A 70586-nucleotide genomic window follows, 5' to 3' on the forward strand; every position below is an offset into this window, starting at 1 on the left:
TGGGCTTCCTGTTTCCTGGCTGGCTGTCAGCTGAGGGCTATTCTCAGCTCCTAGAGACCACCTGCCTTCCTCAGTCCACGGCCTTTCCTCCATCTTCAGAGCCAGCAATGCAAGTCACACCCTTCATGCTTGGAATCACTCCTCCTTCTTCTTCCATCCCTCTGACCCATGCCTCAGCCTCTCTCTTCCCTGTTTAATAGCTCATGTGCTTAGCTTGGGTCCACCTAGATAATCCAGGATCACCCTCCATCTCCAGGCCTTCACTTAAGCACACCTGCAAAGTCCCTTTTGCCACAGGCAATGCATTCATGGGTTGCAGGGATTAAGGTGTGAACTTTTCTGGAGGCCTATGATTCTGACAACCACACGTGGGCAGGAACCTAAGATGAAAGAGACTGCTCAGAGGGGCACATGGTCCATTCAGGCAAACCCCGTTGACAGCACAAGACACCATTCGGAACGCCAGCTGGTTCTTCCAGATGAGAAGAGGTGAAAGGCTACCTTCTGCAGTAGAATTTTAGCTTCCAGATATCTGAGGAATCAGGTAAGTGCCTTGTGCCATCATTGATCTCTCTAGTTCAGAGAAGTTCTTAAACTGTGGATTCTCTTGGCAAGAAAGGTACACAATATTTATACATGGGAATAGTTATTACAGATCTATCTGAGTGCAAAAAGGTTTTGCATAGTTTTCTACTCTGAATAAATTTTGGCATTTTTATCTTGTTAATCATGAATGAAAACAAACCAAGAGTGTGGGCGTGGTGGCTCACTTCTGTAATCCCAGCACTCTGGGAGGCCGAGGCAGGTGAATCACTTGAAGTCAGGAGTTCGAGACCAGCCTCATGAGCATGGTGAAACCCTGTCTCTAGTAATAACACAAAAATTAGCCAGGTGAGGTGGTAGTGGGTGCCTGGAATCCCAGCTACACAGGAAGCTGAGGCAGGAGAATCACAAACCAGGGAGGCAGAGGTTGCAGTGAGCTGAGATGGCACCACTGCACTCCAACCTGGGCAACAAGAGTGTAACTCTGTCAGGAAGAAAAAAAAGAAGAAAGAAAAGAAGGAAGGAAGGAAAGAGAAAGAAAGAAAGAAAGAAAGAGAGAGAGAGAAAGGAAAGAAAGAAAGAGAAAAGAAAAAAGAAAAAAAAGAAAGATTACTGAAAATAGGAAAGACTAGCAGGGACTAAGAACCAATACTATAGGAGTCTATAATAAAAAGCCGAGAGACTATAAATAATGCCAAAATAATAATCAGCACATGCCTGAAAATATATTTTTTTTTCTTTTTTTTAAATTTTTTTTATTTTTTATTATACTTTAAGTTCTAGGGTACATGTGCATAACATGCAGGTTTGTTACATATGTATACTTATGCCATGTTGGTGTGCTGCACCCATCAACTCGTCAGCACCCATCAATTCATCATTTATATCATGTATAACTCCCCAATGCAATCCCTCCCTCCTCCCGCCTGAAAATATTTTACAATGTTTTTATTATTTTAATGGCGGAAGATTAGAACATGAAATAAATTGTGTAAGCAGCAGTCCTATACAGGCACAAAACTCCTATTTCAAAAATATCTACAGTGATTGGATGACAGTTTGAATTCACATTCATCACATGTAGGTTTTGATTAATGTTATAGCAGGTACTTGTCTGAAATGCCTTAGAAAAATTTATCAGTGACACAAAGCCAGAACATTTTCCCTATTTCTTAATGCCCTTGATGCTGTCTTGGAGTCACTCAGAGCATGTCCCACAGCCACTGTGTCCGGGTTCTCTGCCTCAGAAGGCAGGGCAGGAGGAGGCCTGGGCTCCAGGATACAGCGGAGTCCCGGCTACTGCTGTATGGGACGGTGGAAGGGGTGCTGAGAGCCTGGGTGTAAAAAGAGGGCAACACAGAAAACCCTCACGATGAAGGGAAAGTATCCCCTTAGAACCTTTGGTCTTCACTCCAGTGGAGATCAAACGAAACCTACTGCATACAGCACCACAGGTAATGCTGGGGAAAGGGGTGGAGAATTCAGGACAAGGGAACATGATCAATTGCTGAAAATACAAAAAAGCGATACCTTTTCTGTTGTCTTCTGCTTTCTTACCAAAAAGTGCTTGTCACCACAAACCCTGCAGACCTGCAGGCAGAGCAGCCTGGAGGCCTGGCAGAGACCAGCGTGTCTGCATCTGCAGGCGAAGGGAGGACGTAGCCCTTCAGGTCACATCATGTGTCACCTACAGTAGTGTAGCAGGACGAGCCGCAGACAAAACTCCTCAGACACCGGATTAAAGAAGGAAGAGGTTTTTTATTTGGCCGGGAGCGTCGGCAGACTCGCGTCTTAAGAACCGAGCTCCCTGAAGAAGAAATACGTGGCCTTTTTAAAGGCTTACAACTTTAAGGGATCCATGTAAAAGGGTCATGATAAATCAAGCAAGCGTGGAAAACGTGACGAGGGACTACATGCATCAGCTAACAGAACAAAAAGTTTTACAGTGCTTTCTCATACAATGTCTGGAATTTACAGATAACACTAGTAGTTTTGGTCAGGGGTTAATATTATCATTATTATTTTAACCACCAGGGCCAGGTGGTGGTGCCAAGGTCATCTAGCTATTTATCTTACTTCTGTTTCTTTCCAACTTTTTGCTTTCTCCCGCTTCTCCTGTCTTATAAACTAGGGAAAAGGGGAGACGGGGAAAAGCTGGGAAAGACAGCAGGAGAAGTGGTGGTCTCATTCTATAACAGGAACAATATCACAGGGTAGGTGAACACCTTGTGTATTTTTGGAAGCAATGTCATTCTCTCTTCCTCTAGGTTTTATGATTCATATCACAGGCGGGGTGTACACCCCTTGTTATATTGGGTGGAATCTCATCCTCTTTCAACTTGTATCTTTAGAACAATATCCCATGGGGCTGTCCATCCCTTCAATATTGGTACTAAGACCATCTTCTCCTTTCCTGGATATAAGAAACAATATCACAGGAGGGGTGTACACCCCTTGCAATGTTGGTAGTAATATCACCTCTCCCCTGTGGTTATTAAGGACAAAATCCCAGGGTGGCTGTACGGTTCCTACTTTATTGGGAGTAATATCATCCACTTACCCTCTGGATGTCATTAACCACATCACTGAAGAGGTGTCCACCCCCTTCGATATTGTCAGCCATGTCATCTTCTTCCCGCCTGGATATTAGGAACGATACCCCGGGGTTGGGGGCGGTGCACACCCACTGCAATATCAAAAGTAAAATCAGCTGCTTTCCCGCTGGATATTAGGAACTATATCACAGGTGTGTGTGCACCTTCTGGGATATTGGGAGTACTATCAGCCTCCACCCCATTGCGTATTAGGAACAATATACGGGGGGACAGGTTGGGTACACCGCCTGCGATATTGAGAGCAATATTCTCTTTTCCCTGTACAGTAGGAACCATATCAGAGGGGTCTGTACACCTTATGCGATATTGGGATTCATGTTATCCTCTCCCCCACTGAATGTCAAAAACAATATCACAGAGGGGTGTACACCCCCTGATGTATGGCCAGTAATGTCATCGTCTCTACCTTTGGATACTAGGAACAACATCAGAGAGTGTGTGTACACTCCCCTGCGATATTGGGCATAATGTTATCCTCTCTTCCCCTGGATATTAGGAATGATATCACTGGTGGTGGGAGGTGGAGTACATTAAGAACAATTTCACTGGGTGGGTGTACACCCCCTGTGATATTGTGTGTATTATCATCCTCTCTTCCCTAGGATATTAAGAATAGTATCACAGGAGGGGTATACAGCTACGGCATCTGCGTTATTGGGAGTAATTGCATCTTCTCCCCCTCTCGATATAAGGAACAATATCCCAGGGTAGGTGTACATCCCCTGCGATATTGGGCATAATGTCTTCGTCTCCCAATGTGGATATTGGTCATAGAGTCACAGGGGTGTGTACACCTTCTTCGATATTGGGAGTAATATCATCCTCTCCCCTCAGGATCGTAGGCAAAATATCGAAGGGGTTTTACAACTCGTGTGATATGGGCAATAATATCATCCTCTCCCCTCCTAGATGTTAGGAACTATATCACAGACAGCTGTACACTTCTTGCGATATTGGGAGTCATATCATCCTCTCCCAGCATGGATATTAAGATCAATATTACAAAGGAGGTGTACATCCCCTGCCATATTGAGAGTAATATTATGCTCTCCCCTTCTGGATATTAGGAACAATATTGCAGGAGGTGTGTACAACCCCTGCGATATTGGGAGTAATATCATCCTCTCCCCCTGAATATAAGAAACAGTATCACAGGAGGATGTACACCCCCTGTGATATTGGGAGTCATATCATTTTCTCTCCCTCTGGATATTCGGAACAATATCACAGTGGGTGTGTACACCCCCTGCGATATTGCCACGAGTATCATCGTTTCCCTCCCAGGATATAAGGAACAATATCACAAGGGGGTGTACACCCCCTGATATATTGGGGGTAATATCTTCATCTCCCCCGCTGGCTATTAGGAACAATGTCACAGAAGGGGTGTACACCCCCTGCTCTATTGGGCGTGATATTGCCCTCTCCGTCCCTGGATATTAGGAACTATATCACAGGGGTGGTGTGCAACCCCTGCGAAATTGGAAGATATATCATCCTCTCCACCTTTGGATGTTAGGGACAATGTCACGGGGGAGGTCTACACCCCCTGCGATATTGGGAGTCATATCATCCTCTCCCACCCAGGATATAAGGAACAAGACGACCAAAGGGATGTACACCCACTGCGGTAGTTTCAATGATGTCATCCTCTGCCCCCTGTCTATTAGGAATAACATCATAGAGGGGTGTACACTTTCTTCAATACTGGGAGTAATATCCTCTCCCTGCTGGATATATATCAGGAACAAGTCTATTAATTATTAATATTAATAAATATAAGAAAAATTAAGAGTAACCATTGATATTAATAATCACAATAAAGATAGTAAAAATTAATACTGGTTAAAAATGTTAATGATTAGTATTAATAATTAATAGTATCACTATTAATAATAAAATAATATTAGCAATTAATGTTACTTAAATCAATACTAAGTAATGTTGGTAATAAAATAATAATTAATATTAAGAACTAATAATATTGTTAAATGACATTAATATTAATAATTAATTTTAAGCATGCATAATAATATATTTAAAATAATTATCCTATTTTAGTATCCTACTAATTAATAGGATAATAATCATGGTATCCTTATTTTGTCCTTATATTGTCCTTATATTGTCCACAGGCTGTGTACACCCAGCCTGTGATATTGTTCCTAAAATCCAGGAAGGGAGAGGAAGGTATGACTTTCCATAGAGTAGGAGATGTACACCCACGCTGGGATTTTGTTCCTAATATCAAGCGGGGGGAGAGCGTAATATTACTCCCAATATGGCAGGGGGTGTACATCCCCCCTGAGATATTGTTCTTGCCATTCAAGACAGGAGAGGCTGACACGACTCCAGATATTGAAGAAAGTGCAAACCCCCATGTGATATTCTTTCTAATATCCACAAAGGAAGAAGAGGATATCAATCCCCATATCGCAGGGGGGTACACTCACTCTGATATTTTTCCAAATATGCCAGGGGGAAAGAGGATAATCACATTCCCAATATCGCAGCAAGGGTTATACACCCCCATGTGAGATGGTCCTTCATAATGTTCCAAGGCAGAGGGAATATTATTACATATATGGCAGAAAGTGTACACCCCCCAGGGATATTGTTCCCATGATCCTGGAGGGAAGGGGATGATATTACTTTAAATATTACAGAAGGTGTACACGCCCCCAGTGATATTGTTTCTAATTTCCACTTGGGAGAGGAGGATATGACACCCAATATCGCAGGGAGTAGAAGCACTCCTGGGATACTGTTCTTAATACTCTTTCCTCTGACGCCTGTGGCCCGTGTGCTCCTGCACCTGGAAAAGCCTCATCCCATCCAGCTGCCGACGCTAGGCTGATTCCCTTGAAACAGTGTCTGGTGTCCCGCCCTCCTTTGGTAATGAATGCCGAATGGGGTTGCAACTCAAGACCCCCAACAGTGATGGCTGAGTGTGGGAACCACAGATAAAATGGGCTGGGGACGCCATACCCCTGGGGACTTGCCGGGAGGTGATGGAGCAGGGAGGGCTGCGTGTCAATCCCCCAAAATCATAAGCTCTGGAGGCGACCACTCAAGAATCCGTGGTTTCCCCAGGCACAGGGAGCAGGAGAGGGTGCAAGGTGCTGTTCCCTGGGGTGACCTCTGCAGAGACCCACACCCTCCTCAGTCAATGAGAGCTCACCCCGAAAGGATCAGGGTCCTGTCAGCCCCGAAAGAGGTGGAACCTGGCCCTTCCCCTCCTAACAACTTGGTGGTCTCTCCCCAATACTCCCCTTATAATGAATTCCATGACCGGCGCCAGAACGCGGCACTGCGGCAGCCCCCACGCTGCTTCTGACAGTGAAGGCTCCTCAGGAGAAACCCAGCCCTGGGGAAGAGATCATGCGCACATATTAATAAACCGACTATTTGTCATCAGTGGCTTCCATAGAACTTCTGGCGGGAGAATGACAGTGGATCAGGTTTCCTGGGCTCTGGTAGTCACTAACCTTTGCATGTTACTGTCTTACATGAGCTCTACTATAACCTCATGGGATCTGGAGATGGGGGCCCCCGGTTACAGCCCAGAAGCTGAGTTCGGTGGCTCCAGCTCACTCAGCTCACAGTGGTGCGATGGGGATTCAGGCCCAGGTCGTCTGAATCCAGAGCCCACAGGCTGAATCTGCTCATAAGGGGCTGTCAGTCCAGCTTGCCGCAGTTCCTGCAAGGATCTGTGAGCCTAAGTAGGTGGCTCCCCACCCGTAACACCTGCGTCCTGTCTGTGCACCTGTCTCGGGGGCATCATCCCCAGTGTTGGTCCCTGATGAACAGGACCACTCTCTGTTCATTTTCTCCTGAAAATATCCACCCTGATCACTCTGGCCCCCAACTTGGTCAAGCAGCAGGTGTGCTTTTCTGTTCAAGGAAGGCTGGAGAAGAGTGAGAGAAGAGGAAAGACAGAAGTAAACAAAGTATTTCAAGCAGGCAGCTAAGAACCTCGGCCTTGCAGGGCCTCAGAAATGCACCTGTGTCCCTGAAGTAACCATGCTGGTACCAGCTGAAGAGCTCTGAGCTGCATTCCAGGGGGTGCAGTTCTAGTGCCCTACCTACCATGGAAGGAAAAGGATGGGCAGCATCTCGGGGCCGAGGTCCTTAAATACATGGCTGCTTTGGGGGCAGGAGAGGGAAGAGGCAGCAAGAGGGCACCAGAGCTTATCTCCAAGGAGCAGCACTGGGAGCCAAGCTCCAACAGGGCAGGTGTCCAGGCCGATGAGGAGGTATAGCCTGGCCATGCCACCAGCCAGGTGAGAACATCTAATCAAGGCAAGAAGGGGGCTGTGCCAAGCCTTCAGGACCTAATCCTGGAAGTCCACTGCCTCAGAGCAGCCCATAGCCTTTGTCAGCAGGGGCCTCCCTTGCAGGCTCATATCTGCCAAGATGCCTTCATTGACTTTGCAAAAAGGAGGAGTGATATGGCAAGTAGGACGTCCATGAGAAACACGTCCACAAGGACGAGCTGCGTAGATCAGTTACTCAGCTGCAAGAAACCTGTCAGTCCCAGGGATTCTGTGGGGCAGAAGCAAGTTTATTGGATCTGTTTTTTTCCATTACTACACCCTAAATCAGTAGGCTTTTCAGCACACATGCAAATATTTTCTATAAAACTAGTTTTTATTTGCATATTAAAATTCTGTTATTGTGTTTTGTCTTCAATGAGTTCCAAAATACATTTGCATAATATGGCATTTGCTTATTTTATTCTAGCTATGTACATGCGGTTGCCTCCATCTGGTTTCTATGGTAAAGTACACAGTCTTGCACATCTTTGTCTTCTCTCACTTTTATTGTAGGTTTTGTTTTGGCCGGCCTCGGGTATTGTGGGTTTTGTTTTGGCTGGCCTCATGGTAGCAGGTACAGACATCACTCTAATCCTGCTGGACGTCTTTTTTTTTTTTTTTTTTTACTTTAAGTTCTGGGATACATGTGCAGAACGTGCAGATTAGTAGCCATAAAAAAGAATGAGTTCATGTCCTTTGCAAGGACATAGATGAAGCCAGACGTCATCCTTAAAGAGTGACACTGCCGTTCCTTTTGGTGGGAAACCCCATCCCAGAGTGAGCCACGCCCCAGGACGTTTCCTTTCTCACACGTGTGGGTATTTTTTGCTGTGGCGGCAGCTGAATGTGGCTCTGGATCAGTACAGTCCTGTGCTGGGGATGGAGGAAAAGAGACCTGAAAACACGGAAGGAGGGACTGAGACCATGTTCCAGGTCAAATTTCTCTCATCATCAAACCTGTCTTACAAGATGGAGCTGCCCTGTGCACGTGGAATGGCTCCATTACAGTGATCTTGTTACACTCAACTTTTTGAGAACTATGTGCCCACTAAGGAAAACGAGGAGCATCTGAAATAGTCACTATTCAAGAGAAAGGCTCATCACGTTCATATGTCCTTGTCACGCCAACCCTTTCATTAACATAGTGAGTCAAGATGATGTCAGTGGCACAAAACCATGGCTACAGTCCCATGACAATTCAGCTGGAATTAAACCTTTCACTAAACAATGTCGGCTCTCTACCCAGAAACTGGGATCCGATACACCGCGATTTGGGACATAGTTTCTATGCCACATGGATGGAGGGTCCGCTCGGTGTGAAGGCAATTCACTGGCTACAAGCTAGCCTCCTTCACTTCCAGTGTTGCCCAGACTTGGAAATAATGGCCTCAAAAGTCAGAAGCTAGGTAGTCATCACTGTGAAGTTATAGCCATTGAAATAATCACTTGATGGTTATAAATTATATAAAGAGCCCGACCACCTATCCCACTCGTCTTGAGAGACGATAACCTAGGAATGTCGGCTCTGCATCTCCTAAACTGACAGCCCGATCTCATGCAACCCAGGCCAAAATGGCACCTTAGCTGGAGAATTCCCGTTCTCCAGGCAGGAGATGGGGAGACCCAGGATCCCTGTCATTTCCCATTTGCTGGAACAGTGACGGGGACGCAGCCCAGGCAACTGTCTCTAAGTAATCCTTGAGCCACATGACTGGAAGGTGCAGAGTGGCTATGAGGAGAAGGATGGTTGCCCGGATGCTTCCTCAAGAGGTATGGTAGCTAGCTTCCGGATGGCTTCATTGAGCCTGCCCAGGCAGGGACCCCTTCCTTCCCAGAGGGGCTCCAAAGGTCGGAAGTGAGCGCACCTTGGGCGCAGCTCAGATCTCTTTGCTTGGGAAAGGTGATGGTGCAACTGGTCTGCCACATGGCCAGCACAAGATTAGTCTGAGTTTGGGGGTCCAGTCAGACTTAGTGGTGATTAGATAACTCTACAACCTAAGACAGCTGCACTCCTCTCCTTGGACTAGCCCTCATAATTCCATCTTAGTGGCTCAAGATCCCATTAGGAAGGATCACAGAGTCTCACAAATAGATAATTTAAAGGGTAAAAATGAGCTAACTGAGAGTATAGGAGAACATAGGAGCAGCGAGGCCACGAAAATAACCTGAAGTTAATCCACGATTATTTTTCAAATGTGTATTGAGATTCTGAGATGAGAAAGGCAATACATTATTCAACAAAATATATGACAGTCCCTGTTCTCAGAAAGTATTATTGGGGATATGTGAAAGGCAGATGCAGATACAAAATATATACTTTATGATTTAGTGTAGTATTTAAGTTCCAAAGGAGTGGTTTAAACAATAACTGGTATAACCATTCAAAAGAGAGGAAAATAATTACAGACTCACCTGGTCAGAAATAACTTCTCAAGGAGCTGAGACTTAGAAGGGAACTCAGTGCAGCACTGGGATTGGCAAAGAGTCCACTGAAAGAACAGAAGTGGTGAATTCAAGGGGCCGCTGGGAAGGTGTCCAGGTCTAATGGGGAAGGAACACAGGGACTCACCAGACCAGAGCAGACCATGAAAGTGGGAAGCAGCTGGAAGGAAGGAGAGGCAGAGCTCTCTTCCCCAAAAATGTGTATCTCGTCTTCCAGAGTTCAGAAGAGTCAACTTCAGGTTTTATTTGGTACAGTTAAATAAATGAACATCTATTGAGTATCAGCTAATAATTGCTTCCCATTGGTCAGATTAATCTCTAGTAAAACAAAATAAATAGGGTGGGAACTGTCTTGGTTTTCTGAGACTGACCGCTGTGGCTCCAAAAAAGTACTGGCTTAGGAAGACAGCCAAGGGGTGTGGGATAAAAGTCTTGTCCTAAAAGGCACCAATTCTCCCCAGGGGCCAGAAGGGCTGCCGTCAGTGACAAACTGCTACTCACTTTTGAAGACCTAGTAAATTCAATTGATGGATTGAGTCCACTCAGAATATACAATAGTGTATTTTAGACACTGCAGTAACACCTGCAGTCTCTTGTGAAAGGAAATAAATCTCAGGATCCCAAAATCACCAAACCTAAGGGAAGTCAGGGTGGGAACTGTGTTGGGCAAACCTACCTCCCATTCTATTCCTAACAAGATGGCTAAGAAGATTTTTAACAAGCTACGGACCACCCTCACAATTTGCCCACAAGGAAATTCCTCGTGGATGAAGGACAGATAGAACTCAGTCATCCCTCTGCTCACATGAGACAAATGCAGCTCGGACCGCTTCCTCCGCCCTGTTGTGTCACTCAGCCAGAATAAGGCACACGTGACTATTCCTGTAAATTGCGCATTTAGTGAAAGGCTAATCAGAAACTCAAAAGAATGCAGCCATTTGTCTCTTATCTACCTATAACCTGGAAGCCCCCTCCCTGCTTTGACTTGTCCTGTCTTTCCGGACAGAACCAATGTACATCATACACATAATGATTGATGTCTCATGTCTCCCTAAAATGTATAAAACCAGGCTGGGCCCCGGCCACCATCACCAGACATCCTGAGGCTGTGTCACGGTGTGTCTTCAACCTTGGCAAACTAAACTTTCTAAATTGACTGAGACCTGCCTCAGGTATTTTGGATTCACACATTTCATCAGCACTCCCTGAGGAACATCTTTTTTCCAAATTTCCGAAGATTACAGAATACATGAGATAAAGATGGCCCTGACAGAGGAGGACTGCAGTACATTCTGCTCTGGGGTCCGGGCAGGCCTGGGGCCCACATGGCCCAACCGTCCTCTCTGGAACTCTCTGGGTCCCTGGAGAATGTGGCCTTTCTCCTTCCTCTCAAGCCACCTGGGTGTTTTCTTTGTCATGAGAGGAATCGCCTTCCCAGGGACCAGGTCTTCCCAGTGAGGAAGTTCATTGCTAAGTTCTGATTTTGCTTCTTCAGGTTCTTTATTGGCCACAGAAAGATAACTAGTTCCAATAGTGTACTCTCTGCATGAAGGTCACCAGTGCTCAGCAAAGAGGGGTGGGGGTGGGACACAGCGTCCTCGCCCTCGACAGCTGATGCATGTGACACGTGCCCGGCAGCTCTCTGCTGTTCAGCATTTATTTTACTAATAAAATAATAATATCTGATAATGAAAAGATGATTATTATTATTTGCAGATGTCATCATGATTGTTCTGGAAAACCCTAGAGAATCAATGGAGAAATTAACAATTGGGGAATACGGGAGAGGAGTGCCATATTCTTTAGTAAACAGGATCAGCAGGTGAAGATCAGCAGGAGAGCTATGGTGCCAGGCCCTGAGGTGGGCATTGTCCTGGGACACCAGAGGACGTGCAAAAAAGTGAAGTGGCTGTGGCATGGAGAGGGCATGGCATGGAGTGGGCATGAGTGGGCGTGGTGTGGAGTGGGCATGGTGTGAGCATGGGCATGGCATGGAGTGGGCATGGGCATGGTGTGTTGTGGGCATGGGTGTGGCATGGATGGGGCATGGTGTGGAGTGGGTGTGGTGTACCGTGGGCATGGTGTGGTGTGGGCATGGGCGTGGCACGGAGTGGGCATGGTGTGAAGTGGCTGTGACATGGAGTGGGCATGGTGTGGAGTGGGTGTCGTGTGGGCATGGTGTGGTGTGGGCATGGTATAGTGGGTGTGGTGTGGGTGGGGTGTGGTCGTGCTGTGGTGTGGGCATGATGTGGGCATGGCATGGAGTGGGCATGGTGAAGCCCTGGGAGAGAAGGGCAGCAAGCAGCACCGAGACTTGGCAGCCAGGTGAAGAGGGCAGCTTTACTCAGGACCAACAGGAACTTGCTGATGGTTTGGGGCAGGAGAGTAGGGTGAGTTGATCCGCATATTTCAAAGATCCTTATGGCTAGTGCATCCGTGTCACTTGTGGCTAAGTCTGTGTCACTTGCCACAGCAGCCATTGGCAGCCAGCACAGGCATCTGGTGCTCCTGGGAGGGTTTTCAGTGTGGTCCTCTGCCCACCTGCTCTGGGGTCCCTTGGGTGCTGATGAAAAGCGCAGCTTCCTGGACCTCACTGTGCAAGGGCCAAGGGACCCCAGAGCCCATGCTGGCCACTTTCTGGCCTGCCCGCGTTGCTTGGGCACTGCCCCGAATTAATTTCTAAGTCACTGAGATGAGGAGAGCAGGTGGTGTGGAGACTGGTGCTCTGTGACTGCTGTTTCCACTGGAATTGCGTGGCTGGACGGAGGCGTGAGGAGCAGGACTTGGAACTGCCTTAGGCCTCAGGGTGCACCTAAGTGGGCCGGATTCGATGGGGGCAGCAGGGGTGTGAGGGAGACAGGGGCGTCCACACGGGAGTCCTTTCCCAAGCGCCTTTATGAGTCAGGGAGACCCAAGGTGTAAGCGCATCACCCACAGGCGGGCTCTGGGACTCCGGGAGGCTTGGGCTCAGGGCAGCTACACAGTGCGGGGCGGGGTTTGGGTTTCGGCTCATGCCATTGGGCCCAGCACGTGTTCAGCATCAACTCACGCATTGTCCGGAGCGCTGGACGCATCGTTATTACACGCACCAAACAGCCAGGGCAACGGCCTCACTCTCAAAGCTATTTTGAAAACAAAGTCTGGGCGCCTTAACATCTGGGAAGCTTCCCGCCCTCTCCCTGGCCTCCCTCACCCTCTCCCTCAGTCTCCACTCGGGCATCCATGGTTTCATCCTCTTCATCCCAGCCTGCTCCGCCCCGAGCTCTGTGATCACGGGTGTCTCCATGTCCTTTTCATTTCAGTGACTTTAGACACTGAACACCCCCAAAGACTCTTCCCAAATCTCCCAGTGACCTTCCCTGGAAAAGGGGCTCATGTGGTGGGAGGTGCGGGCTGCGGCCCTGCACTCAGACTCCAGGACGTTTCTGCCCTTGTTTCGTGAGCAGCCGCATGGGGCCATCCCGCCAGTCGGGCATTTAATTAACTAATTACAACCGGCTGACACGAATCCTTGGAATATGGCCTTCAGAGTACAATCTTTTCCTTCCAATTCATTTATCATGAGCCCCCACATGCAGCTGAGGGGCTGTTCCCTGAGGGGATGCGGCGGTAATTGGTCCTCCCACACGAGGTCCCGGCTGGTCTGTCAGCACCGCAGCCAAGCGTCACCATCTGTCAGCCGTGCTGTGCCCCCACCTCGAGTCCTGCAGCCAGGAGTGCAGAGGGTGACAGAGGGGGACGGAGATCGTTTTTAACGTGATGAGCGTGACAGTCACCCGAGAGCGGTCACGACAGACCCTCCCAGGATGAAGCTGTCAGGAGGCAATGGAGAGTCTTCACCCGCGTTCCATCCACGGTCCTCTAACGGCTGGTGCTGTGCAAATCTCATTCAAGTACACAAGCTGATGAGAAGTCAAGATGACTGCGGCCATAGCACCAGGCCCCAGAAGAAGGCTGGATTTCTAATTAGGACAGAAGAAATAGGAACTGCCCCTGCTCCTTGGTTTCTGCTCCCTGGGAGCCTGCTGCCTGGAAAGCCCTGCAGGGGACTGGAAGGAAGGGTGTTTGGGGCAGTGCCCCAGCCACGTGGGCAGGCTGGGAGGTGGCCAGGGCAGGCTCTGGGGTCCCTCAGCCCCTACAGGTGAGGTCCAGGAAGCTGCACTTCTCATCAGCACCCAAGGGACCCCAGAGCCAGTGGGCAGAGCACAGGACACCTATGTCAGCTGCTGATGGCTGCTATGGCAGGTGACACAGACTCAGGCCTGTCCTAGCGTTCTGTGGGCCAGAAGTCAGAAATGGTCTCACGGGCTGAAATCAAGTTGCCGGCAGGGCTGTCTCCTTCTGGAAGCTTTAGTGGTGACTCTTGTTTTCCAGCTTCTAGGAGCCACTGTGTTCTGCGCTTATGGCCCCTCCTCCCTCTTCAGATCAGCAGTGGTCAGTACAGCCCTTCTGCTGTGGGTGTCTCCCAAGGTGAAGGGCCCTGGGATCACAGCGGCTACCCTGACAACCAGGATCAGCTCCCTACTTCAGGGCCGGCGCTTGGCGACATTAATTCCTGCTGCCTGAATCTCTCTTTGCCACGTGCGAGACACATTCCAAGGATCTGGGGATTAAAATACAAACATTGTGGGGGCCGTTATTCTTCCCACTACACACCCTAAGAGGTTTTTAAGGTGAAAGCGTCCAAAACTGCAGAGGAAAATAATGCCAGCGGCTGACGAGAATGACCAGATTTCTCTGTGGGATTGGCCCAAGAAGTCTGCTTTGCACACAGTAGGTGCATCATAAAGATTTATTGTTGGGAAAAATTACGACAGTCTACAATGAGGACAACATTTCTTAGGCTAATATATGACTAATAATAAATCAGGACATGTTTTCAGCTCAAATAACGGATGTTCTTCCCAATTTTTTCATTTTTTCATGTGCTGTCCTTACAATTTCTATGGGGAAGTGTTTCTTCCAACGTTCTGCTCATTTTCTAAGTTGGGTTGTTTATTTTCTTATTGTTGAGTTTTGAGAGCTCTTTTTGTACTGTCAGATATCATGATTGGCAACTGGCTTCTTCCAGCCTTCTCTTAAATATGTCTTTCATGAGCAATGGCTTTTAATTTTAATACAGTTAAATGTATCAATTTTTCCTCTTCTGGATCATGAATTTGGTGCTGAATCTGGGAATCCTTTGCTTAACCCCAGACAACAAAGATTTTCTCCTATAAAGTCTCCTAAAATTTTAGTTTTATGTTTTACATTTAACTCTGTAGTTCAATTTCAGTTAACTTTTGTAGAAGGTTTGAGGTTTAGAACAAGATGGTTGGTTTGCTTGTACTGGCATATGGATGCCCAGTTTTTCACACCATTTGTGGAAAAGTCTATCCTTTCCCCATCAAATTGCCTTTCCACCCTTTTCAAGGGCCACTTGACAATATTTGTGTATGCAGATTTCTGGGTTCTCTATTCTGTTCGTCTGATATGTGTTTCTGTCCCTCTGTCAATATCACTGTCTTGACTGATGTAGCCTTATGTTAAGTATTAATGGCAGGCAGTGTGAGTCCTCCAACTTTATTTTCTTTTTCAAAATTATTTTAGCTATTTTAGTTTCTTTGCCTTTCATGTAAATAGCAGAATGAGCTTGCCTATATCTATTTTTTAAATCCTGTTGGAATTTGTATTGAAATTGTGTTACACATAGGATCAATGTGGATAATATTGACAAATAAGTAGCTCTGTCTTCCAGTTTACAATGTGCCTCTCAATTTATTTAGATATTCTTTGATTTCTTCCATCAGTGTTTTGTAGTTTTTGGCTTATAAAGCCTATGTTTTGTTGGGTTTATACCTAATCATTTTTTGTCCCTATCATAAATGTTGTGTGTGTGTTTACATATGTGTGTATGTGTGGTTATGTGTTTAAGTTTCCAGCTGGTCATTGCCAGTATACAGAAATATGATTAATTGTGAATGTTGACATTCTATCCAGAAACCTTGCTAAGCATACCTATTAGTTCCAACAGCCTTTTTTGTACATTACTTGGAATTTTCTACATAAATAATCACATCATCTATGAACAGGGACAGTTTTTTTTCCTCTCAACTGCATGCCTTTTAATTTCCTTTTCTTGCTCCATTTGCTAGCTGGGGTTTGCAGTGTGATGCTGAATAAGAGTGGTGAGAATGGACACCCTTGACCTGTTCCAAATCTTAGGAGAAAACCCTTCTCTGGCGCTATGATGGTATCAGCTGTAGTGAATTTTTTTTTTTTTTTTTTTTTTTTTTTAAATAAACGCCCCTCATTGGATTAAGGAAATTCCCTTCTCCTCCTAGTTTGCTGAGAGTTTTTATCATGACTAGATGCTGAATTTTGTCATATGCTTTTTCTTCATCAGTGGACAAAATCACATAGTTTTTGTTTAGTCTGTTAATATAGTGAATTGCATTGATTGACTGTTAAAAGTAGAACCAGCCTTGCATTCCTGGGCTAAGCCCATTTCATTGTGATGGATTATTTATTTAATATAGTGTTTGATTTGATTGGCTGATATTTTGTTGAGAATGGATGATGATGAGGGCTGCTGGTCTGTAGTTTCTCTTTTTTCTCTGGTTTGGGGATCAAGATTAGACTGGTTTCATAAAATAAGTTAGTGTTCCTTCCTCTTCTATTTTCTGAAAGACTGTATACAGTTTCTGATATTTCTTCTTTGAATGTTTAGTAGAATTTTCCAGTGAAATCATCTGGACCTGGAGTTTTAGTTTTGGAAGATTTTTAACTAACAAATCAATTTATTGAATAGATACAGGACTACTTAGTTTATCTATTTCTCATTAGGTGTGTTTTAATAGTGTGTGGCTTTTTTTTTTTTTTTTTTTTTTTTTTTTTTGAGACGGAGTCTCGCTCTGTTGCCTGGGCTGGAGTGCAGTGGCCGGATCTCCGCTCACTGCAAGCTCCGCCTCCCGGGTTTACGCATTCTCCTGCCTCAGCCTCCCGAGTAGCTGGGACTGCAGAGGCCCGCCACCTCGCCCGGCTAGCTTTTTGTATTTTTTAGTAGAGACGGGGTTTCACCGTGTTAGCCAGGATGGTCTCGATCTCCTGACCTCGTGATCCGCCCGTCTCGGCCTCCCAAAGTGCTGGGATTACAGGCTTGAGCCACCGTGCCTGGCCTAGTGTGTGGCTTTTAAGGAACTTGGCCATTTAATTTAACTTGTCAAATTTAGGTGCAAAGAGTTGTTCATAGTGGTCCTTTACTGTCATTTTTATGTCGGTTGTGTCTATAATGCTATCATTTCTTTCAGTCTTGATATTGACCATTTGTTTTCTCTCTTTTCTCTCTGTCATTTACCAGTTTTGTTGATATTTTTAAGAACTGTTTTGAATTTATTGATTTTCTTTCTTCATTGTTTTCCTGTTTCCAGTTTTCATACAGTCCAAATTATTTTTTCTAATTTCCTTGAAATGTCCAGTTGACCTATGGATTATCTAAGTCTGTCATTTAGCCTTCAAGTAGCTGTAGGTTTCCTCAATACCTTTTTATTAATTTCTAGTTTAGCTTTATTGTGGTCAAAAGCATGCTTTGCGTGATTTCAGATCTTATAAAATTGTTAGAGCTTTCAATGACCCATGGTATGATTTACCCTGGTGAACATTTCACGTGCCCCTGAGAAGAACGTGTGTGCTGCTGTTGCTCGGTAGCATGTTCTGCACATGTCAAGTGGGTCCAGGTGGTTGGTGATGCAGTTCAGTTCTTTATCCTCCTTCTAGAAGATTTTCTGTTCTATTAGTTCTAACCACTACTGATAAAGGAGTGTTGAAGACTCCAACTACCAACTACAGTTATTAATCCATCATTTCTCCTCAGTGCCACCAGTTTCTGCTTCATGTATTTTGAAGTTCTTCTGCCAAGTGCACACTCAGGATGGCAGTGTCTGCGTGTGGACCTGACCTTTCACCATCATGCAGTGTCCTTCTTCACCAACCACAGTCTTCCTGGCTGTAATGTCTATCTTGTCTCTGCAGCCACCGAAGCTTTTTTATTATCATTAATGTTTATGTGGTGCATCTTTTCATCCCCCTACATCATTATATTTAAAGTAGGCTTCCTGGAGGCAGTGTAGTTCGGTCTTTTTAAAATATCCAATCTGATCATCTGGTTTTTGATTGATATGCTTAAGCCATTTATATTTAATTTAATTACTGGAGTGTTTGGATTTAAGTCTGTCATTTCATGATTTGTTTTCTGTTTGTGCCTTACATTTTTTTCATTCATTTCCCCTTTTATATTTCCATTTGGATTCTTAGAATAGCTTTAATATTCCGTGTTAAGGGTCTTTTGGGGTCTGGTTTGTATCTCTTTGCACAGCTGTGTGAGTGTGTGGTTCATGTAAGAATTACAATTTACAGGTTTAACTTCTCACAGTCTACTGAGGATAATATTTTGCTGTTTCATGTGGAACACAGAAGCCACTTCCACAGCGGTCCCCATGCCTTCCCCTCTGTGTGGAGTGTCTACGTTGGCTGAAAACACCACAGTGTTATGGATGCTGCCTTCATTCATAATACGCATCGAGAAAAAGGCCTGTTTTATTCACCCAGATATTTATCACTTCTGTCACTTTCCCTTCATTCGTGAAGTTCCAGATTATACTGTTACTGTTTCTCTCTGCTTGAAGTTTCCTGAGGCTCTTCTTTTATCACAGGTAAATTGGAAATAAATTCTTAGTTTGTCTTCATCTGAGATTGTCTGTATTTCACATTCATTGCTGAAAGACACTTTGGCTGGATGGAAAGTTCAAGGTGCATAGCTCTTTTTCTCCATGCTCTGGGCCTGCTCTGCTGCTTCCAGGCCTCCAGGACTCCTCCTGAAGGTGAATCCACACTCCTTTGGATTTTGCTCCCTGCTGATTCCTCTGGCTGATTTTAAGATTTCTTCATATTTGGTTTTCAGCTGTTTTATTATGCTGTGTCCGGGTAAGGGACTTCTTTAAGTTTATCATCTTTGGGTGGCAGAATAAATTTCATAAGCAGCCTATTCATACTCTGTTAGATGGGTCATCGCGATGTCTAATTGGCTAAAGGAAACTCTAGAGTCTTGAAGGAGTTACTATTTTCCCCTGAAATTGACTTAGAAGTTCGAGAGTAATAAACCATTCTTACACATATATAGGTCCACTAGAAAAAAAAAGAAAGGAGAAATGTTTCTCTTTATTATTTTCGAGTAGGAAAAAAAATGACAGCCTACATTTCAAGTCTGGGCCTTACATATTATTTTGCATAGGGTGAAAGTGGAGGAAAAGGCCTTTTGTGTGATAATAACGTACGAGGTGCTTCTGGGGGGCCTCACAGAGCACAGAAATTCACAAGGGGGTGTCTTCACCCATCATCATCACAGCTGATGTAGGCTGGGCAGTTCTTACATGGCAGGTGCTGCACCCACCTCTTTACATGCACCCTCTTGTGTTATCCTTGGAACAACCTTGTGAGCTTAAGCATTATTAACCCCAATTTGCAGGTGAAATTGAGGCATAAGTAACTTTCCCAAGAACATGCAACCAACAGATCCAAGAAGTCCATGTTCTTAAACCCCAACATGAAGTCCTGTCACATCCCCAGAAGGCACCATGCTGAGCAAGTTAAATGAATCATCTCACCCAACCCACACGTTAGCTGGGGGCGCCATTTCCTGTCTCATTTCCTGTCAGTGTGCGTCTCTTCTTATATATAAAAGTGAAGGAGGTTTGGTTTAAACCAATCTATCCTTGAAGCCACATTGTAGAAAGGTAAATGTTGCTTCTCATGTCACATATTTGATCATGCTTCTAAACTAGCTGAGCAATCAGAGGTGCTGCTTGAGGACACAGCACTCCCTGTGGCTCTGGGTACTGTCCCAACTCTCTGCCTCTGCTGCTCTTAAAACGCCCTTATCCGTTAGAGACACAGCAGTTACATACAATTATACATTTTGGGATGGCCCGAAAATACTCTAATCCAAAGAGAAAGAGAGATAGAGAATGGGGAGAGGCAGAAACTAATGAAACAAGTTGAGTCACGAGTCAATATTTATTAGTCATGAGCCACCTAATTATTCATCAGGTGGTACATGGTACGGGGGAGTTCATTACACAGTCCTTTCTACATTTGTGTGTACTCTTTAAATATCAAAATGAAAAGTTAAATTTTAAAACATAAATAGAAAACTAGAGTGTGTATAGATGTGGGTATCCATGTAGACACCTGTGTGTATAAATCCGGTTTCTGCACTGACTGTCCTACTGAAAGGAGTGGCTCCAGGAGGGCCCCGAATTTCCGAATCCACAGGTCTGTTTTTAGACTTCTTCACAACCAGACGGCGGTGGACTCTGCTGATCTCTTTATTTATATGAACTGGCAACTTGCTCCCCTCTCACTGCTTTTGTGAGCTCCTTAACTTCTGCCCTGTTCTTGGTTTATTTGGAGTCAGGTTTCCTCTCCCCCATGTCTCACACGTTTTCCCTGAAGATGCTCTTCCGCTCACACGGCTTCTACTGTTACCGAGTCTGAGGGAATTCCTGGTCTAAATCCCTTTTCAAAGCTCCGAAGCAGCTCCTGTCCCGGGAGCAAAGGCTCTGGTCACCGGGAGGTTCTCCCGCACGGGAACAGCGCCCCCTGCCGTGGTGTGGAGATACTGCCGCATGGAGACCCCGGCCCCGGCCCCGCGCCAGCGCAGCTGCTGGCAGGAGGGAACCTGTCCCCTGCCTGGGAGACCTCTTGGCAACCAGGCAGTTTGAGGGGGTTGGTTCCTTGGCCCTTTCCACTCATCAGTGTTGAAGGGTTAGAGCAACCCAGCCTCCCTCAGTCACCAGCTCCCAGCGGATGAAGCCAGGGGTGAGAGAAGAGGCTTCCTCATCCTCCTGTGACTCGAGGTATCTCTGCCCTTTGGGAAGTAAGAAGAACAGCGGCCGTTTCTGCCAACGTCCTCATCTACGTGTGGCTTCAACAAGCCACGTGTGGTCATCTGACAGGGTCTGGGAAGAGAAAGAAGCCACGGAAGCTACCGGAACGGAGAATTCCCATGAGGAACTGATGTAGGGAATCCGTAGGCAGAAGGTCCTTAACTGGGGACCAGAGAGGAAGCTGCTGCCTCCCCAAGCTTGGAGGGGAAAAAAAAGGAAGAGACGACTTGTTCTCTTTTTTGACTCTTGAAGAAGGGACCCATGGCCTGAAGAGGGGGCCCCAGCTGCTGTGAGGGTCTCGGAGGGAAAATTGCAAATGGGGTTAGGAGCCACTGTGCAAAGTGACTGAGCAGCCGTGCAGCTGTGGAGCATTGCAGGGATGCAGAGCTCGGCTGTGGCACAGAGAAGGCCGCAGGTGACAGCGCCGGGCCCCTCCTCCTCCCGAGGGTGGGCAGGGCTGCGCTGCTGGAGGATGAACAGCTGAGGGCTGGGCTGCTGCCGGATGCACTGCTCAGGTCACTCTCTAGAGGGAGGGAGAATTTTAGGGCTGATTAAAGTCTCAGGACACATCCTTGGCAAACACGGGGAAGATACGTGGTTAATGCTCCAGGCAGAATGCCCAAGCATCCCAAATTCCTAGGCTGAAACCTCACCCACAAGGTGACTGTGTTAGGAGGTGGGGCCTTTGGGAGGTGATGAGGTTGTGAGGGTGGGGCCTCATGGTGGGATTAGTGCCCCTACAAAAGAGGCCCTAGCGAGCTGCCTTGTTCCTTCCGCCCCGTGGGGACACAGCAAGAAGGCTCCATCTGTGAACCAGGAAGTCTGCCCAGACACCCAGACACTGGAGCAAGGACATGGAGAATGCCAGGCATAGCCAGGTGATGGTGAGTGGCCCTCTATGGCCTGAGTCCAGGTGCCTAGGGGGTGGAGAAGGGTCAGTCAAGGGAGCTGTGCCCTAGGTGGGTGGCCAAGGCCTGTGATGCCACCAAGACTTAATGCTCTGGGCTGAGGATGGCATCTAAGGCACCTGAGACAATTCTATTACAGAGAGAGGTGGTCCTGGCCAAGGGACTAATTTAGAAGCAGCCACTCTAATCTGACTAATGGCTGAGTACGTGTCCTAAGCACTTGAAAAGCGGGCAAAACAGCAGCAGTAGAGGAAGATGCAGAAAAGTTCAGCCTGGACAGACTTGCCAAGAAGTTTGCAATCAGCAAATTCAGGGGGATTTTTTAAACCATAGTTTAACATTTGTCTTGTTGCAAAATATAGATATAAATATTTGAGTTACATGTGGGAGAGTGTCGTAAGGTCTTGTATGTGGTTAGGGCCCCTAAATGTTTCCCTCTGGCCCTGTGGGCAGTACCCCACAGTTAGGAAGTCCAGGCCAGCATGCCAGGACCCCCATGCTCACTTCTCTGCTGGCCTCAGTGGTGATGGAGCGTTCGCCTCTGAAACAGTGTCTCCTCTTGGCTTCCAGGCACCCTCACACCCCACCTCTCCCCCAGGTGACTCTGTCCAGTCCTGCAGCTGAGGCTCACTCACCAGCCCTTACCTGGCCCCGGCCCCTCCCCTGTGTTTCCTGCACCTGCGTGGGATGTGAGAAGACACTCAGCTGAAAGCAGCCAATGCCCTCCTCTCCGCACCCCACTGCCCCCTCTGGCAAGCAAATGACCTCACTGTCCATCTACCCAATTTTTCAGGCCAGGACACAGAGCCATCCTCAGTCCCTTGGCTTTCCTCATCCCCCACGCAGCTGCTTCCAAGTGCCCCCTGTGCCATCCTTTCCCCCAAGCAGTTGTCCCAGCCCAAGCCACCTCGGCCTGGCCTTGACTACCAGGCCGCTCTGTCCCAGTGTTCTTTGGCTGTGAGCCTTTAAAACACAGTCAGGGGTTGTTCCTCCACCCAGACCCTTTGCTGGCTTCATCTTGCCCCGGAAATAAACCCCAGAAGTTTCCCCAGGCATGCGTGGTCTGCAGGGGTAGCCCCCAGGTCTCCTTGCCACCCTGAAGGCTGAGACCCCACCTGGGCTCAGGGCTCCTTGGCCAGGGCCTGGCCACTGTTCTCCAAGGGCCGCTAAGGTGGCCCCAGGGCCTTTGCACTTTTTATTACTCCATTTCCTCCCTCCTCTAATTTCAATTTCAATCCAAAGACAGCTCAGAGGTGCCTTCCCTTAAGCCCTACCCTCACCCCCTTCAGGTTCCCTCCCTGTGCACAGCGTTGACATCCGTTCCTGTTGCTGTTTGTTTGTCGCCTGTAGGGTCCAGGAGAGCAGAGCCTTTGCTGAGTCCCACCTTTACCCCAAGAGCCCACAACATGCCTGGTTTACAGTCGGTGCTGGACAAATGGGTTGAACTCATAAGGCTAAGGGAGGGAAGGGCTAAGGTGAGTTGCAGACTTGTGGCCACAGCAACCCTTAACTGGCCTGCAGATGTGTTTGGGGCCTTTAAGAAAAGTTTATGTTAAAAGTGAGTTGTTTTCATGTTGGAACCCAGATCTGCTGGCCCGCTGCCCGCTGTACCTGCCATCTACTCACATCCCCGCCTGGCATCCCAGATGTGGGATTGGCTTGTGTGGAACGTGAGAGCAGAGAGGAACAGGGTAACAGCGGGAGCCTGGTGAGGCACAGCCCTTCCTTGAGGCTGAGGTGTCCAAGGAAATGTCCATCGGGGAGCAAGACCCAGGAGGTCACACAGCCCTGGAAGTCACACCGCCCAAAGACACAGACAGGGAGGAGGCAGAGCCGCCCGCAGAGAATCCAAGGCAAATCCAGGCCGGCTACCAGGCAGGAAAGGAGGTGCGTGGAGCTCCTACTTCTTAGCTGGGAACTGGGCCGAGTTCTAGCGCTCCAGACAGGGAGACACCGTGAGGCCTTCTGCAGAACCCCTCTATACAGGAACAGCTAATGCATTTTTGAAGCAAACTCACCCACGGTCCCAAGGACAGACCCCAAATGTCTCACTCCATCAGGGATTTGTAACACTGGCTTCAAATTAGGGTCACTGGTGAATCAAAATAAAAAGCACCTGCGTCAGGCTCTTAGCTGGGATCAGATCAATTAAATCAGTTTCTGAAAGTGGGGTCTGGATTTAGGGGGTCATAGAACTTTCTGGGTGATTCCAATGAGCAGCCAGGACTAAAAGTCCCTGGGCTTCAATATAAGGATCAGGGTGAGTTTTGAAAACATCCCCCAAAGCTAAAGAAGAGAGCAGGCAGCGGAGGAGAGAAGAGAGAGGAGGATGGAGGGAGAGACAGGAGGACGAATCAGATTAAGCAGAGACTGAAGACTGCTAAGGACCAGCAGGGACAGTGCAGATGGGGAGTAAGGCAGGCAGGGGGCTGAGCTACATCTGTATTTGGCCTGCAGTGCCTAGCTGCCTGCTCCAAATCCTCCCCATCTGAATCTGAGAGGCCCCTCCCACCCTCTCTTCGCCTCAGGAAAGACACTGGAGGTTGCAGCTCAGTGATCAGGAAGAGCAGGCCACTCTTGGTGTCCACCCCTCCCAGGCGTGTAGTCTGGGGCCCTGCCCATTGTCACCTCCCTTCCCCGCTCTTTGCTGGCATGGAAAGTGCCCTGGCCTCAGAACTGTTTATAGTGGCCCGTTCTGTTTTCTTAACTCTGTCCTTCAGTCCCATCTCACACTGGGACATCGCTCTTCCCCTAGTGTCCAGCACGGTGGCTCTTTTCATTTAAATGGCACACAGTAATTGTGATGTGCTGACACTTAGAGTGTATTGTGATGAAATCAGGGTAATTAGCATACCCATCACCTCAAGCATTGATGAGTGCCTCATGTTGAGAACATTGAAAATCCTTTCTTCTAGCTGCTTGAAAATATTGTTAACTGTAGACCCCTGCAGTGCTATGGACACTAAAAATAATTCCTCCTGTCTAGCTGTGATTTTGTATCAGTTAACCACCCTCTCACTCTCCCCCACCCTTCCCAGGCCTGGTAGCCACCATTCTACTCTGCTTCCATGAGATCAAATTTCTTTTAGCTTCCACATATGAATGAGAACATGCAATATTTTTCTTTCTGTTCTTGGCATATTTCATTTAACATAATGTCCCCCAGTTCCATGTACGCTGCTATGAATGACAGGATTTGAACCTTTTTCATGGCTGAGTAGTATTCTAATTTCTATCTGTACCACATTTTCTTTATCTAATAGTCTGTGGATGGACACCTGGGTTGATTCCATATCTTGGCTATTGTGAATCATTCTGAAATAAACATGGGGATAAGGTATCTCCTTAATGTACTGATTTCCTATTTTTTTTTTTTTTGGATAAATCCCAGCAGTGGGATTGCTGGATCATATTGTAACTCTATTTTTAGTTTTTTGAAAAATCTCCACATTGTTCTCCATAGAGGCTGTGCTAATCTGCATTCCCACCAACACTGTATAGGAGTTCCCTTTTCTCCACTTCCTCACCAGCATTTGTTACTTTTTGTCTTTTTGATAACAGCCATCCTACTGGTGGGGGTTGTGTTGGTATCTCATTGTGATTTTGATTTGCAATTCCCTGATGATCAGTGTCGAGCATTTTTTCATATACCTATTGGCCATTTGTATGTCTTCTTTTGAGAAATGTTTATTCAGATCATTTGCCCATTTTAAAATCTGATTACGTGTTTTTTTGCCATTGAGTTGTTGGAGTTTCTTGTAGATCCTGGATTACGGTCCTTGGTTGGATGCATGGTTTGTATTCATGAACTGGAGCCAAGGGAGTGAGACTGGATTTTGAAAGTTTCATGAATTCGGCAGTTTCCGTCTCAGCCCACTGTGTGGCTTGTCTGGACCATGGTGGGGGAGCAGACACAGTCCCTCGTACCCCCTCCGCCCCTTCCATCTGACACAGGTGGACACAGGCTGCCCACGAGCATTGAAAACAAGGATCCGCTCTGTCACAGTGATTCCATCTGATTACATCTGGTAATCACCAAACCTGAGGGAAGATGACGGCAGCTCCTCGAGAGGGTCGGCCCCCGGCATCCCCACGGGGGCTCCCAAAGTCTGCTCCAGGGCTCCTCTCTGAACCCACAGGAGAGCCCCCGGGACACCCTGAGTGCAGGGAGAGAAGCAGGGCTTTTGATCTCTCCTCTCTTCCCTTTCACAGCTGTCTGCAGTGTTTGAAGTGGGGAACACCATGTCAATGGAGCACCCCATGGGACAAAATAATCTGAACAGCAGCCCTTGAGCCCCAGGTCTTCCCTCTGACATAGTCTACCCCGATGGAAGGAACCAGAGAAATAATTCTGGTTCAGGGCAAGGAGGGGCAGGCGACCCTAGTCAGCTGGAGGGGTAGGAGGTGCTGGGAGGATGGGCTGTGCTGAGGCAGGTTTTACACACAACACGCAGATCCCTGGTACAGAAAACTAAAGATCTCAGAGAAAGCAGTCCTCACATGGGAGGGAGGGCTCAGCTCAGAAGAACGCGTCCGCTCTCGGCTGGGGATGCAGCCTTCCCTGTGGGTGTCAGGACCTGATGGTTTGCAGGTGGCATCCCAAGCACAGGCCTGGATAGACGCAGGTGCTGATTGAACCACTCCTTCCAGCACAGTCTCACTGTTCCATCAGGATGGATGCAGGCTTCTCTGTTTCTTCAATCATCTGATCTGAGCCCTGCCAGTCCCCCGGGAGCCTCATCTGCTGTCTGTGTCATTGCTGTGATTGACGCGATCTTGAACATTTCCAGAACGCAGATCTCCCTGTGCTTTAGGAAGGCACCAGAGCATAGAAGGCTGCTCCACCAGGCAGTGGGCTCACAGGGTGTTTGGATGGGGTTCCTCTGGACATCAGGGCCCAGGAACATGAAACATTGGCCTCTGGAGATCAGAAGTCGGGACAGGAGAATCAGCAAGACCAGCCAGGTCCAGAGAGACTGACACCGCACCACCTGTGCATGGGGGAGCTGGAACAACAGGACCCAGGGGAGGGCAGGAGGTGGTTAGGGTGGTGTGGGGACTATGTGGGGTGCAAAGTTTCAGGCAGGTGTGTGGGTTTCCTCGACATCTGCTGCCCAGCTCAGGATGCAGCTAATGAGAGGTGTTGTGCATTTCAAAGTCAAGAGAATAAACTTCAGGTCCTTTAAAAAAAATATGGGACAGAGTGGGGATGTCCTGCTTCGGAGCGGGAATCTTCGTTGTGCCAGCGACTAAAAAGAGAATTAAATATGGGTGATGTTGAGAAAGGCAAGAAGATTTTTATTATGAAGTGTTCCCAGTGCCACACCGTTGAAAAGGGAGGCAAGCACAAGACTGGGCCAAATCTCCATGGTCTCTTCGGGCGGAAGACAGGTCAGGCCCCTGGATACTCTTACACAGTCGCCAATAAGAACAAAGGCATCACCTGGGGAGAGGATACACTGATGGAGTATTTGGAGAATCCCAAGAAGTACATCCCTGGAAGAAAAATGGTCTTTGCTGGCATTAAGAAGAAGGAAGAAAGGGCAGACTTGATAGCTTATCTCAAAAAAGCTACTAATGAGTAATAATTGGCCACTGCCTTCTTTATTACAAAACAAATGTCTCATGACTTTTTTATGTGTACCGTACTTTAATAGATCTCATACACCAGAATTCAGATCATGAATGACTGACAGAATATTTTGTTGGGCAGTCCTGATTTAAAACTAAGACTGGCTTGTGGTTAAATGAGCATGTTCAGTTTTTGAATTTTAATAGTAATTCCAATTCAGTAAATGCTATCACTGTTTACCCTTTCTAAAGATATGATTAGACTTTGTTAGTAATGCTCAACTTTTCACAAAGATAGTGAGTGCCATCTTAAAACTTACTGGAGATTGATTTTATATTTAGATTTATATAGCTGGTCATATGAATATATTTAAATACTGGGGAAATTCCTTCACTGTCTCAGAACCCAGCAAGATTCACCTGTGTTTTGTGTTCATTTGCCTCTTAAAGGCAAGGGTTGAAGATAAATAAGGTAGTAATGTCTAGAGTTTTGTCCTTAATGATGCCAATCTAATTATAATTCCCTGTATTTAAAATGGTTCCTTTTACTTATTGAAAAGCATTTTAGTATGGTTTATGTGTAATATCAAAGATTATTCAACACTTCTCACATCTCACAAATCTATAAGGTCACATGCTTTTAAAATAGTAGCAAGTTAAACTTCACTCTTGAATTCTTTACAGTCTAAGTCAAACTAAGTTATAATTTAGGATTGTCTTTAAACAGCCATTCAGAAACATAAAGCTGTGGAACTGTGTATTTGTGACTGGGAATGGTGTTTTGCCAACTTAAAAGGATTAAAGTAGTGCAGATATACTCAAATTTTAAAATTATGGGTGATCACAAGACTAAAGATAATTAAAAAGAAAACCAAAGAACATGAAAAAAAAAAAAATGACAGATAGGAGGCAGGACTAACTTGCAGCTCCCATTTGGACAAACAGAGCAGCATGTGGAGACTCACGTTGTGAACTTTTACTCCAAGAAATACGGCAGGAACATAGCGGGAAAGCCAAGAGAATCCACAGACCTTTGGAAAGAAGTGGATTGCTTCTGCAGGCTCCATAAGACAGTCAAAAAACTGTGAGTGCCCAAAGTGTGAGAGGGGAGAGTCCATTCCTGAACAAGTCCTTACTGGGGAACCTGAAGGTCCAGATTGCAGGAGAAGGATTAGAACTTATCTGGAGCTGTAACAAATTTAGAGAGCTGAGCAAAATATAGGGGTAGAGGAAGCAGCAGGAAGAGCCCTAGGAGCACTCTCGCTTTCCAGAAGTCATTTCTGACTTTGTCTCACAGGGATCCTTAGGAAGGGCTGCCAGTGGAACTGGGGAAAGACCACGGGGAGAAGGAAATTTCCAGTTGAATTTTGTAACAATTTCAACTAAATGCAAAGCTTCCCTGGAAGAATCCCAGGGCAGGGGCTGAACGAGGAGTGCAGACATAGCACAGAAGCCGTGGCAGGCAGGGATGTGGCAGGTGGGGATGTGGCATGCAGGGATGTGGCAGGCGGGGATGGGTGAAACCTGAAAGCCCTGCTTGCTTTCCCAGTGGGGCAGGCTTGTAGCCCTGCTCACCAGCTGCCTAGAAATAAACTCAGTGCTGTTGTGGGGGCACAGCCTGAGGGAGACTTGCCTTGCTGGGTGTGTGGGAGCTGGGTGAGGCTGGGGGCTGCTGGCTTTCCCCCACTTTCTTGGTGACCTTCATGACACAGCAGAGGCGGCCATAATCCCCTTGGGATTATAACTCTATTGGTCTGGGAACCACATTCCCATCCTCCACAGCAGCCACATTCAAGGAGAGGCTGAGCTCAGATATGCCTATCCTTGCTCCCACCTGGTGGTCTTTCTCTACCCACCCGGGGAGCTGAAGACAAAGGATATAATCTCTTAGGAGCTCTGTGTCCCTGCCCATCATCTGAGAAACCCGAATACTTATCCAGGTGACCCTAAGGCAAGCTGGTATCCCCCTATGCTACCACAGCTGATGCAGTCTTGAAAGCACCACCTCCTGGCTGGAGGCCAACCAACATAAAACCACTGCACTAAACAAAACTACAACCAAGGACCCTCACAGAGTTCACTTCACCCTCCTGCTACCTCCACCAGAGCAGTTGCTGGTATCCACAGCTGAGAAACCTGAAAATAGATCACATCACAGATCTTTTTGCAGACGTTTCCCAGTACCATTCCAGAGTCCAGTAGCTCCACTGGGTGGCCACACCCAGAAGAGAAATAACAATCACGCAGTTTGACTCTCACGAAGTCCTATCCTAGGGGAAGGGGGAGAGCACCACATCAAGGGAGCACCCCGTGGGACCAAAGAATCTGAAGAGCAGCCCTTGAGTCCCAGATCCTCTTTCTGACATAGTCCACCCCAATAAGAAGGAACCAGAAAAACAATTCTGATACTATAACAAAACAAGGTTCTTTTTTTTTTTTTTTTGAAAATACATCCCATGTTTATTGATTGGAAGAAATAATATTAAAATGAACATGTTTGGATGAACGGAGGCAAGATGGCGCACTTCCGGGTTCTTCATCCCCCCCCCCCAACTTTTCCCGCGCGCGCGAAAATCCAGCCGGCGACCCGGGAAGGTGCAGACCAACTAGGCATGCGCCAGGTGATGTCAATCTGAAGAGACCAAGATTTACCTGGTCGCACCTGCGGAACGCCCCCGGACACGCCCGTGCCCCGCCTATCGCCCTCCCACTCCTAGAAAAGCCGCTCCGGAGGATCGCCACGCGCGGACTTCCCAGCTTCCCCACTGCGGTTGATTCCTCACTGCGGTCGGAACTGTTGGAACTCCGTCCGAGAGCTGTACGGGTGACTCTGGGGGCCCCTTTTGTCGGGGGGGGGGGCCAACAGACCTCTCCCTACCCACCTTCTTCCCTTGAAGCTAGGTGACCAAAATAAACTTGCAGTTTTGCTCCTACCCCTTGCCTAGTCGCTGGTTCTTTTGTACCCGCTCTGGTGGTCTTAGAAAAAACAAAACAGTTGGTGCCGAAAACCCGGGAGGAGACCCCTCCTCAGGCCTCTAAGGGTTGAGGAACCTCCTCCTGCTCCCACGCGGCAGACGGACCAGGACCTGAGACCCGCTTCCCTCACTCTCACGGCCTCTCTGGGGTAAGTGCCCTTGTCTCCTCTTTACCTCCCTCGGCCAGAAATCCTGCGCAGGTCCGGGGTCCATTTGGAGCCACCAAGTGGCTCGGGAGCCACCACGTGGCTCGGGAGACCCGTTCAGGACGGAGACGTCCGCCTGAAGGTAATCTCCACTTAGGCTTCAAGAGCCTCTCGTCTGTCTCTGCTGGTTCCAAAGGACGCTTTGAAGCCAGGCAGGGATCCATTCCCATGTCCATTGGGTCCATTGTGTCGGTAAAGAGGAAACAAATGGGAAACCCCCAGTCCAAATTTCCAAAGAGCACCCCCTTGGGGTGCCTCCTAGCCAATTTAAAAACCTTACAGCTTGAACAAGACCTTAGGAGGAAGCGGTTAATTTTCCTTTCCACTGTGGCGTGGCCCCGATACAAACTAGACAATCAGTCTCAGTGGCCACCAGAGGGCACCCTAGATCGCAATGTTCTGACCGACCTCAGCAATTTCTGCCAGCGGCTAAGCAAGTGGTCTGAAATTACGTACATACAAGGCTTTTGGGCCTTACGCTCTCGTCCCGACCTGTGTAGCCGATGCTCTTTGGCCCAAGTTATGCTAGCCAAGGACGCCGGCTCACAGGAACCCGAAAAAGAGGAGTCTTCATTCCTTTCTGTTCAGCCGGAGGATCTAGGCTTTCCCTCACTTCCGCCCTATACTTCTCCTCCCTCCGCCCGGGCTCCTCCTTCCTCTTCCTTACCTACTAGTAATCCACTCAGTCCCGTGCTTCCTTCGGGGCCCCCAACTGGCTGTCTTGAGTCTCCTGTCTCTGCACACACCCGCTCTAAGTGCCCTGCTGATGCCTCCACTCCTCCCCCACACCCTCCTACAGTGTTAGCGCCTTTGCGAGAGGTGGCTGGGGCGGAGGGGGTAGTCAGAGTACATGTCCCTTTTTCATTGGCCGATCTTTCCAAAATTGAGAAGCGTTTAGGTGATTTCTCAGCTAATCCCACCATCTACATAAAGGAATTTAGATACCTTTGTCAGGCCTATGACTTAACTTGGCATGACCTCCAGGTTATCCTAACCTCCACCCTAAACCCTGAGGAGCAAGAGCGCATCCTAGCGGCCGCCAGGCAGCACGCCAACCAACTACATTTAACTGACGCCACCATCCCACTAGGGGAGCAAGCAGTCCCCTCGGCAGACCCGGACTGGAACTATCAAGCAAACCAGCCTGAGGTTCTAACCCAATATACCCGGTTAGATCCGGCCTCCCCTACAGGGGCCACCATTTTGGCATCTTATTTCATTTCTCAATCAGCTCCTGACATTCGTAAGAAACTTCAGAAGGTAGAGGATGGTCCTCAGGCACCAATACAAGACCTGGTTAAATTAGCCTTTAAGGTCTATAACTCCAGAGAGGAGACGGCTGAGGCAGTGCGACAGGCACGCCTCAAACAGAAGGCCCAGCTCCTAGCAGCGGCTTTACAGCCCAGTTGTAACCCCAGACCAGAGAGCACATACTCCGCAGACTCCAAGGCTACGAAAGGAGCCTGCTATAAGTGCGGCAAGGCAGGACACTATGCCAGCAGGTGTCCGCAAGGTCCCCGAGTCCCAATGCAGCCTTGCTATAAGTGCAAGGCGTCAGGACATTGGGCCAGTGAATGTCCTAAGCCTCGTCCACCAGCAACCCCCTGCCCTGCTTGCCAGCAGGGAGGACACTGGAAGTCTGATTGCCCCACCCTGAGAACAGGTGCTGCGTCTCCACGTGACCCCCTTTCCCAGGATCCTGGGAGCTCCTTCCAGCTTCTACATCTGGACGACAACGACAACTGAAGGTGCCGAGACTCGGGGACCCCCATCACCCTCGCCGAGCCGCGGGTAACTCTCCTGGTAGCGGGTAAGACAATTAATTTTTTAATAGATAGCGGGGCTACCTATTCTGTTTTGCCATCCTTCTCTGGACCTAGCCTTCCATCCGATATCTCTGTAGTAGGAGTAGACGGAAAGCCATCCACCCCACGAAAAACTCCACTCCTTAATTGCTGCCTGGCCAACAACTACTTTGCGCACTCGTTCCTCATTATACCCTCATGCCCTACCCCCTTACTAGGCCGAGACATCCTGAGCACCTTAAAGGCCTCCATATACATTCCCACCAACTCATCCACTCCCCTTCAACCCCCTCATGACCTGTTGCTCATGCTTTGTGCAAGTGCACAGGCTCCTCCTATGTCGCCCCCCCCCCCCCATCTTCCCTATTTCTGTACACCCTCAAGTGTGGAACACTTCCACCCCGGTCATAGCTGCTCACCACCCACCAGTTCTCGTCAAGCTCAAAGATCCCACTCGCTTCCCAAACCGCCCCCAATTCTCTCTCTCTCCGACACATCTACAAGGTTTAAAGCCAATTATCACGCGACTACTTAGCCAACATATTCTTGTCCGCACACATTCCCCCTGTAACACTCCAATACTTCCAGTTAAAAAGGCAGATGGAACGTATAGGTTAGTACAGGATCTTCGGCTAGTCAATGAAGCCACCCGTCCCACGCACCCTGTAGTTCCCAACCCTTACACCCTTCTGTCCCATATCCCCAGCAATTCTACTTATTTTACTGTGCTAGACCTTAAGGATGCTTTCTTTACCATACCCCTACACACAGACTGCCAGTTCCTTTTTGCTTTCACATGGGAGGACCCAGACACACATACCTCCACTCAACTGACGTGGACAGTCCTCCCACAAGGGTTCCGGGACAGCCCCCATTTCTTTGGTCAGGCCTTAGCAAAAGACCTTGCCTCCTGCCCTCTCACTAATAGCAAAGTTCTGCAGTATGTAGATGATCTCTTAATCTGTAGCCCTACCAAACAAGACTCTCTTCTAGACACTGCAACTCTCCTCAACCATTTAGGCTCATTAGGTTATAGAGTATCTAAACACAAGGCCCAAATTTCGTGCCAAACCGTCATATACTTAGGAATTGAAATCACCCCAACAACCCGGTCACTAACTACTGACCGCATGGCCCTAATACGTAACCTTCTTCCCCCTCAAGATGCAAAAGAAATTCAATCCTTCCTAGGTCTAATAGGTTTCTTCAGACATTGGATCCCCAATTTTGGAATCCTAGCCAAACCTTTATATGCCGCAGTTAAAGAAACCCCACATGGGCCTTTGTCCAACCCCAAGTTAATCTCGACTCATTTCACCCGCTTAAAAGCTTGCCTTCTCTCACAACCCACTCTCTCACTGCCTGATTTCCAGCGTCCCTTCCAACTCTTTACAGATGAAAGGCAGAAAGTGGCAGTTGGTCTCTTAGCCCAGCCTGTCGGTAACACCCACCATCCTGTGGCCTATCTATCCAAACAGCTAGACCCAACTGTACAAGGCTGGCAACCCTGTCTGCGTGCGCTAGCAGCAGCAGCCTGCCTGACCCAGGAAGCAAAAAAGCTCATTAGAGGTAGTAATCTAACAGTCCTCTCCACACACCGTCTTCAGGATCTCATCTCTCATAAAAGTATTAGCCACTTAACTCCATCCCGGCTCCAACTTTTCCATCTCTTATTCATAGAAGACCCCACTGTTACTTTAGAAGTTTGCTCCTCTCTAAATCCAGCCACTTTACTGCCAGGCTCTCTTAAACCATCCCATACTAAACATTCTTGTCCTGAGGTTCTGGAGGCTCAGCCCCCCAGCCACCTACACTTGCATGACCAGCCCCTTCAGAATGCACAACTAACCCTATTTGTGGATGGCAGCTCCTTTATCAACCCTCAAGGAAACAGACAGGCAGGATATGCAGTAGTTACCTCTTCCACAGTTTTAGAGGCAAAACCCCTACCACAAGGGACCACATCACAGCAGGCAGAACTCACTGCGCTAACCAAGGCACTCCTACTATCAAAAGGAAAAACAGTAAACATATACACAGATTCTAAATATGCTTTTCTAATCGCACACACTCATTCAGTCATCTGGAAAGAGAGAGGGTTTTTAACCACCAGCGGTACCCCTATTATTAACAAAAACCAAATACTCAAACTACTAGATGCACTGTCGGCACCTTCCAAGGTAGCCATTATACATTGTAAAGGGCACCAAACTTCATCTAACCTGGTAGCAGCTGGCAACAATTTCGCTGATGTCACTGCCAAGTCAGCCGCCGGATTTTCCACTCCTAAGCCTCCTTCTGCCTGTTTTCTCTCCCCCCAGTATGCCCCTAATTACACTCAGGAAGAAAAGGCTAAGCTATTACAAAATCCAACAGCCAAACTAGCTACAGGTGACTGGATCTATATTGATAACAAACTAGTTATTCCTGAAACACAACTCCATACCATTCTAACAGACATACATAATTCTTTACATATAGGACCCAAAGCCTTATATGATTTCCTAAATCCCCTCCTCCACTGTCCAACACTACAAAAACACTTACTTACAATCAACCAGCAGTGCTCTACCTGTCTAAAGGCAAATCCTCAAGGTGCATTGCGTAATCCCCATCCCAGCCATCAACTCAGAGGACACCAACCAGGTGAAGATTGGCAAATTGATTTCACACATATGCCAAGACATAAAAAATTCAAATACCTCTTAACCCTTGTGGACACCTTTTCCGGGTGGATCGAGGCCTATCCTACCACAGGAGAAACCGCTAACATTGTTGCCTCTATACTCACTGAACATATTATTCCTAGGTTTGGCCTCCCGGTCACTCTTCAATCTGACAATGGTCCAGCATTCATCTCTAAGGTAGTCCAACAGGTGGCAGCCCTCCTACACATCACCTGGAAACTCCACATCCCTTATAGGCCTCAGTCTTCTGGTAAGGTAGAAAAGGCTAACGGACTCATCAAACAGCAGCTCACCAAACTCTCAATCGAAACCCGGCAGTCGTGGGTAACTCTCCTTCCCTTAGCCCTGACCCGGCTGCGGGCAGCACCTCGAAGCCCAACAGGCCTCAGTCCGTTCGAATTAGTCTACGGACGGCCCCTAACCCTCCAACAAATACCTTCCCTGCCAGCCCCTTTGGCGAACTACCTCCCATATCTCACTCTTCTCAGACAACTCCTAAGACAACACGCTGAGTTAGCACACCCTCCTCCAACAGATGCCTACAACCCACATCTCTCCCTCAGTCCTGGGGACCAAATATACATAAAAGATATCCAAGCCAAAGACTTACAGCCCAAGTGGAAAGGCCCATACATTGTCCTCCTGTCTACACATACGGCAGCAAAACTCCTAGGACACACGCATTGGATTCATATTTCCCAGCTAAAAAGGGCCCCCACTGGGAACAATCAGTGGACATCAGTTCAACTTTCCCCCACTCGCCTCAAACTTACAAAACTTTCTTAACTAGTTCATGCTTCCTGACCCCTGGCGCTTAGCTCGCTTTCTCACCCTCCTCTACATAAACCTATCAGACTTTCAATATATAACCCCAGACCCATATCTACCTCCAGACAATAGTCCAGAGCAGTGGTTCTCCCGTCTCCTAACCTTCATCGAACATCTCCACTGCCCAATCCTTCCTTTCTGTTATTCAACTCCAAATTCATCCTGAGGTAATTATACTCAGGCACCCAATGGAGGCCAAAACGGCCCCCATTGAAGGCTATTTCTCGTGCAACTGCCCAATCCTTCCTTTCTGTTATTCAACTCCAAATTCATCCTGAGGTAATCATACTCAGGCACCCAATGGAGGCCAAAACGGCCCCCATTGAAGGCTATTTCTCGTGTAACTGCCCAATCCTTCCTTTCTGTTATTCAACTCCAAATTCATCCTGAGGTAATTATACTCAGGCACCCAATGGAGGCCAAAACAGCCCCCATTGAAGGCTATTTCTCGTGCAACTGATCTCTCTCTCTAAAACTCTTAACCATACAGCCACTAACTGATCCCTCTATGTCCCTGTGTCCGTGGTCCCCAGTCTAACTCTATACAGCCAGGCAGAAGTAGCAGAGCTTTTCCAGCAACTTTCCATGCCACTACGCCACTCCCGTCAAAACTGGCTGTTTTTCCGCCCTCTAGTTATTGAAATCAGCTGAAAGCCTGGCCTCCCTGCAGCGCCCAACTACCTCAATAGCCTAAGTAGCTGCCCAAAACAGGCAAGCCCTAGGCTTGTTTACAGCTGAGAAAGGAGGCACTTGTCTCTTCCTTAGAGAAGAGTGCTGCTATTATGTTAGCAAGTCAGGCCTAGCAGACACTAACATTCAAACCCTCAAATGCTTCCATACCTCGTTCCTATACTAATACTGTGCTTTATTTTATTCTTCATCCGTACGTCCAAATGCCAACCATGGGCCCCGACCTTAACAGCGCCCCTTAACAGCAGGAAGTAGCCAGACAGACCACGGCGCCCCTTTATCACTATTATCAATAAAAGGTTGGACTGTTTGGATGAACGGAGGCAAGATGGCGCACTTCCGGGTTCTTCATCCCCCCCCCCCAACTTTTCCCGCGCGCGCGAAAATCCAGCCGGCGACCCGGGAAGGTGCAGACCAACTAGGCATGCGCCAGGTGATGTCAATCTGAAGAGACCAAGATTTACCTGGTCGCACCTGCGGAACGCCCCCGGACACGCCCGTGCCCCGCCTATCGCCCTCCCACTCCTAGAAAAGCCGCTCTGGAGGATCGCCACGCGCGGACTTCCCAGCTTCCCCACTGCGGTTGATTCCTCACTGCGGTCGGAACTGTTGGAACTCCGTCCGAGAGCTGTACGGGTGACTCTGGGGGCCCCTTTTGTCGGGGGGGGGGGGGCAACAGACCTCTCCCTACCCACCTTCTTCCCTTGAAGCTAGGTGACCAAAATAAACTTGCAGTTTTGCTCCTACCCCTTGCCTAGTCGCTGGTTCTTTTGTACCCGCTCTGGTGGTCTTAGAAAAACAAAACAGAACATACTATACAAAATATTCTACAGATTTAGTGCAATCTCTATCAAATTATGTGTGCCATTCTCCACAGAAATAGAAAAAAAAAAATCCTAAAATTCTATGGAGCCATAAAAGACCCCAAATAGCCACAGAAAGCCTGTGCAAAAAGAGAAATGATGGCAGCATCACACTATCTGATGTCAAAATATACTACAAAACTACAGTAAAGAAATCAGTATGGTACTGGCGTAAAAACAGACACATATGCCAATAGAACAGAACAGAGGGCCAAGACATAAAACCATGCATTTACAGCCAAATAATTCTTGACAAATACACAAAGGATATATTTTGGGGAAAGAACAGTCTCTTCAATAAAAGCACCATTAAAGACAAAAATTAACATATTATAATGATAAAGAGGTCAACTCATCAAAAATTAATTCTAAATCCATCAACACCTTTAAAACAAGGTTCTTAACACCCCCCAAAAGCTCACACGAGCTGATCAGCAATGGAGCCAAAACAAGAAAAAACCTCTGAATTGCCAGAAAAAGAATTCAGAAGGTTGATTATTAAGCTAATCAAAGTGGCACTAGAGAAAGGGGAAGACCAACTTAAAGTAATTTTTTTTAAAAAATATGGTTGTATTAGTCTATATTTATGCTGCTGATAAAGACATACCCAATATTTTCATGCTGGTGATAAAGACATACCCAAGACTGGGCAATTTACAAAAGAAAGAGATTGAATTGGACATACAGTTCCATGTGACTGGGGGAGCCTCACAATCATGGCAGAAGGCAAAGAGGAGCAAGTCATGTCTTACATGGATGGCAGCAGGCAAATAAAGAATGAGAGAGCCAAGTGAAATGGTTTCCTCTTATCAAACCATCAGATCTCCTGAGACTTATTCACTAGCATGAGAACAGCATGGAGAAAATTGCCCCCCACGATTCAACCATCTCCTGCCAGGTCCCTCCCACAACACATGGGAATTATAGGAGTACAATTCAAGATGAGATTTGGGTGGGGATGCAGAACCAAACCCTATCAATGGTATAGAATATGAATGGAAAAATATGCAGTGAAATAGAGAGCATAAATAAAAAACAATCACAACTTCTGGAAATGAAGAACACATTTAGAGAAATGCAAAAGGCACTGGAAAATCTCAGGAATAGAACTGATCAAGTAGAAGAAAGAACTTCAGAATTTGAAGACAAAGCTTTTGAGTTAACATCACACAACAAAGACAAAGAAAAAAGAATTTGAAAAAATAAACAAAGCTTCCAAGAAATGTGGGATTATGTTAAATAACCAAACCTAAGAATAATTGGTGTTCCTGAGGAAGAAGAAAAATCTAAAGATTGAAAAATGTATTTGAGGGAATAATAGGGGAAAACTTCTCTGGCCTTGCTAGAGATCTAGACATCCAAATACAAGAAGCTCAAAGAACACCTGGGAAATTTACTGCAAAAAGTTCATTGCCTAGGCACATAGTCATCAGTTATCTAAAGTCAAGACAAAGGAAAGAATCTTAAGAGCTGTGAGACAAAAACAACAGGTAACCTATACAAGAAAACTTATCAGATTAACAGCAGATTTCTCAGCAGAAACTCTATAAGCTAGAAGGGATTGGGGTCCTGTTTTTAGCCTCCTTAAACAAAACAATTACCAGCCAAGAATTTTGTATCTAGCTGTGAACCCTGAAAATTTGAGACAGGTCTCAATTAATTTAGGAAGTTTATTTTGCCAAGGTTGAGCATGAATGCCATGACACGGCCTCAGCAGGTCCTGATGACATATGCCTAAGGTGGTCAGAGCACAGTTTGGTTTTATATATCTTAGGGAGACACAAGACATCAATCAACATATGTAAGGTGAACACTGGTTCTGTTTGGAAAGGTGGGACAACTCAAAGTAGGTAGGGGGCTTCCAAATTGTAGGAAGATAAGAGACAAATGGTTGCATTCTTTTGAGTTTCTGATTAGCCTTCCCAAAGGAGGCAATCAGATATGTATATATCTCAGTGAACAAAGGGGTGACTGAATAGAATGGGAGGCAGATTTGTCCTATGGAGATCCCAGCTTGACATTTCCCTTTAGCTTAGTGATTTTGGGGTCCCAAGATATTTTTCTTTCACATTCCCCAGCCCCTTTTCCTTTTAGAAAACTTTTGGAGAAAGCATTTTAGAGAAAATGAGTCTCTGGTTCTAGGTTTCATCTGATCTCTCATGGCTAGGATGGTTTATTGTTAGACAGGTAGGTCCCAAGTTATTAGGAAAGTTCATTTTTAGAAGGTTGTGAAGTCTCATGTCCTATGAAGAGAAAAACAGGGGGAGGAAGAGAGAAAAACAATAACAAGCAAAATAACAATCCTTGAAAATTGATATAGGCCTAATTACTCTGGAGTTCATATATCAGTAGGCAGGTATGAAAGCAGCTCGTGTATGTAAATAGGTTGCTGTTATTTTCTTCTGAAGTTTAAGTTGTCCGGCATCAGTTCAAAAGGCTTTAAAAAAGCACAACTTAGTTTTCAGTGACTCCAAATTAGGAAAAAATGAAAAAGAAGAAGGAAAAAATTAAAGACATTATCCTGAAGACTTGTAGCCAGGAAAAATTAGAATTCAGTCCAAATGGCAGAAAAGTACTAAAAATTGAAAAACATTAGGCAAGACTAGAATCTAATACGTGTTTGATTATAGTTAGTGTTATAGTTTTTGAAACATAATTTTTCTCTCTCCAGTTTCCCATTTTTACTAAAGACAAATCATGATAAGACTGATCACTTTATTGTACTTGGCCTAATTATTTGCAGACAGTGCAGCAAGAATAATTATTTTTTACATAGACTTTTAAATGGGCTTTGATGGAACATTGTTCCATAGAAGGAATCTCAAATAAGACTTTTTTTTTTAAAGCCAAGCCCAGCCATACATTTATGCCATTAAATACCTATGAGTTGAGTGATCCTCTTCTCTTGGGGTTCCAAGATAAACTTGGGTCTCCTGGACCTGCCAGAAAGTGACATTCTTTACTTACCACAGGTCAGGAACCCTGTACAGTGAAGTATGAGGTCAGTTTCCCAAAGGGCTTTTATTGGCTCCATAAGTCAAGTTTGATTCCTTAAAGGAAAGCTGACCATTCCAGTCAAACCCTTACTAACATAACCAGTTTCTTCCATTGTGTCCTGTTGCATTCATGGCTGCTATTTCACAAGCACAGCCACGGTTCTTTAGGTTTGGCCTGGCTAGCAAAAAGGTGGCATTTTATGTAAATAAAGCCCCTTAAGTAGTCAAAACCTCAAAAATCTTTCCTTTTCTTCCTTAAACTAGCCATTTTTCTACCCCCACCATAGCACTCTTTTTTTTTTTTTTTTTGGTGGGAATTGAGCCACTTAGAAGCCTCATTATCCATAATTTGGAACTTTCCTTTGGATTTGATCAAATTGGATAGCGTTGGTCAAACCCAATGGGAAAAAGACTGAAAGAAAATTAGAAACAAACAACAACAACAACAACTAAAAAAGTTAAGCAAAACAAATGATTGTACAACTTATATGATTACTGAGTGCTCTAATGGTAAGGAGAAATTAAGATCAGCTGTTTGTTAATTTTAACTTTAGCCAAGACAAACCCCAATACAGTTACTTACCTAGGGATGGGTCTCGGACTGAAGACAGCTCTCTACCATCCTAGAAGCAGGAAAGAAAACCTCATCTTCCCTGTTGGAAGCAAGCTTAAACTCCAAAAATGAGTTACCTGCCTTCCATCATCATGGAAGCAGGAAAAACTTGCCTTCCTGTGTTGGAAGCAAGTAAAACTCCAAAAAGAAAGGAGGTGTACAGCAAAATAAACTTTAGATCGTGACCAAATTTTGAGAGATTAGGGATTCTCTGGAGGGGGTGCTCCCAGACCTCAGCAAATTGTGCTATTGGTTTGAGCCATAAAGTTAGTTCATGCTGGTACCAAGCACCAATAGGAGATTGTCAAAGGTCACGAACTTCTCCACTCAGAATCCCTCTATGAGTACAAAAATGTGAACCTCAAAAATTTGAGACAGGTCTCAGTTAATTTAGAAAGTTTATTTTGCCAAGGTTGAGGATGCACACCCATGACACAGCCTCAGGGGGTCCCGATGACATGTGCCCAAGGTGGTCAGAACACAGTTTGGTTTTATACATTTTAGGGAGACACAAGACATCAATCAACATATGTAAGGTGAACATTGGTTCTGTCTGGAAAGGTGGGAAAACTCAAAGTGGGGAGGAGGTTTCCAAATTGTGGGTAGATAAGAGACAAATATTTATATTCTTTTGAGTTTCTGCTTAGCCTCCCCAAAAGAGGCAATCAGATATGCATTTATCTCAGTGAGCAGAGGGGTGACTTTGAATAAAAAGCAGGGCAGGTTTGCCCTAAGGGGTTCCCAACTTGACATTTCCTTTTAGCTCATTGATTTCAGGGACCCAAGATATCTTCCTTTCACTCAGCAAAACTAAGCTTCGTACATGAAGCAAAGAGAAAGTCTTTTTCAAACAAACAAATGCTGAGACAATTCACCACTACCAAGTCAGCACTACAAGCACTGCTAAAAGGAGCTCTAAATCTTGAAGCAAATCCTAAAAGTACACCAAACTAGAATCTCTTTAAAGCATAAATTTCACAGGACATTTAAAACAATAACACAATGAAAAAGATAAGTAAGGTATTCAGGCAATAACTAGCACAATGAATAGACTAGTACCTCAAATCTCAACACTAACATTGAATGTAAATGGCCTAAATGCTCCACTTAAAAGATACAGAATGGCAGAATGGATAAGAATTCACCAACCAAGTATCTGCTGTCTTTGAGAGACTCACCTAACACATAAACACTCACATAAAGTTAAAGTAAAGGGGTGGAAAAAGACATTCCATGCAAATGGACACCAAAAGCAAGCAGGAGCAACTATTCTTATATGAGACAAAATGGACTTTAAAGCAATAAAAGTTTAAAAAGACAGAGGAATCTTGTATACTGATAAAAGGACTAGTCCAACAGGAAAACATCACAATCCTAAATATATATGCACTTACCACTAGAGCTCCCAAATTTGCAAAACAATTACTACTAGGTCTAAGAAATGAGTTAGATGGCAACTCAGTTATAGTGGGGGACTTCAATACTCTACTGACAGCAATAGACAGGTCATCAAGACAGAAAGTCAACAAAGAAACAATGGACTTAAACTATACCCTACAACAAATGGACTTAACAGATATTTACAGAACATCCTGCCCAACAACTGCAGAATATACACTCTACTCATCAGCACATGGAATATTCTCCATGATAGACCATATGATAGACTACAAAACAAATCTCAATAAATTTGAGGAAATTGAAATTATATCAAGTACTATCTCAGACCACAGTGGAATAGAATTGGAAATCAACTCCAAAGTAAACACTCAAAACAGTCCAAATACAAGGAAATTAAACAACCTCCCCCTGAATGATCATTGGGTCAACAATGAAATCAAGATGGAAATTTAAAAATTATTTGAACCAAATGATAATCATTATACAACCTGTCAAAACCTCTGAGATACATCAAAGGTGGTGCTAAGAGGAAAGATCATAGAATTAAATGCCTACATCAAAAAATTGGTAAAAGCACAAATAGACAATCTAAGGTCACACCTCAAGAAACTAGAAATAAAAGAACAAATGAACCCAAACCCAGCAGATGAAAAGACATGACAAAAATCAGAGCAAAACTAAAGGAAATCGAAACACAAAAATACAAAATACAAATGAAACAAAAAACCGGTTCTTTGAAAAGATAAAAATTGATGGGTCACTAGTGAGATTAGCCAATGAAAAAGAGAAAAGATCCAAATGAACTCAATGAGAAATGAAACAGGAGATATTACAACTGATACCACAGAAATACAAAAGATCATTCAAGGCTACTATGAACACCTTTATGCACACAAACTAGAAAACCTAGAGGAGATGGATAAATTCCTGGAAATATACAATCCTCCTAGATTAAACCAGGAAGAAATAGAAACTCTGAACTCTGAGCAAAAACAAAAAGATTGAAATGATAGTTTTAAAATTGCCAACCAAAAAAAGTTTAGGACCAGACAGATTCACAGCTGAATTCTATCAGATATTCAAAGAAGAATTGGTACCAATCCTATTGACACTGTTTCAAAATGTAGAGAAGAGGGAATCCTCCTTAAATCATCCTAGGAAGCCAACAGAACCCTAATATCAAAACCAGGAAAGGACATAACAACAACAAAAATATACACCAATATCCCTGATGAACATAGATGCAAAAATCTTCAACAAAATACTAGCTAACTGAATCCCACAGCATATTAAAAAGATAATCCACCATGATTAAGTTGGTTTCATACCAGGGAAGCAGGGATGGTTTAACACCCACAAGTCAATAAATGTGATACACCACATAAACAGAATTAAAAAAGAAAAATCACATGATTGTCTCAATAGATGCAGAAAAAGCATTTGACAAAATCCAGCATCACTTTATGATTAAAACCCTCAGCAAAGTCAGCATAGAAATGGCATACCTTAAAAAAATAAAAGCCATCTATGACAAACCCACAGCCAACATTATACTGAATGGGGAAAAGTTGAAAGCATTCCCCTAAGAACTGGGAAAAACAAGCATGCCCACTTTCACTTTTATTCAACATAGTACTGGAAGTCCTAGCCAGAGCAATCAGACAAGAGAAAGAAATAAAATACATCTAAATTGGTAAAGAAGAAGTCAAACTGTCACTGCTCTTTGATGACATAATCATATGCCTAGAAAAACCTAAAGACTCATCCAAACAGCTCCTAGAACTAATAAATGAATTCAGTAGTGTTTCAGAATGCAAAATTAATGCACGAAAATCCATAGCACTGCTATACACCAACAGTGACTAAGTTGAGATTCAAATGAAGAACTCAGTCCCTTTCACAATAGCTGCAAAAATAAATAAATAAATAAATAAATAAATAAATAAATAAATAAATAAATAAATAAAATAAAATGAAATAAAATAAAATAAAACAAAATACTTAGGAATATATATAATCAATGAGATGAAAGACCTCTAAAGGGAAAACTACAAAACACTGCTGAAAGAAATTATACACGACAAAAACAAATGCAATCACATCCCATACTCATGGACGAGTACAATCAATATTGTGAAAATGACCAAACTGCTAAAAGCAATCTACAAATCCATGCAATTCCCATCAAAATACCACCATCACTCTTCATAGAACTAGAAAAAAAAATTCTGAAGTTCATGTGGAACAAAAAAAGATCCAGTATAGCCAAAGCAAGACTAAGTAAAAATAACAAATCTGGATGCATCATATTACTTGACTTTAAGCTATGCTATAAAGCTATAGTTACCAAAACAGTACAGTACTGGTATAAAGAGGCACTTAGACCAATGGAGCAGAATAGAGAACCCAGTAAGAAAGTGAAATACTTACAGTCAACTGTTCTTTGACAAAACAAACAAAAACATAAAGTGGGGAAAGGACACCCTATTCAACAAATGGTGCTGAGATAATTGGCAAGCCACATGTAGAAGAATGAAACTGGATCCTCGTTTCCCACCTTACATGAAAACAAACTCAAAATGGATCAAAGACTTAAATCTAAGACTGAAACCATAAAAATGCTAGAAGGTAACATCGGAAAACCCCTTCTAGACGTTGGCTTAGGCAAAGACTTCATGACCAAGAGCCCAAAAGCAAAAGCAGCAAAAACAAGGATAAATAGACGGGATTTAATTAAACTGAAAAGTCTCTGCACAGCAGAAGAAATAACCAGCAGAGTAAACAGACAACCCACAGAGTGGGAGAAAATATTCGCAAAGTATGCATCTGACAAAAGTCTAATACCCAGAATCTACAGGGAACTCAAACAAATCAGCAAGAAAAACAATAAGTCCCATCAAAAAGTGGGCCAAGGGCATGAACATACAATTCTCAAAAGAGGATATACAAATGGCCAACAAACATGAAAAAATTCTCAACATCACTAATTATCAGGGAAATGCAAATCAAAACCACAATGCCATACCACCTTACTCCCGCAAGAGTGGCCATAATCAAAAAATCCAAAAAAAAAAAAAATCAAAAAATAATAGAGAAGTTGGCATGGAGGTGGTGAAAGGGGAACACTTTTACACTGCTAGTGGGAGTGTAAACAAGTACAACCACTATGGAAAACAGTGTAGAAATTCCTTAAAGAACTAAAAGTAGATCTAACATTTTATCCAGCAATCCCATTACTGGTTATCTACCCAGAGGAAAAGAAGTCATTATACCAAAAAGATACGTGCACATGCATGATTTTAGCAACACAATTCACAATTGCAAAAATACACAACCATCCCAGATGCCCATTATGGATAAAGAAACTGTGGTACATGTATACTATAGGATACTACTCAGCCACAAAAAGGAATGAAATAATGACATCCGCAGCAACCTGCATGAAACTGAAGACCATTATTCTAAGTGTAACTCAGGAATGGAAAACCAAACATTGTATGTTCTCACTCATAAGTGGGATCTAAGCTACGAAGACGCAAAAGTGTAAGAATGATACAATGGACTTTGGGGACATGGGGGGAAGAGCGGGAGGGGGATGAGGGATAAAAGACTACACACTGGGTGCAGTGTACACTGCTCGGGTGATGGGTGCATCAAAATCTCAGAAATCGCCACTGAAGAACTTATCCATGGAACCAAACACCACCTGTTTCCCCAAAACCTATTGAAATAAATACTTTTTTTAAAAAATCAAGAGAAAAAGAGAAAGAGAATAAACTTCAAAATGTTCTCACCACAAAAAAGTGTTAAGTATTTGAGGTGAGGGATGTGCTAATTCGCTTGATTGAATTATTCCACATTGTATTAATTGTATCATTGTTTTGTACTCCATATAGACAGTTACACATTGTCCATTTACATTGCTTCCAAAAACACACGGGGTGTACACCCACCCTGTGATATTGTTTCTGTCATCTTTTTTTTTTTTTTTTTGAGGCGGAGTCTCGCTCTGTCGCCCAAACTGGAGTGCAGTGGCCGGATCTCAGATCACTGCAAGCTCCGCCTTTCGGGTTCACGCCATTCTCCTGCCTCAGCCTCCTGAGTAGCTGGCACTATAGGCGCCCGCCACCTCGCCCGGCTAGTTTTTTGTATTTTTTAGTAGAGACGGGGTTTCACCGGGTTAGCCAGGATGGTCTCGATCTCCTGAGCTTGTGATCCGTCCGTCTCGGCCTCCCAAAGTGCTGGGATTACAGGTTTGAGCCACCGCACCCGGCCGTTCCTGTCATCTAAAGGAAGAGATGATGAATACTACTCCCACTACCGGAGAAGGTACACACCCCCCTGTGATATTGTTCCTCATAACTTGGGGGAGAGCATGATATTACTTCCAGTATGACAGTGGCTTCACACCCAGTCTGTGATATTGCTCCTAATTTCCAGTGGGTAAAGTATGATGTTCCTGCCTAGAGAGTAGTGGGTGTACAGCCACCCTGTGATATGTCTCCGAATATTCAGGGAAAAATAGGAAGACATTACCCCAAATCTCCGAAAAAGGGTACACCCATTGTGTGATATGGTTCCTAATATCGGGAGGTGCAGAGGATGGTAATTTTTCTCCCATCGCAGGCTGTGTACACGTAACCTGTGAAATTGTTCCGAATATCGTGAACAAAAGAGACTGCTAATAATGAACATACATTTCAGGGGGGAATAATTATTAAGATCCACATCGTAAAGGGGAGTAATAGCGATCCTCTCTCTCCCCCTCACTGTCACAATCCACATCGCAGGGGGTGAGGAACCCCCCACGATATGGGGAGTAATAGCATCCCCCTCTCTCCCCCTGGCCTTATATAAGGATGCTGGCCTTATATAAGTGCCCCCCAATGCCATCGCAGGCTTTAATGTATTCACTTAAAGTTTTTTCCTCATTTAGATCTGCCAATCCCTTAATAGGTCTAATTGCTGCCTGATATTCTGTATTAGCATTTTCATGAGCAAGCAGCTGAACGATCACTTTCTTGGCATGAGAATTGGAAATAGCCTTTTGAGCCGCATCCTGCAAACGGGTGATAGAATCAGGATAAGGCTCCCTTGGACCCTGTTGAAATGTGTGAAAAGAAGGATAAGCAGTAGCAGGGTCGTGAATTTTTTCCCAGGCTCTTAGGCATGTAGTTCTGAGCTGATCAACAGCCTCATCACCCATTACCATCTGTTGATTTAGAGTACCCCATGCCTGTCCGATTCCAAGCAATTGATCAGGTGTGATATTAACGGGACGTTGGACTTGAGCATTTCTGCCTGATTTGTTGCTTCATCCGTCCACCAGGTTTTCAATTGGAGAAATTCAGAGGGGGACAGGGTGGATCGGGCTAATGCCTCCCAATCCATACGTATTCAACGTTTGTTATAAGCTACACATTGTAAGAAGGAATGAACTTAAGGGGAATTTGGCCCATATTGTCCAATTGCTTGCTTTAAGTCTTTTAATATTTTAAAAGGAAATGGCTCCCAGCATGCTTGAGTAAGTTCTCTGGCCTCCTCAGCTGGTGAAATAATTACCAGAAACTGCCAAGCATTCAAATTCCCCATTTCTTGTGCCTGGTGAATGGATGCCTGGATTGTCCCTGTGCCATCATTTGTATTTGGACCAGCTCCCAGCATTCCTCTACCATAATTAACAGGTGGGCAAGCCTGGATCATTCCCTCATCGTAATTGGCTGTTGGATAAGCCTGAAGCTTCCCTTCGCCATAGTTACTGGCGGGGCCTGCAACAATGGGAGCGGCAAGGCGCGGGTCTCAGGCTCCCCTTCCAAAAATTCCTAAGGCTGGCCTGGGGGTGGCCATTCCAGACCTTCCCCTAAAGGTGCAGTAGGTGGCACTGTTTCTTTTATAAGTTTTCGGAGACTAGCATACATACCTTCCCGTTTCTCGCCCTTTTTAAAACTAGACTGTGATGGTTCACTTTGCTGATAATTAGACTCCTGATTATTCAACTTTCCTATGTCATCCTGAAAATCCTCCTTCTCCTCCTCAGTGTGGAAGGGCTCCAGTGCTGTTATCGCGGCGCTCTTGTGCTCGTTTTAAGTCTGATCCGACCTTGTCCCAATCTTCTACATTCATGATTCCATATTCCGGGAACCAAGGAGAATACTTGTCTACCAGAGGGAACAAAGATGTGAGATTTTGGGTATTGACAATTACCCCTCCGCGGCGCAGTAACTGCGGTACAAGGCTTAAGTAATTAGCGAACTTACTCTCAGCCCGACCCACATTTTCCCGAGGTTTCCCTGGAATTCCCCGAGCGCCCTCCTTACCCTAGAGCTTGAAGTGAAAACCTACTTGGGAGTCCTTTGTCGGTCGTCCTCAGCTTTCCACGCTCTGGTGTTCCTTCACTAGATTATTTGTAGAGATTACGGGGAGCCCTGCGTTGGGCACCAGAGACCAGCCTGGGCAACGGAGGGAGACCCCCGTTTCTACCAAAAAAAGAAAAAAAAAAATTAGCTAGGTGTGGTGTCGCTCGCCTGTAATCTCAGCTACTCCATGAGAAGTCAGACAAAACCTGCCACCAGAGACTGATTTTCTTCTAAAATGCTTTCTCCAAAATATTTTTAAAACAAAAGGGGGAAATTGGAAAGGAAAATATTTTGGGTCCCCCAAATCACTAAGATAACGGGAAAAGTCAATCTGGGAACTGCTTAGGGCAAACCTGCCTCCCATTCTATTCAAAGTCATCCCCTGCTCCCTGAGAAGAATGCATATCTTATTGCCTCCTTTGGAAAGGCTCATCAGAAACTCAGAAGAATGCAACCCTTCCTCTCTCACCTACCTGTGACCTGGAAGCTCCCTCCTGGCTTTGAGTTGACCCACTTTTGCTTCAGGTTGTACCGGATCAAACCAGTGTTTATCTTACATATGTTGATTGATGTCTCCTGTCTCCCTAAAATGTGTAAAACTGTCAGATACAATCAGTTTCTCTTCCAAGGTTTGGCATGTTAACGTTCTTGTGTTTTGTTCTCGAACTCAACTTTCTTGTTCTCCATGCCTCCTTGCCCTTAGTTACTGTAAACAACCTCCCCCCCCCCCCCCCCCCGTCAGTTCTAATCAATAACTCACATCTGTTCCCTTGGTTACCTGCTCTGCACCCATTTCTCCCTTCCAAACCACACGTCCCACCGTTGTAACGACTCCCTTCCCCCTTCCTTATTTGGGAAAGTATTCACAAATAGCCAACGGGGTCAGTTTAGATCTTGAGGTCTGGCTCCAGCCCATGCCAGAGGTAGGGATTGCATTAGGAATAAAAACCCCTGCTTTCCTTTGTTCCGTGTGCTCTTGCGATTGTGATTGATGCGAGCAGCACGCTTCCGCAGAGGTAAATTGCGTTGCTGAGAAAACTTTTGCTTAAGTGCTGGTTTCACTTTGCGTCACCGAGCATTTATCTCCAACAAAACCAAGCTGTGCTCTGACCACCTTGGGCAACTGTCATCAGGACATCCTGAGGCTGTGTCATGCACAAGCATCCTGAACCCTGGCAAAATAAACTTTCTAAATACTCTTATCCCCAAATGCTCAGGGAGACTGATTTGAATAATCATAAAACTCCGAGGCTGCACTCCAGCCTGGGCGACAGAGCAAGACTCTGTTTCAGAAATAATAAAATAAAATAAAATAAAATAAAATAAAATAAAATAAAATAAAATAAAATAAAAATCAAATCTCCGGTCTTCCGCACAGCCGACTCTGCGTGAATTACTCCTTCTCTATTGCTATTCCCCCCGTCTTGAGAAATCGGCTCTGTCTAAGCAGCGGGCAAGGTGAACCCACTGGGCGGTTACAGAATTGCCACTATATTGCTTGCAATTTTATATCTTATTACGCAAAATAGCTATAATCTTGTATACAAGGTTAAATGCGAATGTGCTCCTTGCATGGTCAGATCCCAGCGCAGGAAGGACGCACCCCCTACAAACCGCTAGGCCAAAACGGTCATTCTAGCCACATCCAGCCTCATGTGAGATCGCAATCTCCTGTCACTCAGGGCCTGAGGGGGCGGGTCCTGAAGCCCCATACAATCAGCGGCGCTGGGGTGGGGACCCTTCAATCAGGCGCGCCGCCGGAAAAGAGAGGGCGGCTTCCGGGATCTGGCTGGCGGGCGCTTTGTCTCGCCTTCGCCACCTTAGGCTCTTTCTGTTAGTCTCCGCTGCTACTTCTTGGCTCTGGGAGGCCCGGTGGCTCTGCAGCAGCCTCGGCCACCCTGTGACCTGCGCCAGGATACCCGGGAAGCCGAGGAACGGTGAGTGGACTGCGCCTGGCTTCCCGAAGGGGGGAAGAGGGCTGGTTGAAACCTGCTGGAAGCAGCCATCGGCTGCGGAACCTGCGGACCGAGTGGCGGCGGCGCAGCGGGGCCTCAGTCCCCTTCTGTGCAGGGCCTGGCGGCGCGGGCAGCGGGACCCCTGCGTCCTGTCTGTACCTGTGGGCGCCACTTCCGCCGGCCGGAGCCCTCTCGGGAACCCCGCGCCTCCCCCACCCAGGTAGTGCGGTGACCACCGGAGGGTGATCTGGGAGAGCCCCGACTCGGTGTGCGGGGTTCCAGCGTGGGAGGAGCTGTGGTTCATGGAGCTTCCAGTCCCACCTTTCTCCCCCTAAAATTAACCTGAGGCTTTGTTAAAACGTTAAACGGTGTGTTTGAGCAAACGGCGATTCATAAACCGGGTACCGCAGTCATGGTTTGTGGTTTGGGGTCCACAGGAGGGGCGTAAATGAGAGGCTTTGATAAGGTGAATGAGGAAGCAAGCCATACATATATGTATACACATATATATACACATATATACATATATATACATATATATACACATATATGCACATATACATACATATACACACACACACATATATGTATTTTTTTTTTTTTTTTTTGAGACGAAGTTTCGCCCTGTCGCCAGGTTGGAGTGCAATGGTGCAGTCTCAGCTCACTGCAACCTCTGACTCCCGGGTTCAAGCAATTCTCCTGCCTCAGCCTCCCAAGTAGCTGGGCTTATAGACGCCCACCACCACGTCCAGCTAATTTTTGTATGTTTAGTAGAGAGAGGGTTTCCTCTTGTTGGCTAGGTTGGTTTCGAACTCCTGACCTTAATTGATTGCCCTCCTCGGCCTCCTAAAGCGCCGGGATTACAGGCGTGAGCCACCTTGGCCAAAATATTTTTCTGTTTCCAAACATTTTACATGAGAGGAAAGCGGAGAATAAATCATCTGACACTCTACTGTAAAAAAAATCTTTGTGCCTCTCTTCTTTTCACCTTTCCTAAGTGTACATATTACCAAAATGTCCCCCGTGAAAACTTTACAGGGTGTTGTGTCCTCAGCCACCCTCCTGTCTTTCCCTAGTCCTGGCATTTTGGAACTGTCTGGGGATGACCCAGGATACCCACAGTGGCCATGTCTATTGGAGGGTCTAGTGAGTATCAGCCCCGGGGTCATCTCATCCCCAAGGACAGCCTGAGGTAGGGGGTAGAGTCGCTCAGGGAGCAGCTGGATGCTCTTGGCCTTAGAGGAATCTCCTGGTATAATTTCATCTAAAATGATGACCCCTTAGGGGTATTAAAATTTTAAGACATTAAAATCAATGGACAATACAACATAATGTCTTTAAAGCTAGGTCATTAAAACTGTTCCTCCAGCCGGAGTTTTCATTCCTCGGAGACACATTGATGGTCTGCCAATGGGATGCTGATATGGAGAGGAAAAGGCAGAAATGGTTTCTGTTCTCTAGATTGTCTCAGACTTGTGAAGAGAGAAAAACTGTCCCAAAGGACAAGGAAAACCCACCCCAGAGAGGATGTGCAAGAACCTGAACATGAAAATGCACTTAAGGCGCACAGAAGGACAAAGAGCAGTGGCGGTGCCTCCTAGGTGGTCACTGAGTACTTTACTGAACAGGATGGGTGTCCCGAGGGATGGAATGGCCTGCCGTGACACTTAGAAAGGTCTGTGTTGGAGTCTGCACTGCCTCTCCCTGAGTTTGTTACCTTGAAAAGGCTTGTCCGCTTATTTGAGTTTCAGGTTTTCACTGACTGTAAGATACATTTTGTCAGTACAGCTTGAAAGATAAAAATACTATTTCCAAAGAGGCAAGGTAAAATGATGTATTTCATTTGCTAAAAATTGGTATTTATTTCTTCCCCAGAGTGAGTGTAGTAAGTTTTAAAGTTCTGTTCTTTTTAAGGGTAATTTCAAATGGAATTGTAGGACTTAGCTTTGTCAATGCTACTGGTGAAATAAAAGTGTGATAGATAAATTGATGATTTATAAAGATTCACCAAAATGTCAGTTCCCCTCTTGCAGCTTGGTGAAGAATTTATGACAGTGGACACATGTGTATCCTCTTATCTGGGTGTCTGAGTGTTGTTGTTTTTTGTTTTTTGGAGATGCTGTCTTGCTCTGTAGCCCGGCTGGAGTGCAATGGCGCCATCTCTGCTTACTGCAACCTCCGCCTCCCGAGTTCAAGTGATTCTCCTGTATCAGCCTCCCGAGTAACTGGGATTATAGGCGCCAACCACCACACCCAGCTAATTTTCTTATTTTTAGTAAACACAGGGTTTTAGGCCTGGCATGGTAGCTCATGCCTGTAATCCCAGCCCTTTGGGAGGCCAAGGTGGTCGAATCACGAGGTCAGGAGTTCCAGAGCAGGCTGGCCAACATGGTGAAACCCTGTCTCTACTAAAAATATGAAAAAATTAGCTGAGCGTGGTGGCAGGCACCTGTAATCCCAGCTACTCGGGAGGCTGAGGCAAGAGAATTGCTTGAACCCGGGAGGTGGAGGTTGCAGTGAGCCAAGATCTTGCCACTGCACCCCAGCCCAAGGGACAATGCGAGACTCCATCTCAAAAACAAATAAACAAACAAACAAACAACAAAAAGACGGAATTTTTGCCATGTTGGCCAGGCTGGTCTCAACCTCCTGACCTCAGGTGATCCCCTGCCTCAGCCTCCCAAGGTGCTGGGATTACAGGCGTGAGCCACGACGCCTGGCCCACTCTATTTTCTTTTTATTCCCTAAATTTTAACATGTTTGAGTTTGTCTGTTCCTTTATCACTTTTTTCTTACATAAAAAAAATTCTGCCTAATCCTTCGTTAAAAAAAAATCTTCCTGTGACTTCTGAAAGTATTCTGGTTTTATCTTTTGTATTTGAATATATAATAAGATGATTATTGTTCATGGAATAGAGAAGAATGCAATGCATTTTCCCAAGTAGATGCCAGCCTGGTTTGCCTCATATTTCAAAGTGCATGTAATTTCTTTTTCTATTCTATAGTGCCGACTCTATCATTCCTCAACTTTCCATATAGATGCTGGGTCATTAAGACTATTTTTTCCCTTGGTCTGCTTGCTCATCTCTCTGCTAACACTGTGCTGTCCTGAATATTTTTGTTTGAAAATCTTAGAAGTATGTTAGACAAGCCATCACTCTTTTTTAGATGACTAAAAATGATTAGACATTGGTCATTTTTACTACATATGAAAGAGTACCTTTTCTTGCCTAAAACCACCTGATTTGGGAATTTATGTGGTTTCATAGGAATAGCATCTGGAAGTGGTGACATTAATGTCATTTTAAAAAGCATGTGTCCTATTTCCTCTTAATTACTTTCTGCCTTGATATTGTGCAATAGAAATTTGAAAAATTGTTGTATTAGTATTGTTAAATATCAATTATTGGTTTTATTTGCTACTCAATTAAATTTAATAAGCCTACTCTCTCTTGGTGTAATCACGTGGAATGGGTTCACTTCCACAGTTAACAAGTGACAGCACATGTAAAATATTGTGTACCAGGGAAATTCATTGAACACTTAGTGTTCAGACTGTGTTTTTGTGTCTGGTTCCCTAAGCACCACTGCAGTGATACAAAATAATAGACTTTCAGCAGAAGAAGTTTTGGAAAATATACTGCATAAGCCATTTAGATGCAGTGAGTCATTCTTATTACTTGAATTGGTTGAATCCCTTTCAAAATGTAAGTTCCTAATACAAACAAAGATTGAACTTTGCGAGCAGGCATTTTTAAGAATAAGTAGTCTCAGGACTGATAATATTAACTCACTTATGCACATCAGGTAGGACTTTAGTATGTCAGATACTAGAAATGTACAAAGTGAAGTTAAAAGGTAACTCCTAGTAGCATATCGTAATCTTACTCCCTGGATTCTCTAATGAGATGGATGTTTCTACTTTGCTGTTGCCTTTTTGAATAGTTCAATTCTAGCATTAGTACTGCTGTGTGGGAGGGAGTATGTGTGAACAGAGTAAGGGTTGTGACAATCAAGTCATAGAATAAATGCTTGGAAATTTTAGAATCATGTAAACAGCTTATGAATTGAGTATACGTTCTCAGTGCTCTCAGTCTCACTCATCCTTCTATCCACATGTGTGGAATGTTCTAGGACTCCGTGGCTTTCGAGGATGTGACTGTGAACTTTACCCAGCAGGAATGGGCTTTGCTCAGAAGAATCTCTACAGAGAAGTGATGCAGGAAACCTGCAGGAACTGGCTTCTGTAGGTGAGAATGACAACACATTTCACTTAATTACAGAAGTATTTCCCTATCATCAGTGCTATTTGTGATTTGGAATGGGGCAAGGGAATGATTTGCTGAATAAATTAGGCATGGGTACTGTGTACAATTAACATGAAATCTAGTAATGTTTCTATAGTTTGAAATAATTCATGATAATTTTTTGCATCTGCATTTTAGGAAAAAACGGAAAGATCAGAATATGGAAGATAACTTCAAAAAAATTTGGGAAAGATACAAGATAATTTGCACCGAGAAGAGGAAATAAAGTCCTCTGAAGGAATCTTAGCATGTCATGAATTTAAAAACAAGCAATCAAAGCAAATAAGAGTCACCTGAAATTCATTTCCTTTTAGAAAAATTTCACCCAAAATGTAACTTACATCAGTGTAGCAGTCAGTGTTTGGAAAAGAGTTTGCTTGAAAATAGTACTACAAAATTGTGTATATGAATGTTACTATTTTGGTCATAGCCATGCAGGTGGTAGCTGTGTTTTCAGTAGTAGCCCATTTACTTTCAAATAATTCAGTCATGGCACAAAAACAAAAACAAAACAAAACAAAATGCATTTTCCCTGGTATTGGTAGCAGTGTAAGTCGAAGACCTATGAATGAGTAGAAAGTTATTAAACCAACCAATAATAATGTGCTTGTCATTTTTTTTACAGAAATCATATGGTACAGAGACTGCGTGAAAGCAAAGAAGGTAGTCAGTATGGACAAGTTGTCAGCCACATTCCAAATCTTGATCTGAATGAGAACATTTCTACTGGATTAAAACAATGTGAACGCAGTATTTGTGGAAAAGTCTTTGTACATCATTCCCTCCTTAATAAGCACATCCTAGCTCACTCAGGATACAAACCATATGGAAAGAAGCAATATAAATGTGAACAGTGTGGGAAATTCTTCGTTTCTGTTCCAGGTGTTAGAAGACACATGATAATGCACAGTGGAAATCCAGCTTATAAATGTATGATATGTGGGAAAGCTTTTCATTTTCTCAATTCAGTTGAAAGACATCAGAGAACTCACACAGGATAAAAACCCGATAAATGTAAACAATGTGGTAAAGCGCTCACTGTTTCCAGTTCTTGTCTAATACATGGATGAACTCACGCTGGAGAGAAGCCCTACGAATGTAAGGAATGTGGGAAAACACTCAGATTTTCTTGTTCTTTTAAGATGCTTGAAAGGACTCACACTGGAGAAAGATGTACCAAATGTGATAAAGCCTTCAGCTGTTCCACTTCCCTTCATGACCATGGAAGCATTCATACTGGAGAGAGACCCTAAGAATGGAAACAATGTGGCAAAGCCTTTAGTCATTTGAGTTCCTTTTGTAACCATAGAAATACTCATACTGGAGAGAAACCCTATGAATGTAAACAATGTGACCAAGCCTTCAGTCGCCTCAGTTCCCTTCACCTCCACGAAAGAATTCATACTGGAGAAAAACCCTATGAATGTAAGAGATACGGTAAAGCCTACACTCGTTCCAGTTACCTTACGCTCCACTAAAGAAGTCATGATATGGAGGTTGGGTGTAGTGACTCAGCCTATAATCCCAGCACTTTGGGAGGCCAAGGTGTGTGTATTGCTTGAGCCCAGGAGTTCATAACCAGCCCGAATGAAAACAATGTGAAACAACCTGGGCATCGTGGTGAAACCCTGTCTCTAGAAAAAATAAAATAATGCCAGGCCCGGTGGCTCACGCCAGCTACTCGGGAGGCTGAGGCAGGAGAATGGCGTGAACCCGGGAGGCAGAGCTTGCAGTGAGCCGAGATCGCACCACTGCACGCCAGCCTGGACGACAGAGCGAGACTCTGTCTCAAAACAAAAACAAAGAAAATAATTAGCTGGGCATGGTGGCACATTTCAGTTGTCTTAGTTCTTTTTCAAGGACATAAAAGGCCACGGGGGGTTGGGGGGAAGCCCTGTGCATGCGGATCATGAGGTCAGGAGATCGCGACCATCCTGGCCAACATGGGGAAACCTCGTCTCTACTAAAAATACAAAAATAGCTGGGTGTGGTAGCATATACTTGTAATCCCAGCTACTCAGGAGACTGAGGCAGGAGAATCACTTGAACCCAGGAGGCGGAGGTTGCAGGGAGCCGAGATTGTGCCACTGCACTCCAGCCTGGCGACAGAGTGAGACTCCATCTCAAAAATAAATAAATAAAGACCCTTGAATGTAAGAAATGTGGTAAAACATTTACTCTTTCCCATTCCCTCATAAACATGAAAGAGCTCACACTGCACAGAAACCTTAAGAATGTAGGAAGTGTGGTCAAGCCTTCAGATTTTCCTGAAGATTTGGGAGGGCTCAGAGTGGAGAAAAGCCTTTTGAATCTAAATTTGTGGTAAGGCCTTCGGTTGTATAGTTCCATTTGAAGACATCAGCTCTTTCCTGAGAAATACCCTATGAATATCCAGAATGTGGGAATGTTTCATTTCTCTCATACTCACTCAAGGACATATGAAAATGCACACTGTAGCTCCCTGGACCTTGTACATACAAGATCGCACACAGGATTAAAACTCGAATAGTTTAGAAACTGCAAGAATATTGTCAGTTTTAACATTTACTTGAAAAGCCGTGTGAAAACTCCCACTGGAAAGAAGTTCTATAAGTGAAGCTTTTCTAATTTGGAAAGCCTGATGCAAATTAATTATCGTGCAGTGCTTGAAAAAAATCTATGAAATGTTACACAAGTTACAAGTATATTGTTTTTATCAGTGGCCCATTCTTAAAGAGTCTTGAGTATGCATTTCACCTTGTTTTGCAGGGAAACCTTGAGGTGAGAGTTCTGTAAATGTTCTTTAAGCAGTAGTACTTGAATTTCATAGATAATGATATTTTCTTAAGTCTGTTGGTAGAATTTTTGTCTATTTGATAATGTGCTGGATTCATGGTTGAATTTGGATGTTTTTCTAATATGTAGGTAAGTTTAGTTTTTTTATTTCATTATTATTTCTTTTTGAGATGGAGTCTCACTCTGTTGCCCAGGCTGGAGTGCAGTGGTGTGATCTCGGCTCACTGCAACCTCCACCGCCTGGGTTTAAGCGATTCTCCTGCCTCAGCCTTCCGAGTAGCTGGGACTACAGGTGAACGCCACTACATCCAGCTAATTCTTTGTATTTTTAGTAGAGACAGGGTTTCACCATGTTGGCTAGGCTGGTCTTGAACTCCTGACCTCATGATTTGCCCGCCTCGGCCTCCCAAAGTGCTGGGATTACAGGCATGACCACTGCGCCCGGCCAGGTAAGTTTCATTTGTATGTATTGTCCTGTGATTAATGGACCAGTGAATAATGATTGTGAATTCTTGGGATTGTCTTACTAGCCTCATTTGGCAAATTTTGATTATCCCTTTTCCATTATACACATCCCACCTATTTTTATTAAATGAAAAACTACTCTTGATGTAAAGATATTTATTTTTTGCTAATAATGAGTTGGTATTAATTCCTAAGTACATACAGTTTACCCGGGAGATGGAGCTTGCAGTGCGCCGAGATCACACCACTGCACTCCAGCAAGGGTGACAGAGCGAGATTCTGTGTCAAAAAAAAAAAAAAAAAAAAAAGAAAAAAAAAAAAAGGAATATCCTCACTTTTTTAATGCTATACCACTCTCTGCGCTCAAGTTAATCCCTGTTTGGGCCTGTGGGAGCTTACACCATCCTCCTATATGTAATTAATAACTGATGTCTGGCTTATCTGTTTAGTTATAGATGTTATGTGTTTAACGGTGCCAGTAAACGTAGGGTGCGAATTCCTTCCTCACCAGTGGGGTGCATGAGACGCTATTGAAACAATTGGCAACACAAATGGAATGGACCAGCCCTCATGCAGGACACCTGCCCAACTTGACCTACCTGCTGTCGGCTGATGGTTCCATAACACATCAGCAGTCACCTGAGTCAGAACCGTGAGCTGACGATGGGCCTTCCCTTTTTTCTGCAAAGTGTTTTGTGGTCTTCAGGTGTTGTCATCTTCTCCCACACTAAAATGCTCTCATCTCTTAGACATGAATGTTTAACTGCACCCCAGGATGATATTTGGCCTGTGCTTAGCACGCAGTTTTGAGGCCCTGGCTTATTAATGCACAAAAGCACAGCACATAAGCCGACATTTAAGTCCTAATTAGCAAGAATCAGGCTGTATCTCTGTAGTCCCTGCATCTACTCTGGTCAGCATCTCTGTATGCTTAGGGCAGCCATGTGAACATTATTAATTATTTTACACTCCAAGACAACAGTTATTGTGTAAGCAGAAGTAGTGGCCTTGTTTGTTTCTTGTGCTGCTGCTCTCCTTGCCGCTGTCCCATACACCCTCCTGATGAGGTGTACATCTACGGTGCCTCATGGTTCAGGTACTGCTGAGTAAAGAAAATGGGAAGAAATAGTTTGATATTAGCCCCTACCGAAGCATATGAAGAAGCATCTCAGCTGCTTTCATTGAAAAATTCCTGGCCAGTGTGTGGGCTTTTCTTATCACTGCTGCTTATCAGCATGTCAAAAGTCTTATCTTCGGACTGCAAGTCTTGCCGGCCTTAGACATAATGGCCTTACTGCATGTGGAGCTAACCCCAGGAAGATGGAGTGGCACTCTCTGGAGGATTAGGTGGTCTCCTCCAATGTGGGTTGATGGGCTTCTGAACTCTTTCCTTTAACCATGCGGAGAGTCTACACTGCCAGTGATCATGTGCCACAACTCTATAGATACAGAAATTCAAAATATTCAAAATATTCTGAAATAGTTTCCATTGAAAGGAAATAGAAAAGCGGTCTGGTGCCACGCTCTGGTTAAGAGAACTAGTAGATGGCTCACAAGAACACTCTGTTGCTACTGTCTGTGCCTCTGTCACAGCAAATATCCTGATCCTTCAGTTTTAAGGGTGCAGGGCCATTTTCCTCCCTTTCTTACTGGTAGTTCTCAAGATAACTGTATGATACGCTGGGAAGGCAATATCCTGATAGTCAGGTGACATTGGTCAGAACAGCCCAGGCTCTGTTATAGTCCCTGCTCGAAACAGAATGGCCTTTAACACTTGTGTCCAGCAAACCACATCCTGGGAGAAAACTCAATGTGGGCTTCTTTCTGGGGTCCCTCAGTTGCAGTGCAAGTGAAGCATTTATAGTCAAAACTCCATCCATCTGCTCTGGGTAGCCTTCCTGATCTTGTGGTAGTGGTTCATATTGAATCCTAGACTTCTGTTGTCTTTTGTTTGCTATTTGTAAGTAATAAATTCACTTCATGGAATTTATGTATGAATGTATTTGGCCTCATTGTACTCAGGAAAGTTGGTAGCCATTGCACAGTGAACCCGCTTCATAATTGGTGAAAACACCTATGGCCCCCTTGTGCCACAGCAAGGAGGTTCATTCAGGCAAACATAAACTTCATGTTTGTAAAACCCTGTAGCACAATTGTTACCATGTGGGAGGCCTTTAACAATGGTGATGCTGATTTGAAAAACTCTGAAGGAAGAAATTTACCCAAATGGGTTGGGTACACGGGAGTCCCTCCTAACTTAAAGCAACCGTTACTCCCCTCTGCCTAAAAAGAGTGAAGAGGCCAGGCACGGTGGACAGGCCTGTAATCCGAGCACTCTGGGAGGCCGAGGTGGGCAGATCACAAGGTCAGGGGTTCAAGACCAGCCTGACTAACATGGGGAAGCCCCATCTCTACTAAAAATACAAAAATTAGCCAGGCGTGGTGGCAGGCACCTGTAATCTCAGCTACTTGGGAGGCTGAGGCAGGAGAATCACTTGAACCTGGGAGGCGGAGGTTACAGTGAGTCGAGACAATGCCACTGCACTCCAGCCTGGGTGACAGGGCAAGACTCCGTCTCAGGGGGGAAAAAAAAAAGTGGATAAGAACTGAAACAGGTTTAAAATTTCAACTAATTGGAAATGCAAGTTTACAAAAATAATATTTAAAATAAAAGGTTAAATGAGTGCTCATTGAATTTTATGCCTCCACAAAATAGGTTGTGAGTTAACTTCCACATTTATTGAAAGCCACCAAAGTTGGGAAGCCTCCGTGTCTGAAATTCACATGTGGCTCAAATAAGAATTATACCTGGGGATACCCCAAAGTTTAAATATGGTATCCCCTATGATATTATGAGGAATTACTGTACATAAATCAGGTTGTCTTCCTTTAACTCTGAAAATCATATTATCTTGCCTAAATTCTCCATAACGCATCGCTCCGCAGTATCCTATAGTGGACATGGCTTTTCTGACCAATGAGCACTAAAATTAAGTGTGTGCGACTCACCTATGTTCTTATCAAAATGGAAATCCCTGAATCCCACCAGTTAGAATAACATGACAGAATGTCAGATTTATGGAATATATGTTTTCTGTAAGGTTATTAGGTATTGATTCCATTTTATTAATAGATATCAATATATATAGATTACCTATTTCTCCTGTGTTTTAGTATTAATAGATTGTGTCTTTTAATTCATCCAGTTGGTCTAAGTTACCAAGTTTGTGGGTTATGGAGATTGTAATATTCTTTATGATTTTATCATCCATGGGCTCTCTAATATAAAGGCTTCTTTTAATTCTTAAATTATTAGGTTAGTGCAAAAGTAATTGTGGTTTTGGACCATGAATTTTAAATTTGTATAACTAGGCTGCAACACATCTTTATTAATCAAAATAGAGCCCATTACAATGGGCTGGGCACAGTGGCTCACACCTGTAATCCCAGCACTTTGGGAGGCTGAGGCAGGCGGATCAGGGGGTCAGGAGTTTGAGACCAGCCTGACCTACATGGTGAAATCCCGTCTCTACTAAAAAGACAAAAAGTAGCCAGGAGTGGTGGCATGTGCCTGTAATCCCAGCTACTCAAGAGGCTGAGGCAGGAGAATCTCTTGAACCCAGGAGGCAGAGGTTGCGGTGAGCCGAGATTGCACCTTTGCACTCTGGCCTGGGTGACAGAGTGAGACTCTGTAAAAAAAAAAAAAAAAGAAAGAAAAAGAAAAGAAACCATTACAATGAATACATTTTTGCCAATGAGAAATAAACTTGTTTATTCTGTGCTTTCAAGGTTGGATGAACGCTTGAAAAGCATTTTCTGCATCCTGCTGGTTGTGTACTTGTTTTCCCTGCAAAAAGTTGTCAAGATGCTTAAAGAAGTGGTAGTTGGTTGGCGAGAGGTCAGATGAATATGGCAGATGAGGCAAAACTTCACAGCCCAGTTTATTCAACTTTTGAAGCCCTGGTTGTATGACATGTGGTCAGGCGTTGTGGAGATCTGAGCCCTTCCTGTTGACCAGTGCCGGCTCCAGGTGCTGCAGTTTTCCGTGCATCTGTTCGATTAGCTTGGCATACATCTCAGATGTAATAATTTCACCAGGATTTAAAAACTGTAGTGGATCAGAAGACCGGCAGCTGACCACCAAACAGTGACCATGACCTTTTATTGGTGCAAGTTTGACGTTGGGAAGTGGTTTGGAGCTTCTTCTCAGTCCAGCCACTGAGTTGGCTGTTGTATGAAATCCACTTTTCGTGGCATGTCACAATCTGATCAAGAAATGGTTCATTGTTGTTTCATAGAATAAGAGAAGATGACACCTCAAAAGGATGTTTTTTAAAATATTTGGTCAACTCATGAGGCACCCACTTATCAAGATTTTTCAACTTTCCAATTGGCTTCAAATGCCAGATGACCATAGAATGGTCGACATTCAGTTCTTCGCCAACTTCTCGTGTAGCTGTGAGAGGATGGAATTCAGTGGTTGTTCTCAATTGGTCGTTATCAACTTTCGATGGCTGCCCACTTCGCTCCTCATCTTCAAGGCTCTCGCCTCCTTTGCAAAACTTCTTGAACCACTGCGATGTACATTAATTAGCAGTTCCTGGGCCAAATGCGTTGATGTTGTGAGTTGTCTTCCCTGCTTTAGGACCCATTTTGAACTCGAATAAGAAATTCGCTTGAATTTGCTTTTGGTCTGACATCATTTTCATAGTCTAAAATAAATAAGTAATAAGTCATTAGCAAAAAAAAAAAAAAAAAAAAAAGGCAAGAAATGCCCATTAGAATGATGAATAACATAACCACATTTATTTAAGAGGCTATTCCAGTATCAAACAGCAAATTCCAAGAATGCAAAACTGCCATTACTTTTGTACTCACCTTAGAGTGATTTGTATGATTTCTTTTTTTCTTTGTTAGCCTGGCTTGATAGTTACCAATTTTGTTGATCTTTATGAAGAAATAGCTATTGTTCTATTGAGTTCTTCTGTTGATTTTCTGTGTTCAGTGTCATTGACTTGTCATCTCGTTTTTATTTCTTTTGAGTGAATTTGGCTTATATTGTTCTTTTTTCTTTTTCTTTTTCTTTTTTTTTTGAGACTTAGTCTCGCTCTGTTGCCCAAGTGACCTCGCTCTGTCGCACGAGGTCAGGAGATCGAGACCATCCTGGCTAACACGGTGAAACCGCGTCCCTGCTAAAAATACAAAAAATTAGCCGGGTGTGGTGGCAGGCGCCTGTAGTCCCAGCTACTCAGGAGGCTGAGGCAGGAGAATAGCTTGAACCCAGGAGGTGGAAATTGCAGTGAGTCGAGATTGTGCCACTGCATTCCAGCATGGGTGACAGAGCAAGACTCCGTCTCAAGAAAAAAAAAAAAAACATATTAGCTGGGCATGGTGGTGCATGCCTGTAATCTCAGCTATTCGGGAGGCTGAGGCAGGAGAATTGCTTGAACCGGGACCCCGGAGGCAGAGGTTACAGTGAGCCGAGATCATGCCACTGCACTCCAGCGTGGGCTACAGAGCGAGACTCTGTCTCAAAAAAACTAACTAACTAAATAATATATGTGTGTATATATATTAAAATGTACACACACACACACACACACACACATATATATTTGAAGTATTTTCTAATGAGAGCAGGTATTCGAGAAGACCTCATTTAAATACAGAATCTGAATGGAGGCCCGTGTCACACCTTCCATTTTTTCATCTTTGCAGCTGGGCTTTTCTCCTCTTCTCTGCTGGACTCTGCTGTTTCTCACAAGGTGTTCAGAGAGTCTGCCCTGAATCCAGCAACCAGGAGATGAGAAGCACAGAGTGACACCAGCAGGAGAATATAAAGATGCGGTGACAGTTGTCCTCCTCCTGCAGAGTCCAGAGCAGTGCACTCCTACCGCTGGTGCCCTAGCTAAGCCTGGGGGCCAGCAGGCCCGATGATAGTCTAGGAGTGCTGCAGTCAGGGTCCCCACAATGGGCACCCAGCCAGTGCCCTTGCACCCTGCATGACCGTGGCCATTGTCACCTCAGAGCCCCTGGGTACAGAACAATGCATCCTACCAGAGCTACATGTGAGGAAGGACCACGTGAGTCCCAGGAAACAGCTGAGGCCCTGCGGGGGTAGGTGGCCAGGACCGAGACCTGATGCCTGTGTAGAGAATCGTCTGTGGGTGTGAGTGGCACTGTGGAGCCAGTGCCCGGGTTCTGCTGCTCCCCCTCCTCAAAGATCAGGGCCCAAGCAGGGGCTGGCGTGTGTGTGACACCTGGAACTGCAGGGCCACCACACATGTGTGAGGCCATCGTGGGGACCTGAACATGGTATCATCTGCAGACCCCACCCATCCATTAGCCCCAATTCCTGGCCAGCTTCTACCAAGGTGAGAGGGTGGAATTTGGAAGGTGGGTGTAAGCTGAAGCCTGTCCCCCAGTGGCTGACATACAGTGGTGACACTCTCTGTGTGGGGGAAAGAAAAAGAGATCAGACTGTTATTGTGTCTATGTAGGAAGACGAAGACATAAGAAAGTCCATTTTGATCTGTACTAAGAAAAATTCTTCTGCCTTGAGATGCTGCCAATCTGTCACCCTAGACCCAACCCTGTGCTCACAGAAGCATGCGCTGTATTGACTCAAGGTTGAATGGATTTAGGGCTGTGCAGGATGTGCCTTAGTCAAAATGTGTTTGCACCTCCTGGGCTCCAGGCTGCCAGCTGCCTGCCCAGGGTCTGAATGTCCTATTGTGACCTGTTTCCTCACCTGGCCCAGAGGACAGATAGGGAAGGCTTGTTTTGAGGATTAGGCAGGGTAATCCCAGTCAGCCCTCATTAGCTTGCCTATTCTCCAGGTCTTTTTGATTTCTTTTTTCTCTTCTTTGTTGTGAAACTCTGGAGAATTGTCCTTCAGCATGTCTTCAGTTGGGGAGGTGGAAAGGCTGGACCTTGCCCTTGACTTCAGGGCTCCTTCTGGGTGCCCCCTCCTCCTAGGGATTTTAAAAGCATATACTTAGCAACATACCCTGTACCTGAGAGAGCTGCAGAGAACCTCCTGCGTGTCCAAACCAGCATACTTTGTTCCCTGACCGCAGGCCCTCATCACACCCCAAAGCCCAAATACTTTCAGGTGGCCAGCTTGAGACAAGAGTCTGAACTCAATGCTTGTTTTCTGGGGTCTACACAGGCCCGTATGATGGGGCTACCTCCATTCTCCATTCTACCCCTGTGCTTCCCCTAATCCATTAGGGGCCTCAACTCCAGTGATCCCTAACTGGGAGCAAGGTTCCCCAGGCAAGGAATGCAGCCCTCCCCAGGATGCTGGCCTGGCCATGTCCCAATGGACGTCAGTCCTGGAGCAAGAAGTCCAAGACAGGGAGGTTCGCCCCCCATTTCACCAGGTGTGGTGACATTTCTGGGTTCCTAGCCTTCAAGATAGGATTTTTACACTGTGCCACAGTGGGGTAAACCGAAGCACAGGGCCGGTGAGCAGTAAAGAAAGAAAACCTCTGTGACTAGGAAACGTGTCACTTGCCCAGCACAGCCGCTTCAGGATAGCACCCTTTGGGATATACTGCTGAGCTGTTCTTGGCACGTGGCATGGCACTGTGGTGGAGGTCAGCAGCTTGTGAGGTTGGGGTGGGGGTGCTGGCAGGTTCAGGTAATTTTGGACCCACCATGGGGAGGAAGGGGACATTGACCCTTTCCCCACACCTTGAGCACAGCAGTAATTTTCTTCTCTGATGTGTGTGGGCACCAATGCCTATGTGGGTGTGGGTGCGTCCTCCCCTTTTGTTGATGAAGAACCTTCCTGCAGCTGTTGGGGTGGATATGGGCACCACGTGTGCCTGGCAGAAGGGTGGTGCCTGCGGAGGCTTGGCTACTCCATGTCTCACTGCCACCTCCCCAGGGGAAGCAGACCCTGTGCCCTTAGTGCCCCTCATACCCAGTCCCTCACATTCTTCACTTGGCATCCCCCTGCCTGATTCTCCCAACTCAGCCCCTGCCAGGTTTCTCCAGGCCCTGTGGGCCCTGGGATGGGATCAAAGGAGGCAGCAACTGTGCTGCCTGCCTCTGCCTGAAGTCAGGGATCCCTGGCAGCTACTGGCATCCGGTGGGCAGGGTAGGTGGGAAGATCAGGGGTCAGCTTTTCCACTCCCCAGCCTGCACTGGCTAATTCACCAGGTGTAACTGGTCTGGAGGCTGATCTGTGTCCTCCACAGTCCCTTGATGAATTATATTGAAACCAATCCTTGTGTGAATGACAAGACCTCTTGTTGCCACCCAGATCAAACCAGAATCGAAAGACTGTTGCACTTGGGCCCAGAGCCTGGGGCTGAGGATGCCATGACCACCCCGTTCTCTTCCTTCTGGGGTCCCCAGGAAGCTCCCAGGACTGAATGATCCCCAAAAAACACAGTGGCCAGGATGGGAGGGCTGGAGGTCAATGCTTCCCCACCCCTACCACAACAACCTAGAGGCCCCCATGGAGGTTGGCCATGAACTGTGGGTCCCTGTGGGATGCAGGCTCCCACGGATACTTCAGGGGATGAGCATGGGTCCTCCTGGCTGACAGGAGTCTGGTGGGCACTGGGTGTGTGGGGCCTGTGTAGGTGAGTTGGACAGCAATGGGCCTAGCCAGGGAGCCAGGGACTGGTGTGGCCAACGTGGGCAGCAATATGTTGCCAGAACCAAAACTACAGTGCAACCAGCCCAGCTGGTAGGGAGAAGGAGGCCTGCCTAGCAGGACCTTCCACCCCTGTCCTGGCCCCAAGCCCATACTGCCTGCCTGTACTGGACATTGCCTGGTCCAGGAGGCCTGGGCATGATGGTCAGGTGGTGTGTCCCTGGGTTCCAGGCCTTGGTGGTCCCTTTGGAGCTCAGCATCCTCTGAGCAGGAGGAGGGCCCACGGTCCACTGTTTGCATCGTCCCCTGGGGGTGTGCCCCCACCCCAGCTTCTCAGCCCGCACAGGGACATGGCCAGGGCTCCTCACCTGCTCTGTGGCTCCAGCTCTGATCAGCTCACTGGGTGACTCTGACAGCTTCCTCCCCAAAGCTTCGGTACTCACCTGTGAGAATGTGGTGTCCCAGGCCCCCTGCAGGCAGGAACCGACCCCAGCTCCTCTGGTGGGCCCACTTGGGCTTTCTTACTTACTGGTTTGTGAGAACCAGTTGGCCAAACTTGGTGTCCTATTTTTATTTTGGCCTTTTTCTTAGTGTGTGTTTTCTGTAACTACTGCTGTGTAGAACCTCTATATGAGTTTTAGGTAGAGAATCTTGCCCATCCAGAGGTCCCCCACCCCAGAGAGCCTCCACTTCGCCCCCCCCCACCCCCGTCTGGTCCTGCCTTTGCTCCACTTGGTGTGACTGTTGAGTGTGATTGATCCACACAGCTGCTTGACCCTGCATCTCCTTCCTTCTTGTTGCTGAGGCCAGTTCTGTTCTCTCTTTCCCCGCCTGAATTGCACTTGAAGCCATGACAAAGGATGAGAAGTGGTTGCTAAGAAGGACCCTCCTGCAGCGAATCTGCTCTGAGGAGGCTGCACTGGCCCAGCCTGTCATTTCCTTCTCTAAACTCATTCCAGAGGTCGGCCAGGGGCATCCTGTCCCTGCCTGCTCTTGTGGCCCATGAATCAAGAATGGATTTTACATTTCCAAATGGTTGAACAAATAAACAAAGAACACTTTATGACACTGAGAAGTTTCCATGTCCATAAGTAAAGATTTATGGGGGTACAGTTATGCCCATCTCTTCACAGGCCACCTGCAGAAGGCTGCTGTGGTGCAGCCATGGCAGAGTTGCGTCCTTGAGACAAAGATCAGTTGGCAAAGCTGAAAATATTGACTCTTGGCTCTTTAGGGAAACAGTTTCCAGTCCCTGGTTTAAGGGCTGTGTGGCAGGATCTCAGGATCTTGGTCAGATTGTTCCTTACTCAGGGCCTGCTGTGGCCTTCGCTAGTATGTCTGCAAAGTCTGCGTGCTATGGTGCCTCTCATGGGGGCGTTGAGCTCTGTCGTGCTAGATTTCAGGGTGTCTGCCTCATGGTCACCTGTGTCACCAACAGAGACCCTGTGGCCAGATTCAAACTAGCAGGAAGAGTTGGTCTTTGGCAGCAGGGATGCCTTCGAGCTGAGCTGCCACCCATCGTGAGGTGGTCCCATGACACCCACTGTCTGGGTCAAGGTTGGGGCAGGGCTGGTGTCCTGAACTGCCCTGCGATGTGGATCGTAATAGCCTGGGGGGAGAGGGGGTTGCTATTACTCCCCATATGGCGGGGGGTGCCTCACCCCCTGCGATGTGGATCTAAGAGCCAATTACTCCCCCCTGCAATGTGTGTCCATTATTAGCAGTCTCTTTTGTTCAGGATATTAGGAACAATTTCACAGGTTGTGTGTACACAGCCTGCGATTGGAGAACGAATACTACCTTCTGCACCTCCGGATATTAGGAACCATATCACACAATGGGTGTACACTTTTTCAGAGATTTGGGGTAATGTTGTCCTGTGTTTCCTGAATATTTGGAGACATATCACAGGGTGACTGTACAAGCACTACTCTCTTGGCAGGAACATCATACTTTACCTACTGGAAATTAGGAGCAATATCACAGATTAGGTGTCAAGCCACTGTCATATTGGAAGTAATATCATGCTTTCCCCCACAAGTTATGAGGAACAATATCACAGGGGGGTATCTACCTTCTCCGGTAGTGGGAGTAGTATCATCATCTCTTCCTTTAGATGACAGGAGCAATATCACAGGGTGGGTGTACACCCTGTGTGTTTTTGGAAGCAATGTCATTCTCTCTTCTTTTAGGTTTTAGGATTCATATCACAGGTGGAGTGTACACCCCTTGTTATATTGGATGGAATCTCATTTTCTTTCAACCTGTATCTTTAGAACAATATCCCATGGGGGCTGTCCATCCCTTCAATATTGGTACTAACACCATCTTCTCCTTTCCTGGATATAAGAAACAATATCACAGGAGGGGTGTACACCCCTTGCAATACTGGTAGTAATATCACCTCTCCCCTGTGGTTATTAAGGACAAAATCCCAGGGTGGCTGTAATGGGAGTAATATCATCCATTCACCCCCTGGATAAGAGGAACCATATCACTGAAGAGGTGTCCACCCCCTTCGATATTGTCAGCCATGTCATCTTCTTCCCACCTGGATATTAGGAACGATATCCTAGGGTTGGGGGCTGTGTACACCCACTGCAGGTATCGAAAGTAAAATCAGCCTCTTTCCCGCTGGATGTTAGGAACTCTATCACAGGTGTGTGTGCACCTTCTCGGATATTGGGAGTACTATGAGCCTCTACCCCACTACATATTAGGAACAATATACGGGGGGCAGGGTGGTTACAGCCCCTGCGATATTGAGAGCAATAGTCTTCTCTTTCCCCTGTACATTAGGGTCTACATCACAGGGGTCTGTACACCTTCTGTGATATTAGGATTAATGTTGTCCTCTCCCCTACTGAATGTCAAAAACAGTATCACAGAAGGGTGTACACCCCCTGCGATATGGCCAGTAATATCATCGTCTCTACCTTTGGATACTAGGAACAACATCACAGAGGGTGTGTACACTCCCCTGTGATATAGGACATAATGTTATCCTCTCTTCCCCTGGATATTAGGACCGATATCCCTGGTGGTGGGAGGTGGAGTACATTAAGAACAATATCACTGGGTGGGTGTACACCCCCTGCGATATTGGGTGTAGTATCATCCTCACTTCCCTAGGATATTAAGAACAATATCACAGGAGGGGTGTACTGCCACAGCCCCTGCGTTATTGGGAGCAATAGCATCTTCTCCCCCTCTCAATATAAGGAACAATATCCCAGGGTGGGTGTACATCCCCTGCGATATTGGGCATAATGTCTTCGTCTTCCAAAGTGGATATTGGGCGTAGTGTCACAGGGGGGTGTATGCCTTCTTTGATATTGGGAGCAATATCACCCTCTCCCCTCAGGATTGTAGGCAAAATACCAAAGGAGTTTTACAACTCATGCGATATGAGCAGTAATATCATCCTCTCCCCACCTAGATGTTAGGAACTGTATCACAGGATACTGTACACTTCTTGCGATATTGGGAGTCATATCATCCTCTCCCATCATGGATATTAAGAACAATATTACTAAGGAGGTGTACACCCCTGCCATATTGAGAGTAATATTATGCTCTCCCTTTCGGGATATTAGGAACAATATCGCAGGAGGTGTGTGTAACCACTGCGATATTGGGAGTAATATCATCCTCTCTCCCTGAATATAAGAAACAATATCACAGGAGGATGTACACACCCTGTGATATTGGGAGTCACATCATTTTCTCTCCCTCT

General features: G+C 45.6%; 1 protein-coding gene and 1 long non-coding RNA gene across 2 annotated transcripts; both read left to right on the forward strand.

The window, feature by feature from the left end:
* Positions 1-26948: 26948 nt before the first annotated feature.
* Positions 26949-27331, forward strand: LOC115893266 (cytochrome c-like). The gene has a single exon (XM_030916837.1). It carries the CDS (start codon positions 27014-27016, stop codon positions 27329-27331), a length of 318 nt encoding a protein of 105 aa, XP_030772697.1. The 5' UTR covers positions 26949-27013.
* Positions 27332-50517: 23186 nt separating this feature from the next.
* Positions 50518-56978, forward strand: LOC104657227. The gene is made up of 3 exons (XR_747255.2): positions 50518-50674; positions 54827-54942; positions 55625-56978. It is a non-coding gene; the product is annotated as an uncharacterized LOC104657227 (long non-coding RNA).
* Positions 56979-70586: the final 13608 nt, after the last annotated feature.

This window comes from Rhinopithecus roxellana, chromosome 14 (genome assembly GCF_007565055.1).
Source record: "Rhinopithecus roxellana isolate Shanxi Qingling chromosome 14, ASM756505v1, whole genome shotgun sequence".
Taxonomy (NCBI): Eukaryota; Metazoa; Chordata; class Mammalia; order Primates; family Cercopithecidae; genus Rhinopithecus; species Rhinopithecus roxellana.

Excerpts from the sequence above, each read along its gene's own strand:
- LOC115893266 (XM_030916837.1), top strand. The coding sequence starts at position 27,014 with ATGGGTGATGTTGAGAAAGGCAAGAAGATTTTTATTATGAAGTGTTCC.